Source organism: Ambystoma mexicanum, chromosome 4q (genome assembly GCF_040938575.1).
Source record: "Ambystoma mexicanum isolate Mex_15411 chromosome 4q, UKY_AmexF1_1, whole genome shotgun sequence".
In the NCBI taxonomy this organism is placed as follows: domain Eukaryota; kingdom Metazoa; phylum Chordata; class Amphibia; order Caudata; family Ambystomatidae; genus Ambystoma; species Ambystoma mexicanum.
Window position 1 is genome coordinate 483,931,791 of NC_090928.1, and position 72,089 is coordinate 484,003,879.

Sequence of the window (72,089 nt, forward strand, 5' to 3'; positions counted from 1 at the left end):
TAAAATCTCTTGCTCCTCATCTCATGAAGTTTATCACTACCTCCTTTAATACTAACACTACTTTTGTAGCTTTAAAATAACCCTTTCTCATACCATGCCTGGTTACATGCTACACTCTGTTGGTTGCATTTTGTGGTTGGAGTGCCAATGCAGGGACGTCATTTGGGGGTTGCCAGGGGTCATGGCTGCATCCCCCCCGGGGGTGTCCCTTGTTTCCCCACAGTCCCCTTTGTTACCCTAAGAATTTAAAAATGTTTTAAACTTTTCTATTGTGGTATCATCAGAGGTCACGGGTCATTGAGATGTCACTTCCGCTACCTTTTAACCTTTTGGTGGGACGACGTCCCTGTGTCATTACTTCTCTTTCAATATTATGTACGCTAATGACTCCGGCCTTTTCCTTTCCCCGCCATACTTAAAGAACACCCTGCTCATTCATTCCTCGTGTCCTTATCAGTGTTAAATTGTATTACTACACCGCCATCCTTGCAGGCACCTCCCAAAAATCTTCACAGGCTCTAAAAGTGCAGGGTGCCGCAGTATGCAATTCTCAGTATTCTTTGAAAGAATACGCATGACTTTGTGGCAGATGAGCTGCTCACTGGCCAACCATAGAGGAAAGGCTACTCTTTTAGAGTCACAAATGTAAGTCTTACACAGTCCTGGTACATTTAACTGGTGCTGCTGCCAGGGTCAGTTCAGCCCAGTTGCGGCTGGTGACTTGGAAGTTGGTGGGGCATACATGTCTTGGCGGGAATTTGGGAGTGAGCTAGGCCACCTCACCCCACTCAGTGTGCCGGTGGCTTCTCCCTCTGCAAGGCATTTTGGAAAAAACGGCTTCCAAGATGTGCACTTTACTGTCCAAGCCCACAGACATATGACATCATAAACCCTGGTCTACTTTTGAGTCTAAACAGCCTGGAATCCACTGAAATGTCTGCAATGGTTTTTTCCCAGCTCACGGACACCTGGTCTGGACTAATGTGAGGGTATTAACAAATAATGCACACAAATATATTTTTCTAAAATAAAGCACCTATCAACACCCCCAAAGGCAATTCGCAAAACTGGGAACACTGTGCCTCTGCACCCAAAGGGTATGAAAGCCACATGTCCAAACAGTGTAGAACGGGAACTTATATCGTGCCTCCTATTTGAAGAATATACGTATTTTGGCCTACGCTAAGCTGCTTATAAGCTATTTGCAAGGAAATCCGCGTTGCAAGGTCTTGACCTCAGAGTTAATGTAAACTGCCAATTTAGGTCTATCCACCATTTTAGGTTCTCTCTGTAAAGTCACCCTGAGTCTAAAATGGTGGACAGTGTCATTCCGAATGTAACATGGCCGTCTTGACCTCCGTGTACACTCTAATGTGTAACTTACCTGTGTGTAGAGGATTACCTGTGTCAATGAAGCTAATCTGCGAGCATATGTCAAACACAATGTATCCAAATATGAACTGTGGACACTTGTTTGACTACATTGTATAAAACTGTTTGAGAAGGCTGTGCGAGAAAATACACTGTTGCCATTGAGGCTTGTTGGCGAATGTATTAAAGGCAAACCCTAAATGTACAGACGCGTGAACTAGGCACGAACCCTAGATCTGTAATGTATTAACCAATATTAATTCGCAGTAGGGTTGAACATCCTGTGTTCAAAGGTATATAAAGCAAGACTATTCTAATGTACAGTCCCACTCACTGAACACACCGAACCATGCTGGAGTTTGCTGTGTTGTACTGAGGGCCTGATAGCTTATCAGTTACATTGTCCTTTGAAACTGTTCATTATACAATAAAGATCTTTATATGTTCCTTTGTTACCTGTGTTCGGTGTATTTCCTTTTGGGGTATTCAGCCTCGATATCTTTTCCTTGTTTTTACAACAGCACCCCATTGAGTGACATGTATGAGGCTGGTGGCATTCACAGATATGAACAGACACAGACTCTGCCCTTTACAGGATCTCTGCTAGCCCAGAAGGGGGTTGAGCGCGAGGAGACAGCTAAATTAGGCTATGACCTCCATTCTCTGGCTCCTTCAGAGCCACGGATGATATAGAAAGGGACATTCATACACTGACTGCCATAATCCATGTGCCTAAGTTGCTGGCAGTCCTGCATGTGTGTGCCACTGTGACTGCTCAATGACCCAGCCAATATTTTTTGCGATGCTCGGCCAGGGCCAGATTGGCTACATGCACTAGGCTGCTTGCCACCCCACAATAGAACAGAATAGAAATGGAGCTAAAACCTGTTTCATTGTCATCGCTGGTTCCCCTATTGGGTGCGCAGGATGGTCATACACAGCTTCGAATTCCCCCTTCCCATGCGAGGATTAAAATCCTCATTTAACAATTGAGTTATGCGCGCTCACCCTGCAACATTAGTGTTAAAATCACCACTACTGCTAGCGTTCTGTTTCCATACACCACTTAATAATACATAAACACATACACACATGTCGCTGCAGGGCCTACCTAGGTGAGAAGCTTTTCCGACATGCAATGCGAGGAGCAAGCATTTCTAAATCCTGCACTACTCCCCAGTGCTCTTGCTCATGGACTCCTTATTACCCACTGCTGTCTTCATTTCCCAAAGGGGCTAATGCCACAGGGCTAAGCTCCCCCATCTTGTCCCTAAATCATGGAATGCTTTTCTAGTGGATTTGGCGCAGAACCATCCCTTCTCATTTCTCACAAAATTGTCAACCCTGCTTTGGTTACCTATCTTTATTATTTCCCCCAGCAGTGTCTGCACCTCTTCCCCTTTTTCTAAATTAACCACTATGCTTTGTTTTGCTTAATACTCTGTCCAGTGCGAACTTAACATACAGCTCATCCACAGTGACTATAATATATATTTATTTGTTTTATAACCACAGGCGATGCTTCATCACACAGCCCCTAGTGTATGTCTTTTGCTGTAATTCTGCAAGCCCCTTCTTTTCAATAGCACCACAATGCCTACGGGCTTCTGCTTATCTCAAGGGCTCCTTGATTTGCACATTCCTTTCTTTGTTTGATCACCGCGCTCTCGTGGACTCTTAGTGAGGGGCCTGATTTATTTCTCTTGTCAACCTCCCTTTACATATTCGTTCTCAACTGTGTTTTTCCAAACTGCTGCTCTGCTATTAAAGAAGCAAAAAGAACACTATTTTTAATCCCCACTTGTAACTTCATTCAGACATTTTAACAAAATCAGAGCTCTGTTTTTGCTTTAAGAATTTTTCAATCATTTCTTATATTTGTACATATTCCAGGCTCGCAGTTCCTGGTTCTTGGCCGGACCTCCCCTACACCTCACAGTTAAAACATTGCCACATGTTGCATTCCTTTCACGCAGTGTGCTTAATGCATGAGAACAGTACTTCCATAAATCAAATATAACTCAGCCATTTCAATGCGAAAATGTATCGTTCTTAGCACGATCTAGCAATTATCTTGCCGACTACGGGGAATTACCACTATAACTCCATAGCTGCTGGTTTGAAACAGAATGTTTTCGCTTAAAGTGTACCAGCATTTTTGACTTTTGACAGGTTGTCTAACTCGTTTGGGCTGCAATTACCACACATTTGTGTGTTTTAAACTAAAATATCTGACCACTTCTTTTGATACAATTTTTTGCAAATTCAAAACCTTGGCTTGACGCCACTTTTTTATTCAGCTTAAAATATCATTTTTATACTAGTTCCACTGTTTTAACTGCGCACGCAAATAGTTATGCCACGAAGCGAGCCACATGTTGCAACATACAAATTTAGACACATACATAGCTTGACATGTAACAAAGTCAGACACACACCCTGAACACCTGCATGCATGTCCCTCATTAATATTTTACTCTTGTTATTAATTTTTAAATGCAGTTAACGTATTTGTTTTGTTCCCACATCTTGACTGCATTATTCTTTTTTCCCCGTGTTCCTGTCTCTATTGGCTATGACAGCTTTTCACTCACCTTCTATTCTCCCGACCCTCTCGATCACTGCCTTCTTCAGGTTATCGTCTGGTCCGCTGGGATATGCTGGGTCCCTTCAGGCCCCGGCTGCAGTCATTGTCTATGGGCAGCTTCACAGTCCACTCAGCCCGAAATGGCAAAGGACTTGTGATATTGCTGAAGACCTACAGTTACTTTGTCAAAGGCCATTAGGTGACGTTTTTAATCAATAATTGATGGTCATAATCTGCCCTCTTGTTACCAAATGTAAACGAGGACCTAGCGACCTCTGACGGGCCCATGGGATCAGAGCTTGCCCTCGAACACCTTAAAACAAAGTAGCTGCACCTCGATGAGGTTTGGGTGCAGGATTCACATACTCCAACACAATTCAATAAGGAACACTCAAATGGATCAGCACAGGGACTGTTAAGTTCATAAAGAATTATTCAATTTCCCTGCTGACACAGCGCAGCGCTATCTGCTATGGACAAGTTCCCTGCCTCGAAAGAGAACACCCCCCCAGAATTACACAGAGCTCATTTATAGCCAAATTGGAGGGAGCAAAATGCCCCCACCTCTCCCTGCACATCTTAAGCAACTACATCGTTACATTAGCTCATTGGGCAATTATTTTTAATTGGACTAAAACCTTCAAAAATGAAATACGCTCTAACATGCATTCCTAACTCTGCTTCAGTGCTCGGTTCAATTTATAATTGGTGCAGCTGGATTCTTTCAGATAAAGGTTTCGACCAGGCCCGATTTAATCTGGTTTCTGTCCATTAGTCAAGTTTCTGAAGGCATGATGTCCTCGAATGTTTCAACTTTAAAATTAGCTCATCATTACACACTTGGAGCACTCCTCAGTTCCTTCTTGTTCAAGCCACATTTTGGTTACATGCATTTTCATTAAAGGCATTTTTAGCCTGAATGATTTTCTGTCCGTGTATAGAATATCTCATTGTCCATTCTGTGCTTTACCACCATATTATATCATGGTAATGCCATTTTCGACATTATAAACACAATGCCCTTTGAATACTAGTATATTGCAACATTATAAACAACCATTATCGCAAAGTTGCACACCACATAAGTCCCTTTGAATCTCTCTGGTTAGGTTTAAGTGGGGGGGGTCTCCACTTCATTCAGCTGTTGATTCAATATATATATATATATATTGGTTGGGACCTCCGTTACAGCGCGCTCGAGCCATCTATGTGATGTCATCCTAGACTCTGGTGGAATGTTAGTGCCGGGTTGAAGTTTGGGAGTTGGTGATTGAGGTGACTGGAAGGGGTGTGGGGAGCGTGGTGTCTGGCATCCTATCGTGTCATATTGTCTTCCCCTGGAAGTGCTGAACTAAGGACAATAAACTCGAAGAGGTACTTACATGATTACGGCGTCACATCTTTAATTATAACACTATGGCATCAAAAAAGATGTAGGAAGAAGCAAATAACATGCTATTTCAAGATCTCCTGAAGCAACTGCATTCCTTGCTAGCAGGAACAGAGGGAGAGAGAGAAGAGATGGGAGTGGAAGATGTGAATCTGCCCTTTGATTACACGCCTCTGTCAGAGTCAACATTGGAGTAATTTAGAAGATTGGCAACTGTGGTGGAGGATTCATTAGAAGGAGAGTCCGCTCTTACAAAGGCCTCATCAGAAGAACTAATGCGGGAGCCAGCAATAACTCTGCAAGAGCAGTTAGAGCCAAGCCGCTGCCTCTACAAATGCAGAAGGAAAGTTAGGAAGCGAGAAGCAAGCCAGAGGAGAAGAATAAAGAATCCTCACTTATAATGGAAGAACAGAAAAAAAACGAAGAAACAAAAGAACACTAAAATGAAAAAAAGGTGATAAAGGGGCCTTCCTAAAATCTCCAGTGAGGTCTCTGCCAGTTGTCAGTCCAGGAGGAGAGAATATTTCAAACACGAACCCCTATACTGGGAAGGTGCTCAGTAGTAGTTGCCCCAGGAAGGACATCTTGTGAGAGAGGGCCAAAATCAGAAAAATAAAGAACACAGCAAATAAAGCTCCCATCAGGAAAAGATTGAAATTATTAATATCAGCGTGGGGCTTCAAACAGACTGGCAAGATCTGAGACCCAAAACCAAGAATGGGCCAGAGTTACCTTGTAGCAGAAGGATATGGAAAAACCTCACCCCACATCAAATTCTAGAGACCTAAGCAAGGTCAACTTGCAAATTGCACAAATCTTTTACAGGGGGGCAAACTTAAAAATAGCCCCAATTTTCCTAAACCAGCGGACAAGAGCTTCTGAGATCATCCTTAGGCTCGAGGAAGTAAGAACTGGTCAAGGAAAATCCACGACGTTGGAGATGAAATTGAATGGTGCAGGTAAATCCGCAGAATCTGGGGTGCTTTCCATCCAGCCGCCCCCATCTCAGCAAAGCACGTTGCAGATGACAGAGCGAAACAGTAATGAAGAATAAATTAACCCCAATTTTGCAATGCCAAAGCTTTAGCTTTCCTCAACATCGAAGAATAATAATTACAAGTCGCTCTGTAAGGGGGTAATCCTATCACATTTCAAAAAGATCACAAATCCTTATTTCTTAAATTCACAGGACATCAAATTAGTAACATTCCCCAACCTCCAGTACGCCTATGTGGCGGAAATAGGCCTAATTTTGGGAGAAAGTCAGGAAGCCATATTGGGGGCAGCAAGAGAAATGGAGAAACAGGGAATTTTAGTTTCCCATTCAGCAACACTGGAAAGCATCACATCAAAGCCCTTCTCCCCAAGATCATTGTGCGCGGCAAGGATGGACCCTGATAACGACATAAGTCCAAATAATTCTTCCGGGAGACAAAGGGACAATGGAGAGAGCCTTCAGACAATTGCTTTTTCCCTCCTTTCTGAAATCCTAATGCAAGTGCAACAGAAATTGGGGTGGGCAAGCAGTCTCTTTAGGCAGACAGAATTGTGTTTGATGTGCTGGAATATGCGGGGACCAAACACTTTCACCCAAAAAAAAACAAAGGAGTGGCTCTTTTGAGACATAGACATCATACTTTTGCAAGAAACATGGTTGGTGACTCCAATAGTAATTGAAGAATATTACATTTTTACTCAACCTGCGCTTCAAAAAGCTAAGGGGAGACCATCAGGTGGCCTACTAGTGGCCTTCAAAAATTGTATGATTGGTGACTCTAAAGAGATCTTTAAAAACAAATTGGCTATCCAAGCTTGTAGAGCCACTTTGAAATATCAGAGCCCTCCTTTCGTGGTGATTTTTATAAATGTGTATTGGAACCTCGCCTGCTCCAGATTACTAAAAGCGATCAAATTGGCACACAGGGACACGTAGATAATACCGGAACACCCAATGTGTCCCGCTGGGACAGTCGAATTTGAACACGAGCTCGCAGAGAATCTCAGATAAAGGCAGAATTTGGGTTGAGTTTCTAGCGGGCTGGGGCTTGAATATCACAAATGGGTCACTACCGGGTGATAATCCCCCTCTCCCCACCTGGCACCGAGGCCATTCGGCCTCGACTCTTGATTACATCTTTATGTCAGAGGAGCTCTTCACTCAAAATATAATTTTAAACATCAAGCCGGATCGGGGAAATGATCATTAACAGTTGTTGTTAACCTTCCCTCATATTACAATCATATTGCTGGACAGTCAAAAGCAGTGCCTCGTGAATTGGAAAGGGAAATTATGCCTCCAAAAATACAAACGGGAAGTAGAGGCTTTAAATAACAATCTGTTGTTAATTCCAGACAGCATCCAGAAGAAAAACTGCAGTCTTGACAACTTTGTAAAATGTATTTTGTCATCATTCCCTCCAAGTTCGGAGGGAGGGGGGCAACAGCAGGTTTATTGACATGCCTTTGATGAAGCAACAAGACAGGCAAAACAGCTTCTGGCCCAGAGAGTGAGACAACTCAAAAGATTAACTATGGGTTGAGCGGATTATAGAAGGGAACATAGATGCTTGTCCCAACAGTAAAAACAATAGTCAGTGGTAAGGAAAATGTTGCGTCTCCAACAGGATAGGGAACTGATGCTGAAGCTAATTAGTAATCAGGATTCTCATAGTTTCTGGCTAGTTATTAACCAACTAGAGGTTAATCCATGTAGCAGTCAATGCAACTTAGTGCCAGAAAGTGGGTGGATGGATTATCTGTCCAGTGCCTTTGAGGAAGCTTTTAGGTCCCTCTTCATTCCAGTAAGGGACACCTACTGGCGCCTTCCATTGACCGAGCAGAGCTTGGTAGAGTTGATGTCTTACTCCTCAACATCAAGGGCAATGGGCCCGAATGGTTTGACTTATCAAGTCCTGAAGAACAACCCTGTCCTTTGGGCAAAGCTGCTCTTTTGGTTGTTTGGGGAGATCCTCGTAAGGCAAAGGTTTCCACCGTTGTGGAAGACTGCAACGATTATTCCGCTTTTCAAGGGGGGTGACCAGACTTTACACACAAACTATCACCCTATCGCCCTCCTGGACATCGAGAGTAAGTTGTTCATGAGTATTCTCTTGGGGCAACAGGAAGTATGAGTGAAAGAGGCAGGCATCCTATCTATACACCAAACGGGATTCAGAAAGGGTCTCTCCACGGCCTTGAATGGGTTGGCACTGAGCGTCCTGAGTGAGAAGACAAGGAATAAGGGAGAAAATATCTTAATGGGGTTTGGGTGGATTTCTCAAGGGCATTCAACCAAGTCAACAGAAATGGGCTGTGGTCAAAACTCAGAGGGTGGGGATCCCGAGGGGTCTCTCGGGCATGCTTGTTGAGCTGCAAAAGGACACCACAATCAGATTCCGCTTGGATGAAAAGGGGCATCTCTCTGATCTATTAGGGTAGAAAGATGGGTCTGCCAGGGTTGTTTGGCTGCTCCATTGTTTTTCAATTTATACCTGGCATATCTGGACGAGTTCCTGGAATCATCAGCATTGGCTAGTCTGGTGATTAATGGCTCAAAGATTCACTGTCTGGCCTATGCCGACTGTTAGGCAGAATCACATGCAGTACCCTTTGGGAAAACTACATGAAATTAAGACTACAAGTGTCAGTACAATTTCACCTTTGGTACAAGCCTGTACTACACAGTTATGTGGTAGTAGTGGCTGAGCGGCCAGACGTATATCAAGAATTGAGTGAGCAGTAGAACAAGTTACACAAAGGACCAACAAATACAGTGGTTCAAACACACACTTACTCAAGGTTTCTTGGTAAAAGAATATACATTTATTTACACAGTCAGTTTGAAAACATTACACTAGCAAGAGCAGCTCAATATCATACATTAATACACCACAAATACACAACCAATAGGTTACTGAACAAGTTCAGCTCCCCTGAAGCGGGAGCAAAATGGCACATCAGATACTTTTAAAAGGGGTAAAAAGACAAGGTTATAAGAATCAGTAGTACAAATACTTTCATAGGCAGGGCAAAGGGTTTCAGTAAACTACAACCAGCAATTCAGTCCATAGGCCTGGGCCAAAATCAATGGTTCAGAGTCTTTGTATAAGATAGCTCAGTTCTGGTAGTAAACAGTTAAGTCTTTTCCACAGAGTTTAGAAAAATTTGGCTAGGCGAGAAGTTAGACGAATGTTTAGGGAAGGAGAAGCCTTCAAAGTTGGGAAAGTTCCACAAACTTTTGCGATGGTTGAAAAGATTTCAGGACCGCGTTTGCACAGTACCTTTAGATTGTAGAAGAGCTGTAGCTGAGGCAGTTGTTACTGGCAGTTCGAGCAGATCTCTCTGTTCCTGAGCTTCAGTCATGAGGACAAGAAAGAGGACGTTGGGAGGTTCCTGTGCTGCCCAGGGATGAGGCCACAAGCTTAGCAAAATGTTGGTTTAAGGTGTGAGTGCCTCAAAGACCACAAACTGGTATCCTTCCCACTGGATATCCGGTTTTCCACAGCACTCTGCAGAAATGTTGACCAGGAGGGGACGATGTCCAGACGGCTTACGAGTTGGTTGTTCCCACCAAAATCTAGTGAAGAAGTTAACCTTGAAGGGCTTCTCTGTCAATGGAGTTTCAGGCAATTCAGACCTGCAGCAGAGCTCCACCGGTCGTCCAGGAGTTGCAGCAGTCCTCTTCCTTCAGCTCGTCTTCGGTTCTTTCGTTCCAGTGGTCGACTCTGCTTTCCCACTCCCAGAGACCTGCTTTTAAATAGTTTTTCCCCATTTCTTCCAGCCTGGCTGCCACTCACACAGCAGGGTGGCTGTCCTTGCCGGACAGCCAGCTGGCCAATCACACCAGAGTTCATTCAAGTCTCCTAGGAGACAAAGCACAGGGAGTTTCGGGCACCTCCCTCACATCCTGTCCACCCCAGACACCCTGGCACCAGAGGAAGGCTTCAGCACTGAAACCGGACAAAGGCCAACGAACAAAGGGACCAACCCTGGTTTGGCGTGCAGAGACAAACACAAGAAGGACCTTTCCTAAAAGAAATGGCGAACAAAGTCAACCAGAGTCTGTTTTTACAGATAGGTCTTGGGTGCCATATTGAAAACCATGGCTGACCCGATTTTTAGCTACCGTTGTTCGCGGTCGGGAAAAAACATGGTAGTTTGATCTAAACCTCTGCCACCAGCCATTTAAAGTAGGAAAGCGTAACATTTGACTGTCACATGAGTGTTTTGACTCAGGGGAAGCTAGGCTACCCCTTCAGCACTCTATAGGAAGATAATGTGTGCTGATTCTGTACATTTAAAGAGACTAGTAAAGTCAATTTAACTTTACATGCTCTGGGAAACAGTAGTCAGTCCCAGAGAAGGTATTTAAACCTTGCGAAGTCTGAAAGACATCCCTGTGTTACTGCACTGAAGGTGCTGTGTGACATACAGAAACAGATGAGCCTATGTAGTTGCTTTAAAACTCCATAACCAAAGAACAGAAAAGTAAAACACACATCAAAATACATGGAAGAGTGGGGAAAAAAAGGCTCACACTCTTCCCTGGTGAAAAATCAAATCCTAGCAATCCAGCAAAGTTGCTGGGGATCTCAAAAGGTAAGGGAAATTATCACATTCTTGAGAATTCTCCCTAACACTGACAATGTGGTATCATTGTACAACACTGCAGTAGGGTTACAGCAGATGATAAATAAACTAGACTGGTACGCAAAGGAGAATGGGCTCACAATCAATCCCAGGAAGACCAAAATAGTGGTTTTCAGACACCCGCACAAGAAAGTGACTTTTGCTCAATGGGTGCTGGGAGGACAGCGAATTCCAAGATTCGAGGAGGTGGTCTGTCTGGGCTACAAAGTCTATGCATCACCATCTATCTTTAAGGTGGAATTAGATATTCTGAGTAAGATTACACCGTTAGTCCCCCATATGAAAAAACTACCAGCAAAGTTCTGCAAATTCTCGTTCCTACCATTGATTAAATATTACTCTGTGAAGGTTGTCCCCATAATCTTGTATGGGCTGGAAGCCAAGTCATTCTTGTGGATTGTGGACTGGCAAAGGTTGGAAGGCCTTATTTGGAAGAGGGCACTTGGCCTCCCTCAAAGCCTTTTCATGTTCAGACTTAGGCTTGAATTGGACTTCTGCTCCTTGAAGGCTCAGGTTGGATGGAAATTAAGCTCTCTATTACGCCTAATCATTACGGCTCAGGAGGGTTCATTGTACTTTAATATTAAGTGCCACCTGGGTGAGCGCAGATCTAAGATTCTCTCAAGTCTGGAAGGTAAAGTAGAAGAGGGGCTGGTCAAGGCTAACACAGACTGGGAAACATTGGTCCACAATGGTCCACGATCCAGGGAAAGTAAAAAAAAAGCTCTTGATGAAAGGGACTGGATAGAAACAATTGACAACATGTGTTCATCAACTCCATCAAACCCCTTTCTGAAAGTGGACAAAAATCAGGGGTACAAAGGCCAGATATCTTGTAAAGTTCCCGGATTGGAAGGTTCGGAAGATCTTTCTGCTGATGAACTGTGAATGCACCTGGCCCACTGCATTATAGATATTTGGAAGGTTTGGGGTGGGCAATGAGAGGCATCAAGAAGATATGTTTTGGGACAGACTGATAGCTCGTCACAATGTAGCACTAATGATTGAGGTGATCCAGGTACTGGAGAAGAATAACATTGCGTTTTAGGATACCATCTGCAATACAAGTGAACAGGGAAAGAAGTATTGGGTACACCCAACAAGGTTGAATGATTCGCAAATGGGGAGTTGAATTGTAATCATAAGGACAATGTTTGGTGTATTATACACTGTCATATTCACCTGGGCAGTCTTTTCCCCTTTCCTGAACGGGCTCAGTTTCTTTCTTGTTTTTCCTTTCTTGGTTGTTAGGTGGCATCAGTACTTCAGTTTTAGTTTGTTTTATCCCATTTTATTATGGTTGTGTTTTGTTCTTAACTGCATTTGATCGAATTTCGATGTCAAATTGGTTTTGGAAAAGGCTTTTCATAACCAAATACAATAAAATAAATAAAAAAATTAAAAATAATAGAACAACGGTGATGGTTTGTCACTGTATTGGAAATGTAAGGCGTAACATTGAGATAGCCAGGTGGTATCCGTAGGAAGTGAGTACTTATGTTTATCTGGGTGTCAATTTTTAGAAACAGTGCAATTGGTCTACTTAAATTAGCAAAAGGGAATTGATCTTAAAAAGGCAAGCAGGTGCTCTAAACTCCCTAGTTATTAAAAGTGGGAAAAGGTTACCCTTGAAGATCCAGACAGTATATAATAATGTTCAAACTATCCCTGTGGCCCTATATGCTAGTGTATTATGGAACACGGATGGTATTGCAAGCCTTAGCACTGGCGAAAACAAGTTAATCAAACAGACAGTGGTCCTAGCTTCGACAACCCCCACCACCCCCCTACAGTTAGAAACACCCATTACATCAGTGTTTTACTGGCCGCCAATACACACAAATAAAAATCGAAGAATGCAAAACTAATTTTTCTGGGATACTATTGACAAGGTTGTAGTGCCTTGAGATTTCTCAAGCATATAACTGACATTATGAAATGTATTGGATGTGAGCACTTAGACACACAGGTACTAAATGTTCTTTTTAAACAAACCAGAGACTCTACGGATTGAGACCCCCCTCTCCACGTTTCCCCAGTTACATTGCATTTAAATTCTCACCATCACCGGTTGACCACCTAAAAGAAATGTATCCCATCCATGCTCCATGATAGTGCACTGTACTTGAAATGTAGGCTTGATGTTTTCCCGGTTGGGGATCTTGTGATTAATGGGCACCGAATGGAGCTAAGATTTACCCAGCAGAAACGACAATTAATTTCCTATTAAAATGCACCAAGTATAAGTCCTTAAGGGAGAGTCCGTTCATGCCAATATTTTTTAATGATCCGGCATGTGACCTGGTGGATGCGTACACACTCGGCAAATTAACAGAGTATAAAGAAGTAGTGTTCGCATTTTCCAGTTTTGTTTCTAAAGTTTCGCGAGTGAGACAAGATCATACGCGCTGTACACAGTAATTCGCGCTGGATTGTGCTTTAGTAACTTTTGCTGTTAGATTCCTTTTATTGTTTTTAATATTTGCAGATTTGTGAAATGTGTAGGTCTTTTAAATGCGTGGTGATATGTATGTATATGCATATGTACGCTTTTATAGCCCTATACTGAAATACAGCTTTTTGATGTTGGTGACAGTGTTTGACTTGGTTAATGTTGTATCCTTTCATGCCTGCTGCACAAATCAACAGTTGTCCATGTCTCCACTGGAAAAGAAGGTAGTGTTGCACTCACTGGAATTGAAACACACATTGTGCATCTTATGTATGTATCAAAGCACCTGGATAGAGTACACTACCAATCTGTTCATCAGAAAATTGGTTCTAACTTGCAAGTCACCTGTAGCTGCAGCAGTCACATACATGTATTGAGCTATTTTACAGGAAAGGCAACCTTACACAAGCTATGGTCTTTGGCAAAATTCTACTTTGGACTAATTAGACTTAAAGACCAGGTTACGGTCATGGCACATATGCCCCTTACTAGTAACTAGCCAGATCCCATTTTCCATGGTGATTGTCCAGGGCAATCGATCTGTGGCCACTCATCCTATTGCCATAATTAGACCACCAGACCATGGTCAAATGGGCCAGGCCTTTGATCTTGACCACTGGCATATGCCCCCTCTTTAATTTATGCAACATGTTCCCCTAGCAATATCCTGCTGTCACATACTCAAAATCACCATGACAGTGCATTGTGACAGCATTTTCTGATTAACGTGGTAATGCGCAAATTCTCAAGAATAGAAAAGTCTCCCCTATTCCCAATGAGTCTCTCTACATGCAACCCTTCTCCTTTTTAGGTCTCCCCAGCCTTCCACACTGTGCATGTTCCTCCCAAACCTTGCCTATGCTACACTTTTATTTCTAACTATCTTTTTTGATGTTCACAAGGGAATCCCATCATCCATGAGTTTTTATATATATTACACCCCCTCGCTTTGATACTGTGAAGTTTGGTGAGGTGTAGTCAAGGGGGGCAAAGTTACAGGGGGGTCCCAAAATGTGTGGTTTTTCCTCATAGATGCAATGGGGAAAAACACTTTGCTCACACCTACAGCCCAAACCACTGGATGGATTTTTATCAAATTTGTGGCAGGGTTGTCGGCCTGGTCCCGAAAGTGTGCTTTTGTAAATTGGGTGTACATCCATCCACTAGTTTTCTTTTTTTTAAATGGCCAAAAAGTAGGTCCAAATAGTGATATCTGGGTTGGGTCTGCATACTCACTTCCCTATTCAGACCGCGGACACCCCTCTGGACCAATCAGGGGGGGCTGTGTGTTGTCTGCAGACATTGGACATGCCCAGAAATTGGATGTGGAAAAACATGAACTGCATCAGATATTTTGAAACAGTCGCTATGTTGGTTCGTGGAGAGCCGGCAGAGTATTCGTGGATAGTGCGGTGGAGGAAAAGTCGGGAAAACACATTTTGGGATATTTGATGGCCAAAAGAGGGCCTGGAAAGTGTGGGGGAGTGAAATAAAGATGATATGGGGCTGTTTTTATAGGCAGAAAAGGATGTGCAGGTGCCACGTTGTCCGAGGTCAATTTTGATGTCCATGGACATCATTTTCAGGGAAGAGGATTCAGGGCAAGTTTTGTTATGTAATTGTTATATGTTTTCATTATATTGTGGTGGTTGTGGCCAGTGGCCAGATTCTTGGAGTCATAGGCCATGGCCCCAAGAATCTGCACACTGGCCACAGCCATTATAGTAATATGTGTATAGTAATTATATATATATATATATTGCCCTGTGCTATGCTGTCCGCAGACACCGGGGTAGTTTGTGGTGCCACGTGCCTCATCCAGGTATTTCAAGGTTGCCTGGCATTGAAAGGGGACTGCGGGGACCGCGGCCAGTCATTCATGTCTGCGGACATCGGGGGATCAGCCAATAAGGTTTCCTGGGTGTGGTGTACAGAAAGAGAGGGTAGCAGGAGTTTTGTTTGGCAAGAGCACTGAAGATGTCTATGGCTATGTCTTTGAGGAAGCAGAGTGTATGGATTTTTGGAGATTCTTCAATCCAGTCATTGAAGGTATATGCTGAAAATCATGGCATCTATGTAAGTATTGGATTGCAAGAAGTGGAATTTTTGTGGCATGCAGTTTGTGAGTTAAACTGGGTAAGCTTGCTGTCATTCTGTCAGAGTATGGCACACTTTAAATATCCAGATATTATAGTTGTGCATTTTGGAGGGAACAGTTTGCGGTATGTGACTGTAATGTATTTGCAGTTTGCCCTAAATAATCTTTTTTCAAAAGTCTAATGGAACTGTTTCCTGCTGCAAAAATTATTATTTCTCAAATACATCAGAATAAACATGGAGATGTGTAAAACTTTTCAGTGTACAAATTGAAGAATTGTGGCATCTTGTGAATAAAGTTGTATCTGCTTTTTTATATGCTGCAGGAATGTCATTTTTTGAGAATGACAACATAAGGTCTGATGGTGTGAATCTTTTTTGTGAAAATTGAGTTCATTTCAAAGATGGAGCAAATGCACATTTTTCTTTACTCTGTTAGAAATGCATTGAAACAGTTCATGTAAGAACATTTGAAGACAAGATCTGGAGGCTACAGCACTACTGTACATAAAAGCAAGAAAAGGAGAAAATAAGGTGCTTGTAAACAAACACCTAAAAAACACCCAGAAAACAAAGGTTATTTTCAGAGCCAACACTAAAGAATAAATAACTAAAATTGAGTTAAAACTCCCACCAACCCCTCCGATTTAATGTTCTGTCCACGGACAACATGGTAGTCCGCGGACATCCGGGATCAGACAATCAGGTTTCCTAGGTCTAGTATACAGGAAGAGAGGGAAGCAGGAGTTTTGTTTGGTGAGAGTACTGACGATGGCTATGGCTAAGTCTTTGAGGAGGCAGAGCATATGGATTTTGGGGGACTCTTGGAAATAATAGAACAAGGGTGATGGTTTGTCACTGTATTGGAAATGTAAGGCGTAACATTGAGATAGCCAGGTGGTATCCGTAGGAAGTGAGTACTTATGTTTATCTGGGTGTCAATTTTTAGAAACAGTGCAATTGGTCTACTTAAATTAGCAAAAGGGAATTGATCTTAAAAAGGCAAGCAGGTGCTCTAAACTCCCTAGTTATTAAAAGTGGGAAAAGGTTACCCTTGAAGATTCAGACAGTATATAATAATGTTCAAACTATCCCTGTGGCCCTATATGCTAGTGTATTATGGAACACGGATGGTATTGCAAGCCTTAGCACTGGCGAAAACAAGTTAATCAAACAGACAGTGGTCTTAGCTTCGACAACCCCCACCACCCCCCTACAGTTAGAAACACGCATTACATCAGTGTTTTACTGCCCGCCAATACACACAAATAAAAATCGAAGAATGCAAAACTAATTTTTCTGGGATACTATTGACAAGGTTGTAGGGCCTTGAGATTTCTCAAGCATATAACTGACATTATGAAATGTATCGGATGTGAGCACTTAGACACACAGGTACTAAATGTTCTTTTTAAACAAACCAGAGACTCTACGGATTGAGACCCCCCCTCTCCACGTTTCCCCAGTTACATTGCATTTAAATTCTCACCATCACCGGTTGACCACCTAAAAGAAATGTATCCCATCCATGCTCCATGATAGTGCACTGTACTTGAAATGTAGGCTTGATGTTTTCCCGGTTGGGGATCTTGTGATTAATGGGCACCGAATCGAGCTAAGATTTGCCCAGCAGAAACGACAATTAATTTCCTATTAAAATGCACCAAGTATAAGTCCTTAAGGGAGAGTCCGTTCATGCCAATATTTTTAATTGATCCGGCATGTGACCTGGTGGATGCGTACACACTCGGCAAATTAACAGAGTATAAAGAAGTAGTGTTCGCATTTTCCAGTTTTGTTTCTAAAGTTTCGCGAGTGAGACAAGATCATACGCGGTGTACACAGTAATTCGCGCTGGATTGTGCTTTAGTAACTTTTGCTGTTAGATTCCTTTTATTGTTTTTAATATTTGCAGATTTGTGAAATGTGTAGGTCTTTTAAATGCGTGGTGATATGTATGTATATGCATATGTACGCTTTTATAGCCCTATACTGAAATACAGCTTTTTGATGTTGGTGACAGTGTTTGACTTGGTTAATGTTGTATCCTTTCATGCCTGTTGCACAAATCAACAGTTGTCCATGTCTCCACTGGAAAAGAAGGTAGTGTTGCACTCACGGGAATTGAAACACACATTGTGCATCTTATGTATGTATCAAAGCACCTGGATAGAGTACACTACCAATCTGTTCATCAGAAAATTGGTTCTAACTTGCAAGTCACCTGTAGCTGCAGCAGTCACATACATGTATTGAGCTATTTTACAGGAAAGGCAACCTTACACAAGCTATGGTCTTTGGCAAAATTCTACTTTGGACTAATTAGACTTAAAGACCAGGTTACGGTCATGGCACATATGCCCCTTACTAGTAACTAGCCAGATCCCATTTTCCATGGTGATTGTCCAGGGCAATCGATCTGTGGCCACTCATCCTATTGCCATAATTAGACCACCAGACCATGGTCAAATGGGCCAGGCCTTTGATCTTGACCACTGGCATATGCCCCCTCTTTAATTTATGCAACATGTTCCCCTAGCAATATCCTGCTGTCACATACTCAAAATCACCATGACAGCGCATTGTGACAGCATTTTCTGATTAACGTGGTAATGCGCAAATTCTCAAGAATAGAAAAGTCTCCCCTATTCCCAATGAGTCTCTCTACATGCAACCCTTCTCCTTTTTAGGTCTCCCCAGCCTTCCACACTGTGCATGTTCCTCCCAAACCTTGCCTATGCTACACTTTTATTTCTAACTATCTTTTTTGATGTTCACAAGGGAATCCCATCATCTATGAGTTTTTATATATATTACACCCCCTCGCTTTGATACTGTGAAGTTTGGTGAGGTGTAGTCAAGGGGGGCAAAGTTACAGGGGGGTCCCAAAATGTGTGGTTTTTCCTCATAGATGCAATGGGGAAAAACACTTTGCTCACACCTACAGCCCAAACCACTGGATGGATTTTTATCAAATTTGTGGCAGGGTTGTCGGCCTGGTCCCGAAAGTGTGCTTTTGTAAATTGGGTGTACATCCATCCAGTAGTTTTCTTTTTTTTAAATGGCCAAAAAGTAGGTCCAAATAGTGATATCTGGGTTGGGTCTGCATACTCACTTCCCTATTCAGACCGCGGACACCCCTCTGGACCAATCAGGGGGGGCTGTGTGTTGTCTGCAGACATTGGACATGCCCAGAAATTGGATGTGGAAAAACATGAACTGCATCAGATATTTTGAAACAGTCGCTATGTTGGTTCGTGGAGAGCCAGCAGAGTATTCGTGGATAGTGCGGTGGAGGAAAAGTCGGGAAAACACATTTTGGGATATTTGATGGCCAAAAGAGGGCCTGGAAAGTGTGGGTGAGTGAAATAAAGATGATATGGGGCTGTTTTTATAGGCGGAAAAGGATGTGCAGGTGCCACGTTGTCCGAGGTCAATTTTGATGTCCATAGACATCATTTTCAGGGAAGAGGATTCAGGGCAAGTTTTGTTATGTAATTGTTATATGTTTTCATTATATTGTGGTGGTTGTGGCCAGTGGCCAGATTCTTGGAGTCATAGGCCATGGCCCCAAGAATCTGCACACTGGCCACAGCCATTATAGTAATATGTGTATAGTAATTATATATATATATATTGCCCTGTGCTATGCTGTCCGCAGACACCGGGGTAGTTTGTGGTGCCACGTGCCTCATCCAGGTATTTCAAGGTTGCCTGGCATTGAAAGGGGACTGCGGGGACTGCGGCCATTCATTCATGTCTGCGGACATCGGGGGATCAGCCAATAAGGTTTCCTGGGTGTGGTGTACAGAAAGAGAGGGTAGCAGGAGTTTTGTTTGGCAAGAGCACTGAAGATGTCTATGGCTATGTCTTTGAGGAAGCAGAGTGTATGGATTTTTGGAGATTCTTCAATCCAGTCATTGAAGGTATATGCTGAAAATCATGGCATCTATGTAAGTATTGTATTGCAAGAAGTGGAATTTTTGTGGCATGCAGTTTGTGAGTTAAACTGGGTAAGCTTGCTGTCATTCTGTCAGAGTATGGCACACTTTAAATATCCAGATATTATAGTTGTGCCTTTTGGAGGGAACAGTTTGCGGTATGTGACTGTAATGTATTTGCAGTTTGCCCTAAATAATCTTTTTTCAAAAGTCTAATGGAACTGTTTCCTGCTGCAAAAATTATTATTTCTCAAATACATCAGAATAAACATGGAGATGTGTAAAACTTTTCAGTGTACAAATTGAAGAATTGTGGCATCTTGTGAATAAAGTTGTATCTGCTTTTTTATATGCTGCAGGAATGTCATTTTTTGAGAATGACAACATAAGGTCTGATGGTGTGAATCTTTTTTGTGAAAATGGAGTTCATTTCAAAGATGGAGCAAATGCACATTTTTCTTTACTCTGTTAGAAATGCATTGAAACAGTTCATGTAAGAACATTTGAAGACAAGATCTGGAGGCTACAGCACTACTGTACATAAAAGCAAGAAAAGGAGAAAATAAGGTGCTTGTAAACAAACACCTAAAAAACACCCAGAAAACAAAGGTTATTTTCAGAGCCAACACTAAAGAATAAATAACTAAAATTGAGTTAAAACTCCCACCAACCCCTCCGATTTAATGTTCTGTCCACGGACAACATGGTAGTCCGCGGACATCCGGGATCAGACAATCAGGTTTCCTAGGTCTAGTATACAGGAAGAGAGGGAAGCAGGAGTTTTGTTTGGTGAGAGTACTGACGATGGCTATGGCTAAGTCTTTGAGGAGGCAGAGCATATGGATTTTGGGGGACTCTTGGATCCATTGGCTGAAGGTCTATTCTGAGCACTGTGGATTGGCTGAAAATCTTGGATTCCATGAATTTGAAGTGTAATGGTATAGAGTGTGAGAAATTAAGTGGTCTGACTTACTCTCATGTGTAAGAATATTGTTTATTTAAAACATGCAGAAATCATTGTTGTCCATTGCGGAGGGAACAGTTTGGGGTACGTTACCGGAATTTCATTGCAGTTTGCTCAAAGGCAAATGTGGATGAGTTTGAAATTATTCTGTCGGCAAATGGAATAAGCAAGGCGCAATGTGAATAAAGCTGCGTGTGCTTTTTTGCGAGATGTTGGCATGACATCTTTTTATAATGAGAACATTACATTTGATATTGCCAACATTTTCTAGAGGGATGGAGTCCATCTAAGTGATGTGGGCAATCAGAGTTTTGTTAGAAGTTGCATTAAATAAAAATGAAAAATGTAAAAAAGGATACAAAGCACTTTTTGTGAAAGTTACAAAAAATAATTATGTTGTGTAGAATCTTTGTTAGTTTACTATATAAAACAAAATATTCCAAAAAAAATGAAAGTTAAAAAGAGATAAAAATGTTCTTTTAAGAGCCACCATTTTTGGGTGAAAAATAATTGAAATGATTTTCATTCCCCCAACCCATGCTTAGAATTTCCTAGGTGTCAGAGGACTATGCAGGCTCCAAAGGGTCATGTGAGTTTTTTTTCAGTTCTATTTTTTAACTGTGGAAAGTGGCTCCTAAGGGAACCTTTTTTGTATTTTTTTGGTTTTGTAATTTTTTTGTGTGTGCTTTTTTGTGTGTTTTTTTGGCGGGAGAAGCAAGGTAATGTGGGAAAGGGAAGGGGCACTAACCACAGAGATGGAAGGGCAGGTGGACAGAGGAATATGTTGGGTGGGCCTTACATTTAAGGTAAGGGGCAGTGTTGTTTGTGCTCCTTGACCTCAGCCTCGAAAGCACTACGAAACTGCTCCCACTACAGATTGGTGCAACACAGTACATACATAGTACTGTAACCCTCAAAAGGTAAGGGTTAACAGTGTTCTGTATGGTCTGCGAAGCGGCTGCCAGGATCCTCTGTCCCAAAGAAGTATCCTTTCAGGTAACGTGAGCAGTTGAAGGAGATGGTGTAGAGGGTGTCACCCTACTTTTCCCTTGGAAAGGTACTGCCTTCCTCAAAGCACCTGGGTGGTTAGAGTTGGTGTGGCACTGTATGGAGGTGGTCGCATAGAAATACAGCCCATGTTTTCTGTGACTGAGTACAACTTTGCACTCAGTGCATGTCACCTTGACTGTTCGAGCCTTTGGTACATACCCAACCATGGTGAAAAATTGCCACACTCATGACTCACTCCGGGTGCTGGAATTAGGGACTGCCTAGGCTTATTTTCATCTACCGCTTCATCCTGATATGTAGCACTGTGCCTTTTCCCCTATCCAGGCCCACCAGATGGTGGTGGTGGCTGGGAGGAGGAATGGCCATAAAAGATGCCCTTTCCAGCAAGATTGCAGGTCTCCCTAATAGCTTTCCAAAGCAGGTGCTCTCTCCTGGATAGCCAGAGTGAGAATGAGAAAAAGTAATATTTGGATCCCGTCAGAAGAGCTGATACATTGGGGAGATGAGTATAATATCAGGAATGTTCAGGAAATTATGGATGGACTGGTAAAAACCTCTGAAATTCAGTGAAATGCATTTGTTAAAGGGACGGTATAGATAAGTTGCACTAATGTAAACCTATGAAATTCACTGGAAATCCATTGTTAAAGGGACTTTATGGTTACAAGTAAAAGTGAAAAATGTCTTATTACAAGGAAGTTGTGCAACATACATCAGCAAGGATCTAAAGCATGTTTTTGCAAATGTATCTTGCGTTTTACTTTTTCCAAAGTGTCAGAATATAAGTGGAAAAACTGGTGATATAAATCTGGTGTCTGGGTAGTGGACCTTGCACTCGTAAAACACACATGTGTACTCTGATTTGCTTATTGGGGAAAGCGGTATGGCCAAAGCCCATGCTCCCTGAATTTGTAGACTGGCCATGGCTACAAGCCATGAGTACTGGCCACTGGTCACATTATTAGGGTATAGTGGATACAGAGCTAGGATGCAGGGTAGGGGCAGTGAATAATAGGTGTGGATTGGTGGAGCTGGGGGCATGGCTGAGCATCATGCCGTAGACAATTCAATGATGATTTGTATCCGCAACATGACCTGCTGATAACAATTGACATAAGTATGATTGTTAAAGGAGGTTTATAGTTCTTTCATATATATTAAAAGAGGAATTATTAATAACTTACTTACAGTGATGTAACATCATGAAACATTTTAACTTATATAAACCTGTTAAATTGACAGAAACAACTTTGCTAAAGGGACGTTATGGTTAAGATGCACCCCACACTTGAGACTCCTCCACCCCAGCAGTTTGCCAGTGGCCTTTCACCTTGGCATAGCTTAGCACTTCCCTCCTGGGCTCCCATGAGCACTTTCCTATCCGATATTGCCTCTTCTGTTTATGCACTTCTCTCACTGCACAATGCTTATGTGCATTTGTTGAGTGGCAGTTGGTGTGAGAACATTTAATATGTTGATAGGGTTATATGTAGAGTTTTTGGAAGTGATTGGTGGATGGATGTGTGACTATCTGGAAGAAGGCAAAGAGGGAGTGTTACAAATATAAAATTAAAAAGGTTAGAAGGGCTGTCTTGTGCGATGGTGTGCTAGTGCCATCTGGGTCTTTTAATAATGCATGGCCTGGAAACGGGGAAGATAGTTATAACGGTCCATGGATTATGGTTTTTATTGTATGCTAGAGAAAGTATTTGGGACAGAAAATTATTTCTGTCCTTGTATATTTTACTCTCATATACAATTGTTCATTATTTCCATTAGCATAGTCCAAAATGATAATAAAAATGTTGGAGAATCTTACTGAGGCTAACTACTTTACTGAAAATTGTTAAGTAGATGGAGTGTATATGATTATTTGGTTTAGTTCTATTTTTCAATTGTGAAAGGTGGTTCCAAAAGGAACCTTTTTTGTGGTGTTTTTTAATTTTGTATTTTTGTTTGTTTGCTGCAGAGGCCAGGAAGTAGGTTGGGGAGTGAAATGTGGGAAGGGGCTCCAGTGAATGATACGGAGGGACAGGTGGACAGGGAAAGATGATGTGTGTGTCTTAAATCTAATGTAAAGGGCAGTGTTTATTATGCTTATTGATTGCAGCATCGAAAGCACTTCAAAACTGCTCCTCTCTGTGGAGTGGTGCATTGCAGTATATACAGAGTACTATTGTCTTGGAAAGATGTGGATCAACAGACTATTTTATGGCTTCTGAGGTAGCTGGTTGGATCTCCTGCCCCACAGATGTGGCCTGTGTGGTGGCAGTAGCAATTGAGGAAGATGAGGTAGAGGAAGAGAGTCTACTACTTCCTGAGAAAAGAACAGCATTTCTGATAGCAGCCCGGTGGTTAGATTTGGTGTGGTACCGCATGAAGGTGGTCCCATAGGAGTACTGTCCAGGTTGTCTACAACTGAGAACAATGTTGCACTCAGTGCATTTAACCTTTGTAGCCTTAGCCTTTGGTACATCCGAAGGGGGATAAAAAACTGCTGCACCCTGATTCACTCTTGTCACTGGAGGTAGGCATTTCTTCTATGTCATCTTCTTGGTCCTCTTGATTGTTTTGTGCATGATTGCGCATTTTCTGTTGTGGTCGTGTTGGCTCCTGGGGAGGAAGGATGACCATTCTCCTGAATTGTAGATGTAAAATCAGTAAGAATAGGTCTAGGAGCTGTGCAAGGGTACATTTTCAAGTTGACATGTCCTAGATCAGCTGAAAATGCGGTATCGTTCTGTTCGCAAAGCACAAACCCCTTCACGGAGTGCAGATGTATTCTCAAACACGTCATCACCACGCACGTGCGGTCATGTGACACTGTCCAACAGTCCACAGTGACATCAGACATCCGCGAATGTCGACGAACAGGAATTGGTGCTAGAAAGTTTAAAATGTTGATAGGAGGTGGGGAATGGCACATTTCTTGCTTGAAACTTTCTAGATTGGCTGAAAATGCTGATATATAGGGGGTAATTATGATATTAGGAAGTTGTAGCACATTAGGATGCACTTGTAAGAAGCTATGAAACTCATTGAAAAAAACTTTGTTAAAGGGACATTGTGGGTAAGTTGCACTAGTAAAAACATATCAATTTCAGTGAAAAAAAACTTTGCTAAATGGACGTTATAGTTACAAGAAAAACAGAAAACCCCCAAAGGTCAACAGTTATGGTAAGCTAAGCTACCATAACTCATGCCACCACCGTGCACTGCTAAGACTAACACCCAGGACATCAAAAATAACATCACAAATGTCATTGATGACATCACTGATGACATCACATATGCAATACATTCTGATGAAGTCCGTACAAGGGTTTGTGTTTACAATGGTGGTAGCAAGATTTCAGGGGTGATCTGAAGACCTATAATGAACTACCTAATGTATTTAAGAATGTACTCATCTAAACAAAACATTACATTGGAGTGTTGTTCTTAATAGAGGAACCTGATCATACATACACATAGGCAATGGCTGCAGCATGCACCATAGATGTACAATATTTTTTATCTTACTCTTTACTCTTTAATCTTACTGCTCACATTTTACACAGATAGAGGTGAACTGCTTGGCTCTTCCCCCTTCCCAGCAGCCCTACATAACCACCAGTCAACGCGCAATCTGCGCACGCGCAATCTGAGAAGTGCTGTTCTGACAAATGCTGTTACTTGCATCCTGCACCCCATGCTGCTTGTGACCACTTGAGGACTATTTTTGACGTAAACTACTTAGCTCTGCCCCCTTCCCAGCAGTCCAATGTGAAATCTGCATGCGCGCGATCTGAGAAGTGCTGTTCTGACAAGTGCTGTTACCTGCATCCTGCACTCCAGGCTGCTTGTGACCACTTGAGGACTATTTTTGAGGAAAACTGCTTGCCTCTGTCACCTTCCCAGTAGCCCTACATAACCACCAATCCACACACAATCAGCACGCGCGCGATCTGACAAGTGCTGTTACCTGAATCCTGAACCCCAAGCTGCTTGTGACCACTTGAGGACTATTTTTGAGGTAAACTGCTTGGTGCTGCCCCATTCCAAGCAGCCCTATGTAACCACCAGTCCACACGCAATCTGCACGCGCGTGATCTGAGAAGTGCTGTTCTGACAAGTGCTGTTACCTGTATCCTGCACCCCACTCTGCTCATGACCACCTGAGGACTTTTTTTTTTAGGTAAACTACTTGGTTTTGCCCCTTCCCAGCAGGCCATGCGCAATTTGCATGTGTGCGATCTGTGAAGTGCTGTTCTGACAAGTGCTGTTACCTGCACCCCAAGCTGCTCGTGACCACTTGAGGACTATTTTTTAGGTAAACTGCTTGGCTCCGCCCCTTCCCAGCAGCCCTACACAACCACCAGTCCACACACAATCTTCACGCTTGCAATCTGAGAAGTGCTGTTCTGACAAGTGCTGTTACCTGCATCCTGCAATGCGTGCTGCTCGTGACCAGTTGAGGACTATTTTTGAGGTAAACTACTTGGCTCTGCCCCTTCCCAGCAGCTCTACATAACCACCAGTCTACGAAATCTGAGAAGTGATGTTCTGAAATGTGCTTTTACCTGCATCCTGCACCCCACGCTGCTTGTGACTACTTGAGGACTATTTTTGAGGTAAAGTGCTTGGCTCTGCCCCTTCCCAGAAGCCCTACATAACCATCAGTCTATGCGCAATTGTGACCACTTGAGGACTATTTTTGGTATGCACTGTTGGTGCATTTAAAAAGACTGTATCACGTCTGACTACGAAAGCTATATCATTCTTATGTAAAGGAATTACTCTCAATTACTTATTTCATTATTTTAACGGAGGTAAACTGTTTGGCTTTTCCCCTCCCAGCAGCCCTACAGTTCATGTGCAATCTCTGTGCGCGCGCGCGATCTGTGAAATGCTGTTCTCACAAGTGTTGTTCCGCTGTTAAGCGTGGGTGCGGGAAGGGGCCCAGCTTCTAGTCTTATCATCACATACTAATTTCTCAGTTAAATCCGGCTAGTCGGGCACTGGTAACTTTCAGAGCTTGCCTGGAAGTTTTCCTCATGCACAAGCAGTCTTATTAGGCTACACGCGCTGTATATAGCTCATCGTGGCGTCTGGGTTGTATTCATTGAAGTCTGCCATGCCTCCGACTAAGGCCATGTCAAAACTACCAGTGCACACTGCACGCACGTCGGTAAGCTCTATAAAAAATACAAATGCATCACAGTTAGTGGAAGTGAAAGTGGCGACCATGCGGAGGAGGTCGCAGTCTCATACAGCCGACATCAGGAAGTTCTATTCTGCCGAAAACAATGGTGTAGTGAATGTTGACTCATTGACGAGTTTCCCAGCACACGCTGTTACTGAATCTATGGCAGCTGAAGTTTACCTGGTAGCTAACTAACTGAGTCATTGATCTGCTGACTCTTCCAGATTCTATACTGGAGGCAGGGTACATCGCCCCACAGATGGTTGTCTCGAGTGATGGTTTTTTCAATCAAGCCACCTTGACTTTTGCAGCCGAGCAAGATGTATGCCTTAATAGACCGGTAACCCTTACAGAAGCAAATAGGGCTCCATCATGGCGCTCCCCCTATATAAATACAGACCTCCATTTAACCCTCATGCCGACCCTAGTATTGACATAATACCATCTGCATCAGAGCAGAATAACACAGCCAACCAACTTCAGAGTCTGTGCCCACAGGTTCACCCTGTACTGCAGTCCTCTCTCCTTGCTGTACAGCTGCCCTCGCCCATTATGTTCCCACAGTCATCTCAAAATTCTTCTGTACTCTCTATTTCTTTTGCCAATCCCACCCCGAGGAAACAAATACCTATACCAAGAGCTGAACTGCTAGACACACAGACATAGAATGCCAGTGCAGGTCGGCATAACACTCACGGCAATGAACACTGCCTTGCTGGCAATTACTAGATTCTACGAATTATTAGACAATAAGATAAACGTGCAATCCAAAATGTTGATGCAATTCACACAGCGACAATCTGGGGAAATAGTAGTTGATATGCAAGGGTCATTTGATCATTATCATCAGAAGGAAAGCAACAAACCTGGCCTGGTAGCCGTATAGATCCTATAACATCAGAAGTTGATCCTAATAGCTGTCCTGGTCATTCCAGAGCTGATACACCTGCACCTATTGTAGATATTCCGATAGAGGTGCTATTCCAGGATGAGAACTTAAGTAAACCTGCCTCTACTATATTTGATCAAACCAAAACACCAAATGTACCTTTTCACCAGAAAGCTCTAAAGAAAACAAAAAACATGAAAATTAATAATTCCCAAACATGATCTAAATCCATACAATTTGTCAAATCCCTGACTTAAAGGGCCTCATCACGAGTTGGGCGGTTTTCCCATCATGTGTAATTAGCGCTAAAGCCAAGCACCCCAGCGGATAGTCTGCCAGATCATGAGTTTGCATGCACACGCACAGCGACATGGCGGTAGCGCAAATAGCGCTCGACCGAAAAAAGGCGCAAGAACCCGTAAATCCAGCGCACTGTGCGCTACCACCACACTGCGCTAATAGCACATGCTATTAGCGCGCGGGAAACGCGTCACCGCTGGAACGGGAAATAAAGCAACAGCCATCTTGGAAATCACAATCCGTTGGTTATCACAGCCCTACAAGCCATCCACCCCTGGGAAGAGTGAATTATGTCACAGGAGTTCACGAGAAGCAAGGCAGCCCTGGACAGGGTCAGAAAGCCAGGAGCTGGCCGTACTGGTGGAGGAGGCAGAGATCTACCATGATGAACTGCAGCAGCGCAAGACAAATGGCAAGCGCCGTGCACAGATCTGTCGGAACATCAGCCAAAGGGTGTCTGCAGTGGGGCGCGTGCCCCGGGATGGCGAGGAGTGTCGGAAGCGCCTCAATGACTTGTGGGTGAGAGTCCGCGGCATTCTCTCACAGCACAGGAGTGCAAGCAGGGGCACTGGAGGAGGGCCACCACCCGAACTCACACCATGGGCGGAGAAGATGACTGCCCTAATCGACATGGGCACCATAGAGGGAATTGGTGGAGCGGAGGCAGGCACTGGTATTGAGCCGACTGCAGGTGAGTCCCACCCTGAATGCATGTATCTGAAGGGACCACACATGCAGACCCTGAGTGAATTAATGTGATGAAATGTGTGTGAGGCACTGCAGACACCCATAACTAAGCCCTTGAACCATTGAACCGTAGTGCCGCCTAGACTCCTCTGCGCGTGCAGTGCATCAATACAAGGGCCAGGGGACAGACATCCATAGCCATGGGAAAGCTATGTAGAGTGTGAGTGTGCATGAACACACCCCCAGGACCTTGAGCATGGTGCATCCCAATCCCGCATGTGATAATGGCACACAAACATGTCCATGCAGTGTTCCTCAACACTCACACATTCCACCAATCACTACATGGAGATTGAACAAAATGCAAGTGCCATGAATAATTGATACTGCCTACAATCCCACTTGATGACATGAACTGCTTGATACTTATGTAGGTTGCCTTGAACTCCATCCACACCCTAAGTACCCCACAGGCACACAGCAAACTTCACAGGATGACGATGATGGTGAGGAGGCCACTCCATCACAGCGCCCGAGGCAGCGTAACTTGACCAGCACCACCACCCCACAAGGGGGCCACGCGGAAGGGAACCGATGCCGGACCCATCCCACATCACCACAACACAGCCCAACCAGACCACTGCAGCACCAACATGGCCGCAGCGTGTCAGCGCCTAGCTCACCCCAAGCCACCATGGAGACTTCCGATGCAGAGGGAGTCACTTGTGGGTCAGAGTCCAATGTGGGAGTGACACCTCCAGCTGTGCATCAGGCAGGACATTTGCATTCCCCCGGAAGCAGCGATGCCGAAGGGATGGGCACACCACAGGGGACCCCAGGGCCAGTCACACAGGGAGCACAAACCCCATGTGTGCAGGTGTGTCGTGTCCGCACACAAGAGCCAGATGTAGACACACCATCATATGGCAGCCCCGAAGACAGGCACTCAGAGCCCGCCAGCCCCATCTTAGCCGCCAACATGTCCCCAGGCAGCCCCCCCCAACAGCGCACACGTGCCAGGCCGGTACCTGTCTGAAGTAAAGGAGGCGAGACGCAGCTGCCACACCAGGGGTACCTTTCATCACGGGAGCAGCTGTGATGGGACGTCTGGACATAATTGAGGCCAAAAAGGCAAAAGTGGAATCCATGGCCAAAGTGCACAGCCGGCACATCAAGGCCATCAGTGCATCCATACGGCATGGCTGCAAGTTCATTGCCCGAGACACCACATGCACACACAGAATGGTGGAGCAATGCACCTCAGCACTGACAGGTTTTGGCCAAAGGGTACGGGAGTTGTGCGAGGCAGTATCTGCACTCGCTGAGCAGACAAGGGAAGCAAACAGCCTTCTCCGTCAGCATCTGCAGGCAACCGGGTCAGTCCCATCAACCTCCATGACAGCCACTGAGGGATCCCTTGAGCCTTCTCCTAGGCGCCGTTCATTGCGCCACCTGAGATCCCGCACACCAGAGGGTCCAGGACTTGGAAAGCGCCCGCAACCATCATAGTCGGACATGGCATTGTTGTGGGTGCCCTGAGAACATGCCCCTACCTGCACTGTTGTGGGGAGTTGACTGTGGGAGGGGGGATTGTGTGCTGTGTGTTCACTGGGGGGAGGGGGGATTGTGTGCTGGGTGTTCACTGGGGGGAGGGGGGATTGTGTGCTGGGTGTTCACTGAGGGGAGGGGGGATTGTGTGCTGGGTGTTTACTGAGGAGAGGGGGGATTGTGTGCTTGGTGTTCACTGGGAGGAGGGAGGATAAACAATCTTAGAATAAATCATGTTTAAAATTCATACAAAGCATGGACAGTGGTGATTAAGTGCTCTTTAATGTTCAAGTGATATGTGCAAAATGTAGCCGTCACCCGTATCAAAAAAAAATATCAATTAAGCCCTGTCTGGCCAACCTCTCCTCCCTCCTGTGTGCACGTGCAACACCTTCTGGCACATCATCACCTTCACTCCCATCCTCAGGTGGCTGAACATGAGCATCGGTGGGCAGTGACACATTCCTGCGACAGCAAATGTTGTGCGGCATGGCACATGTCAGTACAATTTTTCCAACTTTTTCAGGTGCATACATCAATACCCCTCCCGTACGGTCTAAGCACCGGAAGCGTGCCTTCAGCAGTCCAAATGCCCTCTCCACGCAGATGCGAGTGCGTCCATGGGCAATGTTGTATGCCCGCTCTGCTGCAGTGTGTGGATGACGCACAGGGGTCATGAGCCATGTGTACTGCGGATATCCAGAATCACCTGCAGGGGAGAGAAAGCAGGTATGGGGACAAGGTAGGTTCCGTGGGTGCACAAAGCTCAGTCATCAGTGACATTGTCAGCAGGTTCAAGTTTGTGTCGAGAAGGTCATGCTATCTCATTGCAATGTTGGCATCTAACCTTTGACTTCCAGGACATGCATGGCATGAGGTTGCCATACAGCTGTGTATCTATGTATTTTTGAGTTGTTATGTGCATCACACTCATGTATTACATGTGGCCTACTTATCATTGGTCACTTTCATTGTGGAGTGTGCTGTGCTAGGAGCAGCATTGAATAGATGGAGTACTCACAACTTGCTACACCTCTGTTTCTCAATGTAACAGTACTCTGTCCCTTGTCACTGGAGGAGGGAACCCTTCCATCTGCTTGTGCATGCGACAAGTGGTTAGCCCATGTGTCATTGGCATTCCCTTTAGCTGCTGTTGCATTTGCTGGTTGCCGCTATTATGTACTGTTCTCCAGGCATGTGATTGCCCAATCAGGGGTCAGTGTTTTAGGGATGTACATTGTCTTTAATCAGACTACTTATGTGTAGTGCTTTTGTGGATGTGCCGACTTTTGTGTAACATTGGCATGACTGTCGGGTGGCCAGGGTGGAATGTCTGTACTGTGTCAGGGTGGGAAGCAATAGTGCAACACATAGAGGAGGCTTTGTGGTAGTAGGCCTTCCATATGTGACTGTGCTGCCACATGTATTTTACATCCTTACTGGGTGTGTTCTGTTGTGTTGGACATGTCCAAGGGTTCTCATGCAAGGTACATGCATGGAAATGCTGCAGTAATGGTGCTGCCTATTGCCATGCAGGAATGTCACTGTGTGTGACCAGCCCCATCAGATGTGAATCAACATGAATTACGGACTACATTTGTACTCTCCCAGCATCCATGTGTTTTGGCCTTGGTGCGTTTCCATGTACGCTGGCAGGGTACTGTTGCGCAGGACCATGGAGTCATGGGTGGATCCTGGGTAGCGGCCACAGCAGTGGCTGAAGGTGAGGTTAGGGCTACATGTCATCTTCACATTCAGGGAATGGTAATTTTTCCGGTTTCTGTAGGCTGCCTCATGGGCCTGGGGTGGTACGAGTGCTACATGTTTGCAGTCCAGGGCTGCTATTAGATTCGGAATTTGGGCAATGGCATGGAATTCACCCTTCAGCTGGTTCACCTGTGCCTGTGTGGGTGGCAATGCAATGTGCTCATTCACATGGATCGACAGTGCATCCAGCACTTGTCCCAGCATGGCACTGAAGGTGGACTGGGCCATGCCGTGCATCATGGCAATGGCGTGTTGGAAGCTGCCAGTCCCAAGGATTTGTAGCACGGACACAAGCTCCACAAGCGGGGGTACTGCTGTGCTGATGGCTATACGGCTGCCGATGTCAGCCTGGATTGTGTCCAGCAACTGGGTGATGGTTGACCTGTCCAGCCTATATTCGGTCACCAACTGGCCATCAGTCAGGGCCCAGGGTGTTGGCCAGGGCCTGCGGATGGCTGGCCGCCTTGCTGGTGCTGCTCTCCTCCTCCTTCTCCTCATCCCCACCACACCCTGGGCTCCCAGGGCCCTGGCCTGGTTGGCTGGCCTCTGTAGCTCCAGGCACAGCAGGTAAATGGCCACATCAAGGCTCCCGGCTCCAAACGGCAGTATGGTGTTTGGAAGTATGTGTTGTGCATGGGTGGGTCCTTTGTAGGCCTCTGATGTGCATTGGTTCACCTGGGACCTTATTGCTCTCTCCTCCCTGCTCCTGCTGGTGTAATGGTGTTGGGGAGGGTGTGTTGTGCATGGGTGGGTCCTTTGTAGGCCTCTGATTTGCATTGGGTTCACCTGGGCCCTTATTGCTGTCTCCTCCCTGCTCCTGCTGGTGTAATGGTGTTGGGGAGGGTGTGTTGTGCATGGGTGGGTCCTTTGTAGGCCTCTGATTTGCATTGCTTTCACCTGGGCCCTTATTGCTGTGCCCTGTGTTCTTTTATCTCCAGTATTTTGCTAGGGGTATTTTTCGGCAGATTATCTGCCGCTTTTCTGGCGCTAATAGCGCCTATGCCAGACTCGTGATTGCTATGTTTTTTAGCGAATGGATACTGGTGCTTTTACAGCCAACACTTTTACAGCCGGCTGTACTTGCGCCGGCTGTAATGGCGCCGGCGGTATTTGTACTCGTGATCCGACGGACCCTTAAAATCGGCGCTGATAGCATTACCGCCGATTTTAAGGGTTACCGCCAAACTCGTGATGAGGCCCTTTCTCTAAAAAGTCAGCTCAAATAGCCAAAGCATCAAGCACTAAGAAATATGCTGCTGTGGCGAATAATAGAAAGAGCACAAATACACTCAAAGCAACTTAAGAACTTGAATATGACCCTCTAGATCGCTTGATTGACAAAGTAAATAAACAGAGTAACTCAATTATAGATGATGACAGACAAATGACTGGCAAAAAAACGTCCACAGCAATCTGCTGAACTTTTGCAAATTAGTGTGAGCTCCCAAATGATCAGATCTACTTTGGAACAAAGGAGAACAGCAAATGCAGAGGCTGCTGATATTCAGCAAAGAGCAGTTGCCTCCACCTCTCAATCATTAACAGATTGCATGAATACAGGAATAAATCCACTCCAAACCCCTGAGCATCGTAGAGAGCAGATAGCCAAATCATTGGCAATTTACATGCAATCTGCCCAACAAGAATATTATTCCCGATGAAAAACATCCAAGCAGCAGGATGCTATAGTCCATCCGATAACTAAAATTCCAACCCCCGCTACAGCCAACTCGACATCTGACATTTTAGCTCCTCTGAAACAAATGAACACAAGAGTGCTTCCAGTTGGACCTAAGCAAAAACTAAATCATAAAGTGTTTGATAGTCCATACCCAAGATATGACTTAAATAGGATGTGCATTCTTAACATGTTCAGTGATGTACCATCCTTAACGACATGTGACATACATAGAGTAGATTTTGTCGAGAATACTGACCTTTCCACAGCAAGGATATGTATTTGATCGAGGTTGTTCTCAATGCCAACTGGCAGGCCAGACTGGTCTTGTTTGAATTAGGATTTTTGATTAGACAAGATTATTCTGCCCAAACAATCTCAGACCCACATTTTGATGAAATACGATCAAACGTGGGAAAAGAAATAGCAACTCTGCTCTCACTAAAAGTTACATGTTCACAAAACCAAACGGGTCTAACAAGGGAAGTTTTCCAGATTATGAAAAACGCTGAGGTGGCAATTTATGACGGACTGAACTGAGGTAACTAGGCCAAAAACTAAATCGTAATCAATGCTCCCTTGCCAGTTGGAACTCTCGTGGCCATAAGAACCTATCATATATATCGGGGCACGAGCTGAATAGATATGATATAGTAAGTTTACAAGCAACCTGGATATCAACCCCACGTGTGTGGGATGGCTGCAACGTTACGGCCACCATGAAATCTGCTTGTCTACTTCTTGAGACATAGGCTGAAGCCAAACAGTTTTATCCAACTGTTAAAGATAAAATCCAAAAGTCACAATTATGCTCTCATTAATTATGCTCTCATTAATGTTTATTGGAATCGAGCTGTCATCAACACTGTTACCTCTTTTAAAGATATAAGCGAAACATTGGATCTGGTTGCCCTCGATTCCACTATTTCCCACACAATATTAGTAGGCGATCTTAATATTCATTGTATCACTAATAAATCAACAACACCTTCCCCCCTGGCCAAGCAATGGATGAGACTCATGAAAGAATGATGATTGATCATGCTCAATGGTTAACTTTCTGGAGACATACCTCCACAAAGTACTTCGCAATGAGAAGGGCAGGAAGCCATAGTCGATAATAACAGCGCCCTGTTTGACATAGCTGAGTCACTACAGATAAGACCTCAAAAAAGGGGTGGCCATGAGCTTCTTGCCTTAACTTGGTCGCAAAACACTTCGACCCCAGAGATACATCAACAATATAGGAGAAAAATAACACTTACAGAAGGGAGAAATTGCATCAGTTGGACACCTGAGCTCCTAAAATCTCAATATGAATGTGTCCGTCAATATCCACAGACTCTCTCGCTAGATACCATAACTAAAGAAGGATTTTATAATGCAGCACTGCTAACCTTCCAACAACAGTCATCGGGTAGCGCCTCAAAGCCTATTCATAGACATAAACATATGTATGATCCTGAGAGGTTAGAAAGGAAATCGGTATATCGAAAAGCCAAGCGCACTGCCTCTCAACTCCCACTACAAAACAGACAACATGTGTTGGGGTCATGCTCAGTGAAACTTACTATCGACCTATAACTTTGCTGGATGCCCTTAGCAAACTACGTGTGTGACTAATATTGAGAGAGTTCAATAATTGGACACATTTCATTTTCTCTGCTTAGTCTTTAAATCTCTCCATGGTCTTGCTCTCCCTTATCTCTCCTCCTTCCTCTCTTTCTACACTCCCTCCCTCTCCCTTCGCTCTGCTGACCACTTCCTTCTCACTGTTCCTCCATCCCCTTGTGCCACCTCCCGTTTCCGCTCCTTCCAGCTCCTAGCCCCCCTGCACTGGAACTCCTTACCTCTCTCAATCTGCTCTATTCCTACCTTTTCCTCATTCCGCACATCCCTTAAATCTCTCCTTCTCCATTCCCCGCCTTGAAACCCTTCCCCCTTCTTGCTCCCCCTCCCTCCTTTTTCTTTCACCATGATTATCTCCCTCTCTTCTCCCCTCCGCCCCATTCTCACCCTTTTACCCCATCCGTTTCCCTCCTCCTTCTCCTCCCCACCCCTCCCTCTCAGTTCTACTGCACTACTTCCCCTCTCCCCTTTAGTTTATTAGCTCTACTTACTGTTTTGTTGGACTGATTCATAATTGTACATTGCTTCTACTGTTATACTGTTACAATGTTAATATTATATGTATCCCGTTGTTAAAATGTGCAGCGCTTTGGAGTAAAGCGCTATATAAACATAATAAATACAATACAACACAATACAAAAATTATCCCTTCCAGACAGGCTTTGTACCGGGGATGGGAACAGCTATCAATCTGATCACTATCACTGCCATACAATCACATTGCATTGAAAAAAGCCAACTTCTATACATGCCGTTTGCAGATTTCAAATCCGCATTCCATTTGGCATCTAGACGCCTGCTATTTAATAAGCTTTTACAAACAGATTGCCCAGAGTCAATTGTAACCCTAATATCACAACTACATAGCAATACCACAGTTCAAATTTGCCTCACATTTGAGGGGAAGTTGTCTGACCCTATTCAAACATACCAAGGTCAGAAACAAGGGTGCCTTTTGGCATCCGCTTTATTCAGCTTCTATACATCAGACGTGGGATCTAAGATAAGAGAAAAAACATCAGACCCCCCTAGATTTGGACAATGGGTAACTCTGTGGTTATTCTTTGCGGATGACCCGGTCCTTCTTTCCACGACACCTAGAGGCCTACAGAAGCTCGTAGATACATTAGAAAACTACACTGAGGAAAACCATTTACTGATAAACACAGCGAAAACAGAAATTATGCAAAGTGGTGTAAACAAAAGAAATCTTAATTGTCATTGTGATTGGTCTCTGAACAGAATTAAACTTGAGGTTGTAAATTAATATCAATATCTGGGAACAAATATAAATAATTACTCATCTAATCTCCCATAATATGTAGAAACCAAAAGAAAAATGCTGACTGCCACCTCACAGACCATAATGATACATAATAGATATGGGAAATTATCATATTTGCATGTAATCGTCTATTATAATCAGAAAGCGACCCCAGTAGTTTTATATGGTGCAGAGACCAAAGATGTAACATCAAAATTGTTCTGGATCTAATAACAAGGCTTATTTTGGAAGTCTATTTTGAGTTTGCCAAGATCTCAGCCTATGTGTATTGTAAGACATGAGCTAGGACTACTAGTTTAGTTTAGTTTATTCATTTGTATTGCGCACCAGACCTGAGGGTATGAGGGCGCATGAGCAGCATGATTATTCAAAGCTTGGTTGCAGGTTGCTTATACATTACAGTGTTACAGTATGACAATGGAGGCAAAAAAGAAAAAAGAAAGAAATGTACAGGTTTACAAAAAAGGCAGATATTTTACAAATGTACAAATAAACATACTTTACAGGATTGCAGCAGTGTGGTGGGTTAGAAGTATTAGTGGTCCTTGTTCTTTATCCACTCTGTATAGTTGCGTCTAAAGTGTGTATAGGTTTGGGGTATCCTGAGGGATGGTAGAATCCCTGACCTGACTATCCCTGTATGCAAGGTATGCCTGGAAACCAGTTTCCCACTACAGAAAATGTTTAATGCAATCAAAATCAGGATTGCTTCTACAAATTCTCTTGCACTATTTGGTAAACTCTGATCATCGATTTGTGAGAAAATGGAAATGATTAGCTGTGAATATACTAGAATGTGCATACATCTTACCTGAATTATTGATTGACAATCCAACGTGTGCCAAACATAAACTTTGGGAATGGTATTGGATCATTACACGAGAGATATGCCTTAAATGCACTACCTTAAAAAAATCCTTATGGGTTGAAGAAACTAGGAACATCTGAATCTTGCCTGGTTAAATTTCCGGCACCCAAGTTTAAAGCAATCTACGTAAGATTCCGAATGAATCTGTAGGCAACTAGAGAGCTAATGATGAAATGGAAACAAATACCAATAGTGAATAATGTATGTAGTTTCTGTAAAATCTATGGACAGTCTGAAACCATCAAAAATCTGTTAACAGCATGCCCTCAATTGATGAATGAGAACATTTATTATTTGAAAACACTTTTTAAAGAAGTAGAAATTATGACGCATGAAGATCTATGGAACCAATCGTTCAGCTCTGATCGTACAACCATGAGAATGCCATTGTGAAATTTACAATCTCTTTGAATTTAAACTGATTTGATGAACTCTTGGTTAATTTGGAAATTCTGTGAATCCACTTGGACAGGGACAGTCTGTGTATGAAATATACTTTGGAATCATATCATTAAATATAGCTGATTTAATTTTATCCAACCCCTTTTTATTCAAAATAGAGGTCATACTATATCACAATCTGTCTCACTGTTTTGCTGAGTCCCACAGGGATCCACCCTGTTGCCAATCTTGTTTAACATTTACATTTGCACTCTTCTGCTTCTTATTCTGTCACATGGCTTACGTTTCTATTCTTACACGGACGACACGCATATCCTGGTTCACCTTGATCTCTCTCGTCCCAAAACTGCCTCCCAGCTTAGAAGCTGTCTCGAGGATCTAAGCATCTGGATGGCTAATAACTCATTAAAACTCAATGGCAGCAAGACTGAGGTTTTTGTTGTAGGCACGGCTAGCCCACTTTCCTTCTGGACTCCTGAGTTCTGCCCTGTTTCTCTGGGCCCGTTCCCCCTCCCATCTGTCTCAGTGAGAAATCTCGGGAAGAAAGTTCTCAGCTTCCCTCTATATGGCAGAAGAGTTTGGTGCAGTTTGTATATCTGGTGATTTCAAGCTTCGCACCCTGAGGATGGTTTTCCCCTTTATTCCCTGTAATGTCCCTGCCCCTGTGGTAGCTGCTCTTGTGCTTAGTACTCCCGATTATTGCAATTCACTGTACTACGGCCAACCTCGTCATATGACAAATCACATCCAGTTGCTCCAGAATGCAGCAGCCAGAGCAATTCTGCGCCCTCCTCCATGAGCACATTTGTCACAGCTGCTGAGACAGTTGCATTGGTATCCGATTGAGTAACAGATTTTGTTCAAATCAATGTGTTTTGTACATCGAGCCTTTTACAAGTTAGGAGCCAATTACCTTCAGGAAAAATGTATTCACTATGTTCCGTCTCGTCCACTCCATTCTCAGAAAGCCCTCTTACTATTAGTTCCTCATGGCCGATGGTCACAGATTGGTGGCCGTGTTTTTTCTGTAGTAGCAGCAAGGGCTTGGAATCAGCTGCCCTGGGCTCTTCGAGCTACTACCAACCATCTGTCCTTTCAGTGGTCCCTGAAGACCCTCCTTTTTTAGGTTCTACTCTGTTCAATCACTTCCCCATATCAACTGTCTAGTGTCAAGATGCCTTTGGGGCGTATGTGCGCTGCATAAATACAAATAACATAACATAACATTACTATTTATTATTCGTAATAATTGATTTTCATTTTAGTTGTTTTAATATGATGTATTCAAAATCGGAAACAATCTGTACATTGTTATTGTGTACTATGTATATATTGAAAGGAACCAGGATTTACAACGTATATATACATATTACAGGGCCTGCAGTAGTGGCCTAGTAGTTATGGTTAAGTTGCTCAATTGAAAGAAAGAGCACTTTTTGGGTGGTTTATGCTTTGCCCTCCCTCCCCCATAGACAAATACTCACCAAACTTCGCAAAAAAAAAATATATGGCTCCTTTGATTCTGCAGTTTGGTGAGATTTTGTTCACAGGGGGCAAAGTTATATGGGGGTCCCAAAAAGTATGGTTTTCCTCATAGACGTAAGGGAAAACAAATAATTTCTCATGCCTGCAGGCCAAAACACTGAATGGATTTTCACCAAATTTGCGCCAGGAGTGGCAGCTTGGTCCTGAAAGCATGCTTTTGTAAATTTTCTGTGAATTTGTCCAGTGGTTTTTTTTTAAAAAAAGGCCAAAAACTAGGCAAAAAAAAAGTGTGCTATCTGGTTTTGGTCCACGGACTCACTTCCCTATTTGCTCCACTGACAACCCCAGGTTCAATCAGGGTCCGTGTAATGTTCGCAGACATCATAGGCCCGCCGGTGTCCACGGATTACGCAGTGGGGAAAAAGTCTGGAAAACACATTTTGGGTTATTTGGTGGTCCAAAGAGGGGCTGGGAAGGGTGGGGTGGAATAAAGGTGATATGAAGCTGTTTTTATAGGTGGAAAAAGGGTGTGCTGATGCCACATTGTCCGCAGATACCACTGTAGTCCGCGCACAGCGCCGTGAGCGAACATTTTGGAAAACACATTGGGGTTATTTGATTGTTGAAAGAGGGCATGGAAAGGGTTGGAAAGTGGAACAAAGAGGATATGGAGCTGTTTGTATAGGTAAAAAAGGTGAAAAAGGGTTTGCATATGTTGCAGAGTCCGCAGTCAATTTCAATGACAGGCGGTTCAGCACAGGTTTTGTTATCTTAAGGTGTATTTTATGTTTAATTATATTGTGGTGTATGTGGCCAGTGGCCAGAATGTTGGGGCCATGGCACAATCTGTCCAGTAGCCATAACCATTATAGCAATATGTGTATAGTAATTATAGGTACTGTAGGGGGAGTAGAAAGTAAATTATATGTATGATTGCCGTACAATTGAGGATAGTAATATGTATTTGTTTACACTTGGTATGGTTACTTAGTTGCATACAGTAGTAAAGCTGGAATCTCTGGTTTGTTTTCTGTGGAAAAAATAACAGTATCATTTGTTAAGCAGGATAGTTGAAAAGCTTTAATTGCATGCGATATAACATACAAATTTACTTTTGTTGATCCTCATAAACAGTGCATTCTATTTTTTATGATTGGTACCGCTGTTGATATATTGATTTGAATAATCATTGGGTCATTGATCCAATAGAGGATAAAAAAAACATTCTTTAATAATACTATAATTATGTTAGTGTAATTGGGATAGTATGTTTGTTGGAAGTGGGATGTCATTAAGGGAATGTTTAAAGTAGTTAGATACCTGTTGGCGTATTGTAACTGCATTAGACTTTAGAAGAAGTTTTGTAGTAAAAAGAATTGTGATGGCGTATTTGAAGTGTATTGCAATGAAGGGTATTTTTCAAGTAGTTAGATACCTGTTGACTTATTCTTACTGTTTATTGTGCTACAGTTTACTGAGTGAATTGGGGTTGAAGGAAAATTAAGTAGGCATTTGTTAGATTTGCTGGTAACCTATTTTTTGGACTAACAGGGTGTCGTTTCAATCACACCAACCACTTATTTTTTCGACATATGCAGTATAGTGCCCTGAAGTGGTTGTGGCACCAGTGTGGTATATTATACCTACTGTTGTGAAGGTTTTCTTCCCAAGAGATACTTAGCCGTGTGTGAAGCCAGCAAGCTTACTGTAATTTATTGTACTATCTGCATCGTACTTTAGAAGCATTAGTATTAATTATTGGCTCTGTGAGTGGATTTGAACTGCAAAAATTGCATAATGTGCCACGATTTGCATTTTGAAGAAGCTGGTAAAATGGAAAGGATTCACAATTTGGTATGGGCATATACAAATTGTTCATTAGGGATTTGCTCTTGTGAAACATGGTTTCAGAGAGTGCATGAATGTTTCCACGTGTATGACATCTGAAAGATTTCATTTATAGGGATGTTTTTGCTTTCCAGTATTTGTATTAAGTACGTTAGGAATTCTTGTGGATCTTCCTGTGTGTTTATGGTAAATTTCACCATTCCTGCACAGTAATCCAATTATTGTCTTATAACTGAGATACTGTAAGTGCTGTCAAGATTATGTGTTGCATTTCTATGAAGGATGCTGCTTTGCAAACAGAACTGGTCCGAGCCATTTAAGTAAATGTTGTGAACAATCAGTGGCAATTGGAAGAGAAGAATGATTGTTGCAGAATGATTGTTGTATTTGCATAACAATTTACTTCAATTGTGTTGCTGAATTTATATGGACCAGAGAGTTTTGTTTGTGAATCATTTGATGGGCCTGTAGATGTTTTTTGAGAAGAAACATCGTTCCCTTTGTTTTCTGATGGACATACAGTTGAGTTTGTACTAGACAGTTGTGTGGTTGAATTATTTGACGGAGAACTAGTTGGTTGTTGTATCTTTATCAGGATTGTTGGGAGATCTGTTATAGATTCTGTTTGCATTTGTTTTCTTTAACAATATTTGTATTTGTTTTCTTTTTATAAAACATGGGACTATGCATCCCAACCATACATAAAACTATCCCCCCCTCCACCACCTTCCCCCTCTCTCCCCTGCCGGAAGGTCACTGTGATTGTCTCTATGCGTTGTGATATCTCCTCTTATCCTTTACTTGAGCATGTCCAGAATCCTTAATTTATGCGGGCACCATTGTTCCTTATACTCACTTTGAAAAAGTCTAGGACCTTTCTACATGTTTGATGTTCCCCTTGGATATTATACGTAATATGTTCCATGGCTGAATGTGACCAGACTCTTTGTGTCCAGTGGATTGCCATAGGTGGTTGTTTCTGTTTCCATTTGTGTGCTATTTCTAGCCATGCACCTATCAGTAATCCCATGAAGTTGCGTTTCTGCCTAGAAGTTTATCCTGGGGGTCTCCCAGAGCCCACATAATCACAATTCTTCCCCCAGCCCTCTGACTTCAGGGAACATTGTCTGCATTTGCAACCTAAAATCTGCCCAGTATTGATGTAGGGCTGGGAATTCCCACCAGATGTGCCACCAATCTCCCTCCCCTCCGCATTCCCTCCAGCATTTATTTGGGGAGTTCCTGAACATCATCTGGAGTCTTTCTGGCATATAGTGCCATTGAATGAGTATTTTCATCCACATTTCTCTAGACTGGATTGCTCTTGTGAGCTTGGGTATTGGCCCCAGATGTATTCCCAGCGTTCTTTAGGGAGCGTGCCCTTAAGTGATTTCTCCCATCTTATCATGTATTGCCATTTGATGTCCTCAACTTGGGCGTTTATAAATGTATAGGTGTCCGATACAAACTTTCTTTCCCCTGTGTATGTCATAATGTACATTTCAAACAGGGTCAGCTTTCTTGTCACCGCGGTTTTGTGGGGTGCTCAGCCAGAGATACAGTTGTTCATATTGATATCTGTTTTTGGAGTTTAGGACAAGTTGTGTTGTACAGTCCGCAAAGGACTTTATCTGTTGTTCCTGATACATGTCCCCGACCATCCTAGGTCCTCCCTCTTCCCACTAATCTCTGTTTTTTCCACCACATGAATTACTCTTCTGATGTTGTCATGCGTCTGTCTGTTTGGGACGAACCTGAACTGGTCCTGGTGGATCAGTTACGGGAGGATCTGCGCAAGTCTATTGGCTATATTTTTAGGGTATAACTTCGCATCTAAATTAATTAGCGCTATCGGGCGATATGAGCTTGGAGGTTGTGGGTTCTTTCCCTGTTTATGAAAGACCAGCACTTTTGCCGCATTCATGGATTGGGTGATATTGCCCTTACCTTTAAATGTATTAAAAAGTTCTATTAGGACTGGGGCCAGTATGTCCCTATATGTCTTATAAAATAGGGCAGAGTAACCCGGGGCCTTGTTCCTGGGGAGTTCCCGAATTGCCCTATTAACCTCTTGCACCATGATTTCCCTGTCTAGATGTTGCTGTTCCTCTTCCGATATTACCTGGAGGGGGATCCCATCTAGATAGGACTTTTGCAGCTCCTCATCTGGGTGATCCGAGGAGTAAAGGTTTTGCTAAAAGTGCCTAAATATGTCCACCAATAGCCACCGTTTGTGTTTTTGTTTGCCCTTTGTTATCTGCGAGTGGCTTTACTGCCTGGTTCTGTCTTTTTCCTTTTAATTGGCTGGCCAAGAGTTTATCGGCTTTATTCGCCTTTACGTAGTACCAATGTTTCATGTGTAACAGGTCTCTCTCCACTCTCCTGGTGCAGAGAGTTTCCTGCTGCCCTTGGACGCGCCTCAGGGCTTTTTGTAATTGAGATAAATGCTCTGTAGCATTTCTACTTGGATCGCCTATACCTTCGCCTCCAGCTCTTTTTCCCAATGATGGTTCTATTTCTCCATCTGAGCTTTAAGTGCCTTAAGGTGTCCGCTTGTGACTGCCTTAATGGCTTCCCATAGAGTTTAACTAGATGTCTCTGGGAGGTTATTGGATTGAAGGTATTCTGTTATGTGTTCCCTGAGTGTGTTCCCCAATACTGGGTCCCTGATTATTTCAGCTTTGAGTCTCCATATCCATAGCCCTGAATGTCCTTGTGCTAGCGTGAGGTATGCCCACAATGGAGCATGGTCAGAGAGCGCTATTAAGCCTATATCTGATTGTTGTATCTTCTCCAGAAGCCCAGTCGATACCCATAGGTGATTTAATATTCACATGGTATTGTGGACATGTGAAAAGTATGTAAAACCATTTTGTCCTCCATTTATGTTATGCCAGATGTTCTCCAAAGCTAATTTACTCATTCTCTGACTAAGGATTTTTGATGGGTTTCCCTGACCCTGCTGTCTGGGTCCCGATCGATCTAATTTTGGATCCCAGGTGATGTTAAAATCCCCTCCCAACACCACCTCCCCATTAGCAAAGTGTTCTAATTTGTCGCATGCGTCTTTGAGGAACCCTTCTTGTCCTGGGTCTGGGGTGTACAGAGCCACAAATTTAAGGGGAACCCCTCTAAGTTTCCATTCACAACAAATTCTCCCCTGTTTGTCCGCCTCAGTGTTAAGTATCTGTGCATTCAGGGACTCCTGAAAGGCGATCATAACCCCAGCTTTTATTTCATGGGCATTCGCCTGGAGTATTTGGTTATACCCTTTTAGTCGCACTTTACTTCTATGCTGCCCTTTAATATGAGTTTCCTGGAATATTATGATATCGTATTTCCCCTGTGTATGAAGTGCTCTCCTTTTTTCCTCTTTACCGGGGAATTTAACCCTCGGTCATTGTATGATAGAATTTTATCCCCATCCTGTCTTGGCTGTTTGATTTCCTAGTTGCATTTCTTGTTTTAAAGTTGCATTTGTTTGTTCCCTTCCGGTTCCCTCCCCCCCTAAACCCTACCACCCCCAACTTGTGAGTTTTCCCTCCCACATGCCCCCTTAAACTGCCCTGAGGAGGGCTCTGGTTCCTATGACTGCTCCAACATAAGGCTGTCTGTGCCATGCCCTCGGTAACCTCAGGGATAACTTGTAGGGTGTCCTAAACCCCTGTGGATTCCAAATCCACCCCAGGCCCTCCCTCTCCCCTCGCGGCATCTGATTTTTAATGGAAGGCTCACTCCAGTTGTAACCAATGATGTTCGGGATGGTGGACTCTGACTGAGGCGGAGTTCCATCTTCTGAGTTTGTTCTGAACTTGATCTCGGGAGTTCTATTTCTTTTTTGAAGGACGACAGGCCCTTCTGTCATTCATCTTCCATTCCCACAGTATTCTCCTTGAGGTCGGTCTTCCCCGTTTACTTCTTAATGGTCTCCATCTTGCTCCAGCATACCCATCAACTGCACCCCTTCTTCACATGTCATTATTCTTTGTTGGTTCCCTTCCCACGTGAATAGCAATCCAAATGGGAACGTCCATTTGTACTTGATTTGTTTGGCTGCAAGTTCTCTTACCAGGGGACCCATCTCCTGACGTTTCTGTACGGTTGACTACGCCAGATCTTCATATAGTTGAATGTCCCCTCCATTCATGTGGATATGGTCCATTGTCCTTGCCCTTCGCAGGATCTGTTCCTTTAGGGGGTAGGACGTGAGCGCTACTTCCTGGTTCTCCTGTTCTCCTTGGCCCCACTTGGTGTATTCTGTCAAATGGAACTTGCTTGTCTTCCCCCACATCCAGGATATCCTTGAAGACTTGCTGAACCTCCTCTTTTAGGTCTTTGTCTTTAACTGATACTACCATATTTTTTATCCTTATGTTTGATCTCCTGGAACGATTTTTTTAAGTCCTCGCATTGTAATTCGAGGTTGTGGGTCAGTCGTAATAGACGATCCTGAGTCTCTAAGCCTTGTTGGGTCTCCTCCTCTATATTTTGTACCACTTTCTCTAACATCTCCATCTTCTCGCTGAGGTTTGTCACCTCTGTTCTTAGCTCTTGAACCACCGTTTTTATTTCGCCTTTCATAGACTCAAATTGAGTCTGCATCGAGGTCATGAACTGTGCTTGGAATTCCCCAAACCACACTTTCATATCCTCTGTTGTCACCATCTCTGCTCTAGAGGTATCCGTATCTGTTTTGGTGTTTTGATCTTCTCAGTTCTTCCTCCTTGGCTGTATTGTAGATTCTGCCCTCCAGAGTTGTGGCGGATTCTGCTCTTGTCTTACTTGGGGTGTCTGTTGGGTAGATTGAGCTTGTGTCCCCCTCGATTTTGACATAAGTGCAAAGATGCGTTTGTCTGGTTGCACATTTTTTCGTTCGAGGCTTCCCTTACCGGCTGCACTCTAGTAGTAGTCTTCTGCGCTATGGTGATGGCCCCATTCTGTGCTTAGCGGGTCCTCTCTTCGGTCAATTTATGGGGATCAGAGTTTCAAGTCTGTTATGGCCAGGGGGCTGCTACCTCCCCTGTCTTTCCAGCTGCCGCTTAATAGTTTGGGCCCGTCCAGGTCTCCTATGTTGCGCCGTGAATAATGAGGGCTCTCTGTTGCTGTTTCTTTCACCTGATGTGCCCTCCCGGTTCTTTGGCTGACTCTGGGCGTCTCTTATCAAACGTACCCCTGTGGCCTCTTAAGTTGGGTTATGTGCAATGCATTGGAGTCTTCCGATGTTGATGCTTTAGGAACGGCTTGCCTTAATTGAAGTTGTCTTCTTCTTCGTTACCCTGAGTTGAGAGTCTCCCTGTCTCCCTGGGCTGTGCTCCACTCTCCTGCGTTTGATCTGTTCCCGGGGTGCTGCATGTCACTGCTGCTGGATGGTTCATGGTCTGATGGGGGGCACTCCTCCGGTAATGGATGTTAGGCTAGGTGTGGGCAGGCTCCAGCTGCTTGCGGTAGTCTTTCTGGCTGTTCTCTGGCATCTCTGTGGGTGACTTCAACCGCCGTGCCTATAATTCCATGATTGCAATTCACTGGGCTGTATTCCACATCTGACCAGATACCGGAGGTTGCCTGCGTTCGTTGCCTATTCGCTGTGTGGTGGGGTAGTTCCAGTGGCCCCCCCCTTCGAGTCCCTCCTCCCTCGTCTGCAACTGGGAGGGGGGTTATGGCTTCCCCCGGAGTGGGCCCCTCATGAGGAGCTCAGTGTTTCTTGGGCTGGGCTGTGGGCTCCTTCTCCCCTGCAGGGTTCTGGCTTGCCTCGCACCTGCCTCCCCTGCCGGACCTCACCACGATCTCGGGTCCCTTAGAGTGGATGGTCCCGGGTGTTGCAGGCTCTTCTTCTTCCCGATGCCGCAGTCTTATGTCCTATCGCCTCTCTGCTCCCGGGGGTGGTGTTCCTTGAGAGGCGTGGGCCTCACTGATTGCTTCACTGCTGTCTTCGGGTCTTCCCGTGGCTCTTTGTATGTGGGACCGCCTCGTATTCCATCCTCCCAGAGCCAGTGCGGCTGCTGCGGTGCCGATCCAGGTGCTATCCGGCTCCTCTGTCGTGGTATCTTCTGGCCGGTTTACCTCCCAGGTTTGTGCATGGGGCGTTGGATCTCCTTGGGTGGGTGGGCCCGGGTGGGTGGGCCCGGTCTCTAGAGGCCCGGTGCGGCACTCCAGGCATCTGTCTGAGTTCCCTGCTGCCAACTCCCCGTTGAGAACCCCAATTTGCTCAGGCGGCGGTGCTTCTGGTCCACAAAACCTCTGGCTGTCCACCACTTGATTTGGAGAGAGAAATCTGCTTTATTATATTCTTTATTGTTGCAGCCCGGGGGCGGGGGGGCACGCTCAGGCACATCTTTCCCTCTCGGCCGCCATCTTGAAATATTATTTGTTTTGTTTTTAACGGTTGTATTTTTTAAGGTACAGGGTACATATCTGGATGGTGAGTGTACAGTGCACATAGCCTGTTTTATTCTATGATGCAAGGAATGTCAGCATTGACTTGGTATACATGAAAGTTAAGTAGGAATTGTGAGAAACCAGAATGTGTCTCACCTGCTAGTCCCTGAGGATCTGTCATCCAGGTGGCCAGGACATGGCCATCGCTTTTGGATCCAGTTCCTGGGAGTGGACCAGTGCGGGAAGATTACCTGGGCGAAGGGTCTTCAGGGAGTGGGAGTGGGACACCAGATGGTGAGACACTGTATCCCCTTCCTCATAACACCTTTAGCCCAACCTACACAGTAGGGTATTTGGGCATTCTACCCTCCTATTAGGGAGAACTCTCAGAAATGTGCTAATTCCCTCCAACTTAGAGACCCCCATCAACTTTGCTGGATTTTGAGGGCTTGATTCTTTTTAACTTGGAGAGAGTAAGACACTTTCCCCCACAATCTCATGTATTTTAATGTGATTCTTGAACACTGCGTTTCTTTTGGTTTTGGAGTCTAACAACTTTCATAGGTATCATATTTTACATTGTGTCACACAGCACCTTCAGTGAAGTGACACCGGGAAGTCTTCCAGATTTCCCAAAGGTTCAAATACCTTCTCTGGGATAAACTACTGTTTCCCAGAGCAGCAAAGTGAAATTGACATTACTTTTATATCTTTCTAGACCCAGCACACAGTATCTTACAATAGGGTGCTGGAGGGGTTACTTAGTATCCCCTTTGTCTAGCTTCTCATGTAACAATTTTATGTTACCCTTTCCTTCATGAATGGCTGATGGCAGTGGTTTACTTTTAACTACCGTGATGTGCATTTCCTCTTGGCTGCTTTTGCAGCTGCAGTAAAGCACCCAAGGGTGCCATTTATTTAAAAATGGCCCCGGTCTTGTGGAACGGTCCTTCTTGAGATTTACTCTGTGCGCCAAACCATGTTTGGTCCCTTTGTTTGCTTTGCCTTTAGTGGGATTCATGAGTGAAACCTGCCTCTGGCTCCAGGGTGTCTGAGGTGGGCAGGAAGTGAGGGAGGTGCCCAAAACTCCCTGTGCTTAGTCTCCTAGGAGACTGAAATGCACTCTGTAGTGATTGGCCGGCTGACTGTCTGGCAAGGACAGCCACCCTGATGTGTGACTGACAGCTAGGCTGGAATGAATGGGAGAGAACTGAATAAAAGACAAGGCTTTTGGCTTGGAAGGTAGATTTGACCACTGGACGAAGGAACCGAAGAAGAACTTGAAGAGGACACCTGCTGCAACTCCTGAACTGTTGGTTTGCCCAGTGAAGCCCTGCTGCTGTGCTGAAACTCCAAATTCATATTGACAGAGAAGCCCCTGCGAGGACGACTTCTCCCCTTGAGTTGGTGGGACCAATCAAGTCAGCCACCTGGACATTCTTTCAGAGCTGGTTGACTTTCCACAGAGTTGCTGCTGGAAACCGAAATGCCAGGGAGAGGAACACCAGTTTGTGTGTCTTGTTTTTAAGCTGGCCAAGAGCTCTAGGAAGATCCCCTAGACTCCCAGGAAGCAGTACTGACCGAGCCTGAGCCCCCTCAACAGAGTGCAGGACCCCAGTAGCAAGGAAAGCCCATTGCAACAGCGAGGAACTGCAGTGTTGCTATTTGAGGTAGACGCGAGGAGCTGAAACACCGAACAGCCACTTGTTTGAAGATTGCTGTTGCGAGCGGTGACCGTCCCATTACAGTGCAGGAGCCCCCAGAAGTACTCCCACTTGTCCCCACGACTGAGGCCCAGGAACAGTGAGATCTGCAGATCTGCTCAGGAACAGAAGTCATCTGATGCACTTTTTCTTCAATACAAAGGTACGGTAAAAGTCTGAGAGAACGTATCTCTTGCTGTGGAGTTGATTGCATCTTCTACTACTCACAAGTCTAACTGCTTGTGGCCCTACATTGATTCTACTTTTTCTTCAAAGACTTCTACAACATTGTGCAAATACTTTTTTTACTTACCTGCAAAGAAGTGCTTCAGCTCATAGAGTCTTTTGCCCATTGACTTTGGTTTAGCCTGTTCCATTGAATTACTCTCATTGGGGATCTGAAAGTAATTGCATGATTAAATAATTTTTGTGGTCTCTTGCATGTTCTAATAACGTTTTCCTTTGACTTACTCCTAAATGATCCTAAATACAACAGTGATATATTAATGTCCCCAGCTCCCTAGATATTGAAGTCACCTGAGGGTGTAGGTTGTGTCTGTGGGCCATCCCAAAAGGGTACTCCCTGATTTAAAGATATTAAGAGTGTGTATTTTGTAAAGTATATTTGAGTGTTACTGTTATATTGCTCCCTTCTAAAGAAGGCTTACCCTAACTGACAGATACATTAATAATTGTTTATTCACAAAACCTTGTGTGTAAGTGTTTAATTGAATACTTGCCACTGTGAAACTCTGTGTAACACCCCTACAGCTCACAATGACCCCTCTGGAGATAAGTCTGGCTGCTCAACATGCTACCAACCTGTGTAGTACAAGCTCATACCAAAGGTTGGGTTCTTATTGCCAGGAGGTCAGGGTTGTTGAAGTGCACCCAAAGGGTACTGCATACAATCTTGCCTAACACCCCCTCCTTTTTACAACACAAACACTTTCTCACTGACAGGCCGCTCTGTGGGAAAACAGACTAACACCCGGGCCATATACCTGACGTGTCCCAATACAGTGGTCAAGCAGGGTCAGGCAATTCCTGAGCATCATTCACACCAGACTTCCATTTCACTTCCCCACATGGATAAAAGGCAGAGGACGAGAGCACACTCTGACCGAGATAAAGCACATGAGGAAGCACCTGAGGAAACAGCAGCTCCTAGATGGCGCTTTAACACAAGGAGAAAGCAGAAACAGAAGGCGATTGCAAGCAGGAAATTTCCTTTCACCATTTTGATAAGGAACCGTCATTTTGATGAGTCCTCGAGATTAGAAAACATAAGACCAGGAAAAAAGGGTGAAGAATCCTGCATTGTGTGTTGGAGATACCCGATTCCCTTCCACATCAAGAATCAATGCGGGGTGAATTACCGGCCACTGTGGTTCTGTTCTTGGCTCCAACAACACAGCCACTTCAGTGAAAACAACAAAGCCATTGAGTTGGGAAGACTGATACAAGAACGGTCTGTGTTGAAGCCAAGGTTGCAAGCAGTAACATTGTATGTGAGCACTGGAATTAACATTGTTAAAACATGTGTGATAAGAGATGTGAGTGAATTTAAACTGCTGCTCAGTGATTGAACTTTACAGTTTGTTTGGCAGAGTCGTCTGGCACCACGTGTGTACTCAATCAAATGTGTCTGTAAGGTATCCATCTGAGGAGTAACAAATGTAGATAAAGTAGATAAATTTAAACCGAGCCTGGCGGACGGAGATCATTTGAAAGTGAACAAATACATGTGAATCGAAGTGGTTGTGCAATGGATCAAGCAAAATCCTGCGCACAGTCGAAAGACTTCAACGTTTTAGAAAATACACAAATCTGGTCCAAGCACGGCAGAGGTAGACCAATTGAAGATTTTGTTGTAAAGTGGGTCTGAGCCCGGCAGAGGGGTCTCAGGGTGAACAGTAAATCACCCAAGAAGGTTATGTAATACAGAGGGCCTGAGCCCGGTGGAGGGGGACCCAGTGTGCATCCAATATCACCCAAGAAGTTGTGCAAGGGAATCTGGAGGAGAAAGGAACTTTTGAATATTTGTTTGTCGTATTATGCCTTTAGAGGTTAAGACACTTTAAATGACAAAGAAACTTTGGTACAGAAGGTCCTGATACTGAGATTTGAACTGCATGTTTGTGCTAGAGAAGCTAGAGACTGTGCTAAACTTGAGTGTACCGCCTTGCCCGGTTCTGAAAACGTGGAAAGGGAAGCCAATCGCTTGAGAATCCTGACATATCATTTCTTGAATACTTTTTTATTTTGCATAACTTTGTTTCTCACACTATTTGTATTTATAAGTAAGGATTGTCAATAGGTTTAGTAGTATAGGTCCTTTTATTTTGAAAAGAAACCACTAACAATGCGTTATTATTATCTAATGGTCCTAGCTTGCTCTCATTTCTAGATTTGGGATTAGATAGGTGTTTTTCAAACCCAATTGAAGTTCAATAAACACCCTTGAACTGTGGTCACTTGTGGTGGCAGTCTTACTGTTTAATGCCATGCCTACCTTACAGAGTAGACCATTGAGTGTACGCAGATGTGAAAGTGCTACGTAACTCATACCTTGTTTAAAGACTGTGCTGCCAATGTCAATCAATGCTTGATCTAGGGTTAGACTTGTGATTCGTGAATAGTGATAGCATATGCAAGAGATAGAGAAAATTGCTCTCTGTGTACGTACATGTCTGTGAAAAGAAGGAAATGTCCTATTGTCCGGCAATTTTTTTTTTCAACAGCTGCAAGTTTGTTAAAGTGGATGTTAACAAACTTAATGTTGTTGTCATGTGGATATGTTTGGAAGCCAACAACTGTACCAATTGCTCCATTGACTAAACCTTGTTCAACGTCAAGGTTACATTTTAGAATTACTCAATGACTGTCATGATCTCTGCTTCCAAAAGGTCAGGGTTTTCCCAACTCCCTTGGAAGCAGATCCATAACCCAGGTTCCGAGTGCCAACCAGTCCCAATTGGGACCTTTTGGACCCAGTCCTGGCGCCAGTGGCACCAGGCTCATAAATATGCCCAGTCCCAGCGCTGGAAGCGCCGGGCTCATAATGCTTGGGTGGACTTACCTGCAGCAGACCATGCTGCTTACTTGCCTGCCAGTTGAGCCTCTGATCCTCTTCTGTTTGGAACTACTTTTCCTGTTGGGTGGGGCAGGAGCCACTCCCTAGATTCAGAACACTGGAACTCTTCTGGAAAGCAGGAACTCTTTTCTTACCTAGGCGTGGCTGTGGAAGGAGACACCTAAGCACTACAGGATGCTATTTAAACCACACCCGATGGATGAATCTTGCTTTGCGTTATTCTGCATCCTCTGCAGCAGAACGCTCATCGTGTCTTCTGCATCTGATCCTGGGCCTAAGGAAAAAGGCTCACCATCCTGAATCCAGTCTTCAGCAACACCTATAAAGACAAGAAAGAACAGGTTAGCATTACGGTCTTCAGTGACAGCTCTTCACTTACCTGGTCCATCGGCTGTCACCAACGCCTCGCGCTGCATTCCGGCATCTGAAAGACAAAGGCTTACCTACTCTTCGTGCGCTCCGGAGGTCTTCACACTGCATTCCGGCATCTGAAAGACAAAAGCTTACCAACTCTTTGCACGCTCCGGAGGCCTTCGGCGCTGCATCCCGCATCTGAAAGACAAAACAAGGTGCGTTTAAAGACATTGGGGAACTTTAATACTCACGTGCCATTACTCCTTTCCACATCTAACCCAGTGGGTATTCCGGCACCCTGCAGCCGCTCCGAACTTGTACCTGCAAAATAAAAAGACAGTTAGAGCGCATCGTGAAGCAGGCAACAAGCGCTTACTTACGTGCTTCCAGGCGCTTCTATTCATCACACGGGCTCCATCTTCAACTCACTTCAGCCCGTCATCCGCCATCGCCGGAACCCTGCAAAACAAGAAAACATCATTACTAAAGACTTTAAAGACATTAGAATTACTCGAAACTTACCGTTCGTGCAGTAAACGACGGACAGCAGTCCTCTGAAGTCAAGAGGCCTGCTCCCCTTATCCAGTGAAGAAACTGGTTACAGCACCCTGCCCCGAGGCAGATGGAGAGCACGGCGTTCACTTACCTAAGGTGAGAGCGTTAACCTTTGGGGTTCTACAGGAGAAGAGAAAGGGAAGAAGAGAGAGACATTCAATAACCCAGTTCCTTAATCCCATATTTTCTATCTGCAGACATCTTACCCTTCGAGTCAGACATACAGTGCACAGAGGTCCAGCCCAAAGAGCCAGCCGTGTGTTACACATCACCTTTGAAGATACGGTATACGCCCAGTCAAGACCGGCGCCTGTACGGGAATCAGGTGAGCGTTACAATGACACAAAGTCAATATTTTCTCCAAACCGGCAATTTCTTAGCTATTTAGTCATGCTGTTGCTTGTTACCACAGACGAAGTGTAATGCTGTGCACTTCAAGTTTTTCTGTGGAGCTGATATGCAGTGTGGGTTGCATTTCTTTTTTCAACATTGTCTAGTTGAATTGACTGCAGCTTGCAAGGTTTGGCATTAAGAACATACATTTTAGATTGTATTAAGCAAATTGTTCCAGGACATCAGGAGCAGATGTGTTTCATCCATATAGCTCATGGATTAGTCTACTATTTAAGATGGATTGTGCATCTTTAGTAAGCAGACCAGTTATAATGCTTTTTAAAATGTTAGCATATGTGAGGTCTGCAGACTGGCACATGTTTTGAGTTAGTTCTCTGCAGTGAAAATGTTGCAACAGATTTACATTTCCAATGCTGCTGAGGGTATCACCAAATGTTTTGTGTCCTAATGTTTTGAAAATAGGTTCTCCTTTCACTGATGTCAACTGTAGGAGGTCTCCGACAACAATAACATGTTTTCCTCCAAACAGTTCTTCGTAGTTGCTTTCAGGACTTCTTGCATTCTGAGATGAATTAAAGCCAATATGAGGTTTGAAACCATGCTATTTCATCTATCAGGAAAACTTTCATTTGTTTTAGAATTCCATGTACTTCAGTAGCAGCTTGTGCTGATAATTTGTAGTATTCTAATTTGTTTCGGTGTTCTATAGGGAGGAGTAGTAGTTGGTGGAAAGTTATACCTCTTAAGTTTTAGGCAGCTAAACCTGTGCGGGCTGTTACTACAGCTGAAAGGTTGTTTGTTAAATTTTGTAGAAATGTGCTGATTACTTTAATTAAGAATGTTTTACCAGAACAAGCTTCACCACTTGCATCCAGCAGCAGAGGTTTATATTTGTTACAGCTACAGGTTTTACTTTCATGTATAAAACCATGTTCAATTTCTTGAGTGACTTCTAGATAAATGGTGAGTTGTTCATCATTTAGCTGTGATTGATTCTAGAACCGACAAGGCTTTCACAGATTGTTTATATTGAGACCTGGTATGTTCTACTTCAGTCATGGCTATTTCTGCTTCATTCAGAATAAGTGGTGCTCCAAGTGGGTCTTGCCTTCCTGCAAGGGGAGGTTGACTTCCCTCACGAGTGTCTTGGTCTAGTTAGGCTTCAATTTGTTCCACTTGTTGGCATACATTGTCCAGCAATTGTGTGTATTGTTTGAAATTGTCATTTGTCATACTTCTTCCATTTGCTTTAAATGCTGCATTAAATGAGTCATAGTCACCTAATAATAATATTTCTTTACTCCAAGTTTCCAAATGCTGGAGTAGGGCCATGTAATACAGTTCTCTATGTTGTGGAGATGTACATGAGATGTACATGATAACGTTATATGATTGATTAGGCTGGGTTTGGTGAGTTTCACTTGGCTTCCTTCACAAGTTGAGACTGATGTACATGATAACTTAATACAGTTCTCTATCTTTTGGAGATGTACATGATAACGTTATATGATTGATTAGACTGGGTTTGGTGAGTTTCACTAGGCTTCCTTCACAAGTTGAGACTGAAAGCCTCATTACGACCCAGGCGGTAAATTACCGCCTGGGTCGTACCTTTACCACCATGGCGTAAACTACGTTTACGCCATGGTGATTGGCGGACTTACTGCCCCATTCCGAGGTTGGCGGGGCGGTAAGTCCCCAATCCCCATTTACCCTTCCCCATTCCCATTTTTGCCCCATAGGGCATAATGGGAGTGGGGAAGGCGTTAATTACGCCACCGTAAATTACGGTGGCGTAATTAACAACAAGGTCCCTTAGCGCCATGGATTTTAACACCTGCTAAAAGCAGGTGTTAAATCCTCCATGGCGCTAAGGGACCTCGGAATCAGGCGGTAAGGGTCGGTGCTGTTTACGCTGCCGTAAACCCCTTACCGCCTGGGTCGTAATGAGGCCCTGAATGTTTGCAAGTGTCTCATTTGGTGTGACATTGTTTTGTAGGTGTAGTTTTTGGCAATGTTGTGCAGACGCATGTTTTCCAAGGCAGTACTTCCATTTGGGTACTTGTTTTTTTTAATGTCCTGGCTGTTGGGATTATCTGTGGCTATGTTTTATGTATTTATCTAAAGCGCACGCACAACCCGTAGGCATCTCTTGGTAGGATTTTAGTACTCTTTTTCAGGATGAAGATGGTCGAAGGTTCAGCCAGACAATGTGCTCAGAATCACCATATATGGCTGTACCTGTTAAATGGTCTATAGCCTTGTGGCACCCGCATTCTCTATGAGAAAGCATTTTTATACGAAAGCTGCACAATTTCTGTGATAGTGTTTTGTCAGATGATATGTCATCCCAGAAGTCCTTTATCTATGTTTTCTCAGATTTGGTGAGATACGCTGTGACATATCTTGCAACTGCAGTGGAAATGTCTGCAATTAATTGTATGTCTATGTTTGCATTCCGCAAGAGGGCAATAATTGGATTGTAATCATTGATGTACTTGGATGTTTCGTCCCTTTTAATGTTGTATGCATTTGAAGCGGATTTGCCTTTTACACTGTATCTAACAGAAGACATCAAGCTATTTACTTGTCCTTTTCTGCAAATTGGTTTAGGAAAGCCAAAGCACCATTTGGTATAGTATTTCCCTTTGTTTTTATATCTATGTCGGCAGTATTTGCCACATGTATGCCTTTGGAAACCTAACACTTCTGTATGTAGATTGCTATCTTTGGTTTCTGAAGGGATGTCGCAGGTGATGTATTTTTCAATAAACTGTAAAACAGTGGCTCAATATCATGGCCACATTTTGGAGTATCTTTTATCCATAAAACATGTGGATGTGTGGTGCTCCTCTGGATTGATATTCTTTTGTCCAAAAAAAGTGTTGCATTACTCAGAGCAGAGGGACAGGTTTATTGCAGATAAAATGCAGCATGGCAATGAAGCGATAGTGAAAAAACCTTGATACATTATCAGGGTCAAGAGAATAGAGTTCTCCTCGAGTTTCTGTATCTATGTCCATCTTTATTTTGGTTTGCAGTGCATAAGAAGTCATGCAAGTCATCCAATGCGACTCTGCTCAACTAAAAGTAACTGCACAACTAAAGTAACAAACCATGTGGGAGGGCCTACATTTCTTAGCATACAACATACATCAGTGTGAGATTGTAACCAGTATTCTTTTGTACCACACATGTTTGCCAAGAGATTTATGATACGTGACTCCTTAACTTCATCTTTGTCTTTTATTTAATGAAGCAGTTGGGTAGCGGATATGTTTTAAAAAATTAGAGCCTGTTTTTAATGTGTGTGCAACCTCGCAACATAGATTTGCTAGTTCACTTTCTAGGAGGAGGTGAAAAATGTATTCAACATTTTGTCTGAATCTGGGGTCTTCAGAATACATTTTTAAAGACCGATATTATGATGTACTTATTTGCGTGGACCTTTCATCATTTATTCCTCCTTTTGCTGAAGGAAAGAGTAGAGAAAAAGAACTTGCTTCTACACTTTATGCTGATTGGGGATCTTTTTGCTAGATGCAGCTGATATGTTTCTAATGGATCATCAATTGTGTTTTTCGAGTGGGTGAATGGTATACTGGTCTAAAATATTGGCTGCTGCAAAACAGGATATACATGTTCAAATTGACCAGTTTCTGGTGACTCTTAAACAATGTGGGTGGTTTCTCTTAAATTTTCCTCAATGTTTATATCTTCGTGAATTGATTGTTTTCTTTTAGATATAGTAGGGACTGTCTAACTTTGTTTAAGTCGACTAGTTGTTGCCAAATGTGTTTGTCTTTTGATGGCACACCATTAACCAGTACAATAAAAGATTGATCTATTGGCAGTTGTACTCAAACAGTTTGTACATTTTCTTTTAGATTCAATGGCAAATATCCAACTTTGCCACGGATGCCAGTTAGTAACTCGGATGGAGGTAATTTGCCATTTTGATTGAAGGTGTATTATAGCTTGAAATGCACTGTTTGTATTATAATATTCTTGTAAAAATTAAGCTATTGTATAGCTTTTGGAAGTGGGAGAGTTATTAGTGATAGCAGGTGATGGCATTTGGTTATTTTCAAGCTCTATGTTGCAGTTTGTGCACACTCTTGGGGGTGTTTATGAGGAGAGGTAATTACTGACGGGCCCATTGGTCAGCCCTCACCCTTGAAAACTAGTAATACAAGATAGCTGCACCATGCGAGGACAGAGTGCAGGATTCACATACCCCGGCAAGGATCAATAATCAGGACTCAGTAAATTGGCAAAGGGAGGTCTGTCTAATGATACATACATCAGCTTATGGAAATCAGCAGCATCACAAACACCTGCCTCACCCCGACTTCCCCGAACTTCAGTACAACAGCCTCTTTTATGGGCAAACTTCGTCATTATTCTACAAAAAATCATCATGCAATACAATAGGTTGGGAAAGGTAACTTAAGTATAAGTGCTATAACTGTATATGGAAATAATGCAGGTGGATTGGATAACTCTTATCCGGTGGGCGTCTATGCCCATCCCTCTACACCACACTTGATTGACGTCACTACAAGTACGACGTCTCATTGGTTACAATGTCTATAGGACCCTAGATTACATGGTCTCTGTGATTGGGTGAGTTACACCCCTAAACATAAATCTCCATTTTAATTAGCAGCATGCAGAATAGACACCGAGGTGCCTAGTGTCCCAAGATTCACCCTTCCTCCCTTCCATCAATCAGTGGTCTAGGGCTATGTGTCAATTAGTTGGCTGGGTATGGCCTCGGATCTGTAGTCTCTTATCAGGAAAAGTTATGGCACCCTCTGGTTCTGGATGACATCAGGCGGTGGTACATCTTCGTGCCTGTCTGGCGACGTGTTGGTCCACCGTGAATCTGCTTCAGTTTCCAACCTTTTGTCCATTTTATTCTGTATGCGCTTAGCCACCTGCATGGGCCTCTCTTACCTTGGCCTTCATGAGTGGGCTGGCATGCTCTGAAGTTGGAGCCTCGTGAGTCATGCTCACCTCCCCTTCTCTGGTTGACCTCGATTTCCCTGGCATGAGCCATCCTTTGTTAAGTTTCGATCCCACTCTTTTCCTCAGCTTGTGCCTGGATATGAAACTTGGCCAGTCAGGTCTTGGCCACCTTGGAATACTTCTGTTTATACAAAATGGAGTCAGACGTGTACATTGTGCTGTATTGAGGTAGATGTATACAGTCGGCGCTTGCCGCTCTAACTTCTGCTAAGCATTGCAAGCAGACTCGATTACTTAGCATCTTGTGTTTCAAGCTTATTTATGCACGTTCAATAAGGCGGTTGCTTCCATCTTGTCTCATGGCACCATCCTCATACGTTTTTCACAGTGTCTCTCCCATTTGTCCTTTTACAATTATCCTCGCAGTTGTCAGTACTGGCATGCATGCTTTCAGTACTCCTTCAGTTCGTACTTGGAGCTGCTCTGGTCCTTGTTCCATCTCCACTGGCCTTCCATTAGGGCTTTTTGAGTCTCTTCATGGACCGTGTGTAGGCATTCCTCCTCGTTCCATATCAACGGCTCATATGGTTGTCTGATTGGGTACCGTGCTGCCCAGGGTTGCCTGGTTATGGGCATTTCAACAGGTATTGATCTTCTAATGTACACAGGGCAGAGGCCCATTGCAGCCCTTTGTTGGTTCAGCTGCTCCTCGTACGTCACATACCTTAGTGGCACCTCGAAGCAAGGGGTCGAAGCAAGGGGCAGGGGTGCAGGCCACGTCTGGGTTCTCCTCTACAAGGAATTCATTATTTTGTATTTAGCTTCTGTTAGATATAAAGCTAATTGGAACCATTGAGATTGTTCATTGTCTTCTATTTCGTAAGGTAGATCTACTATTTCTGTGCTCTTTTTTATAAAATGTTCTGATGCAACAGACACATATTTTGTCTGGTATTTCAGAAGATGTGTTTTGAAACTTAGCTATTTCCTTTGGGTATTTCTTTATAGGACATTGGTATTTATGAGGTTTTTGGTAATGTTTTCTAAAGGTATTGAATTTCCCAAGTCACCTTCTGTTCCAAATATTTATGTTGGACAGGTTCTATTTCTTTAAGGAGTTCTGTGGTTATTCCATGTAGGAGAATGTAATTTAAATGTAGTTCTAGAGCTGGATTTTTTGCTGAGTATTGTTGATGCATAAGATTTCATATAGTAGAATGGTGTGTCGCTAACATTGTGATGCGGTGGAACGTGCTTTTGGAAGCAGTTCCTAAAATGCAGGCACATAAATGTCCTCGTAGACCAGTGTGGCTGCGCATTGGACAGGAGTCTATGGCTTGTAAAGTTTTTATTTTTCGTTTGTCTTTTAGATTCACATAGTGATTGAGGAATTGTTGTAAAGACTTAAAGGATTGTTGGTGTACATTACACATTGCGCTGCATGCCCATGTGTACACTGGATGGTTTGTTTGGGTGAAAGGAGCATTTGGTTCAAAGAATGTTGGATTTTTTTCTATAAGCGTTTATTTTGCCATAATGGTTTGTTCCACCATTTCATACACTCAACCACTATTGTCTATATCAATAGTTTTTTGTTGTTTTTGTTTATAAGCTTCTTCTTTAAAGTATGGTTTTGTGCTGCTTGTGTGAATCCATTACCTCATAGAAGTTTGAAAAGTTCTCTATATTGAAAATCCATATGAACAATGTTCTCTTCAGTAGGAAAGCATTGACAATTAGAGAATGCAGGATAACTTTCCTGAGGTAGACTTTAAGGGAAGATTGGGACTTGTTGTGTCTCTTGGGAAAGAGATAGGTTGCGTTGGAAGGTTGTGCAATGTATATGCATGTGTGGTGCATGGGTGTATGAGTGCGATTGTAGAGACGAATAGAGTGCTGTTTTATTCTGAGGTGCTATATTAGGTGTGGTTGGGAAGATTGTGAGAATACAAGTGTACAGAAGTGTGATGGTGTTGGGTTAGTGAGTATGGAAGTCGTGCTGTGTTGGAATCTGTACAGTGATTGTGCTGTTTTGAGGAACAGAGTGGGTGTTGTGATGGTCGTATGCAGATGGGAATTGTAGGTGTGTAAATGATGGATTATAATGGGCTAGAGTGAAAGAAATGTTGGTTTGAAAAGAGTAATATGGGGCAACATATATGTAGTGGAACTGTGCTGCTATAATTACATACATACACCTAGTACATTAATGTACTTACATTGTTCAATGCAAATGGTTTTCATTTTTCGGTTGTTGATTGCAGTGATCGGCTTATTTCCTGTAATTGTAAATTAAAGTTAGTGGGGAAATGTGGTAATGATGAAGTACTTTTAGGAAGCAAGGTTCATATTTAGAATGGAAGGAGGAGTGTTGGGGAAAAAGTTAATACATTTGATGGACGGTTAAAAATGGTTGACCTTAGGAATATTTTTATGAAACTTAAGAAATGCAAATGCGCGTTCGCAGAAGCTCTGTAATATTTTGTAAAAGAGAAGAAAAGTTGATGAAACAGTTTTTTAGTACACTTTTAAATGGCAGTTGGTGTGTGGAAGTTTAATATGTTAGGAGTATATGCATACTTGCCAACATGAGGCATTCTAATCTGTAGGAGTTTATGTAGTCCTAGATTTCTTATTTGCGTTCCTGGACTTGCAGTTCCACTTTTCCCATTGTGAAAGTTGGAGTACAAGTCATAGAATGTGGAGAAAAAAGTAGAACTGCATAAGCAGCTGAAGATTGGAATGGGATATGTAAGGAAGTATACACATACTGTCAATATATTAAACTGGCACACACTGACTGTAAATTACAAATGGTGTACACATCTATTTGTTCTGCTTTTACTTTCTTTTATGAAAAAGTTACACAGTGCTGCTGTAAATGCAGATATGCATTTTCTAACTTTCTTAATGATGCTTCCAAAAATATTTTGAAAAGCACAGCATTTTATATTATTTTTTATATATATGTCACAGTTTTGAATCTTGAAGTTGTGTTTTTTCTTTGCATTCTGGAAGTTGTAGTTTGAGTTTTATAATGGAAGAAGTTGAATTCGAAGTGACAAAATGAAAAGAAAAAAAGACTTAAGAAGCACCTATACATTGGAATGGGAGATGTTGGGATGTATGCAAGTTCTGTCAACATATTGAACTGGCAGACACTAAGTGCCACTTAAAAATGGTCTACAGATCTATGTTATCTGCTTTTCCTTTATTTTATGAAAACGTGACATAGTGCTGCTGTACATGATCATATGCTTTTTTTAACTTTCATCAAAATGCCTCTAAAAAGAAACATTTTGAAATGCAGATCATTCCAATAGTTTGATGCTTCATGTGATCAGGTGATGAACACTGCAATGCATGGCATTTGCTAGAGTGGTTAAAAAAGGGAATATGCTGATTGAGAAGCTTATTACAGGGTAAGTAGCAGGAACCCTCTATACATTATATTTGTGAAAGAGTTCAAGAAATTTTTTTCTAAAATATAATCATACCTATACTGTGTTTTGTTAGATGCAGATCTTGTTGAATCTGGAAACAGAAATCTTGGGCAGTTGCACAGTAGTTTTTGATGCAGATGTCTTTCATTAACAGGAGATCTGTACTTTTAGAGTTCAAGAGTACATCTGAAATGTTGAAGTGAGATGACAGGGTTAGGTGTAGAGGTTTTGGATGTGATTGGTAGATGGATGTGTGACTCTTTTAAAGCAGCCAATGAGAGAGTGTTGAGAACTTGAAAGTGGAAAGGGTAGAAGGGGTGCCCCTGTGCTACGGGGTCAATGGACACCGCAGTATTACGCAGACGGCACGTGCCACATCTGGGTCTTTTGAGGATGACTGGCATGGAAAGGGGACTGTGGGGATTAGCCAATTAGACTTGCTCAGTGTGGTGTACAGGAGGAGAGGGTAGTACGAGTTTTGTTTGCAGTCGTTGTGTTAGTCCGAAAACAAATCCCTACCATTATCTTGCCCCCCTGGGCAACCATGCACTGGTCTTAGACAATCTTAGACAATCCCCTAATGGTGGGGGGTGGATCACTATACCGCCCCTGCTTTCATATTTCAGGGCCTTTGTGCACTGTGTTACTCCTAGATTACTCCTAACATACACCTATGGACACAATAACATAAGACACAAAGAAAACACATGAATCGATTAAATTATAACAATAAAATACATTTATTTATGCACAGCAAAGCATGATGCAAATAATACTAAAACTATTGCAACCATCTAATTTGCACCTTTTATACTTCTGTTGCAAATCTACCATGCAATAACTATAAGTCTTACAGGCTTCTAATGCAAGCCTGTGATGAAAGCCTGTGATTCTAATGCAGTCTAATGCAAGCATCAAACATCCAGCAATCCTCTCCTTCATGCAGAATAAACCCTCTCCAATCCACACCATACTTCACACTCATTCTCTAAGACAATCCCTGTCTGATTTCCCCTTTCCCAAACCCAAAGCTCTTTGTGCGAGTGTCTGTTCTAATCATGGGTGTAATTCTAGGGGGGGACAGGGGTGCCTGTCCCCCAATCTCCATGGCACACCATTCTGTCCCCATCCATCTGGCTCGGGCACCCCTTCGTCAGATGCCACGTCCCCTCCAACATCCTCAGCAAAGCTACCCCACTGGTTCTAATCAATCAGTTTGTCTAGGCCATAAACCATACCTGCCATTTGCTCGTGCCTCTCTGGCTCCAGCTCTGTCTTTGTCAGGGCCAGGTCTCTCCTCTTCCCGCTACTCTGCAATCAGTCAGTCAGTGGCAGGCCCCTCAAAATCTGGTCACTTGAACTGCCTCTGCCAAGCTCTGCCAAGCTCTCCGATCTCTCTCCCAAAGCCATCGGATTCTGCTGCACCAAGACATCTCTCCCTCATTCTCAGGACTGCATCCAAACGACTTTCGATCGATCTCTCAGAGATCAGCTCCACCCAAAACTCCAACAGCAACTAGCTCGAATGAACTCCATTAGTATCTAACCCCATCTCCAACAGCAACTAACAACAACTAGCTAACCTCCCTTCTCTTCACCTCTGCTTATACTAATCCATGACAAACTCATTCTCCATGGTTACTTGGTTTTCTAAGTTAAGAATGTCTCTTTCTCTGTCTCAGAATTTAGCAATGCCTGAAAGTCTGTGTTCTGCAATGTTCTTTCATGTTCTGGTCACTGCGTGTTCTGTATCAATGTGACATTTCAAAGCATATCTATTCTCTCCACTGTTGGTTCTGTTGGCATCACGAAATCCTCTATCCTCCAGAGAACAGGCCATCTGTCTTCTCATGCAGAAGGCACTTCTCCCATCTCCCCTTGTCATGCTCCCTCCCACCTTTGCTGTCTCCGCGGCACACTACTAAGGCGAAGGTGACCTCTGTGTCTGCCTAGAAACTCTTTACATTGCTTCTTTCACACTAATTCTCTGCAGTGCCGCGGCACAAACAACTTCTCTGTGTCTCCATTCAGTGGAATGGCTTCATGCTTTCTCTATTCTCAAATATAGTGCCTAACACATTCAAACAATACCAAGCACTATCCTCAAAGCATAATGCAAATACTAAGTGCACTCTCAATACATGGCGTCTCTACAATGCATACATGTCTCATTCATTCTCTCTAGTGCGTAGCACGTTTTTCTCTGAGCCAAAGCGCTACATAAATGCATAATACATCATTCTAAAAGCATCTCTTTCTGTCATATATGGCAATAACATAACTAAGCAATCCCTTCATATAACAGGGCCTATTTCTTTCTTCAAATGCATAATGAAAATGGCTAATGCATACAAAGTGGCAGTCTAATATGTGGATAGTATAATGATGCTACTTCTTCATGTACTAATCAGAACTAAACAGGATGCAATTATGAATAATTCCATAGCAAAGAGTAATGATTGGGTAATGGTTCTATAACAAAGAGTAATGATTCTCTTATGATTCTCTAATGATAACAAATCCAGGCTCCTCATTTTATCAGATTCTACAATCTCTCCTCTTATTATTAGATATTCATACCCAACTATATGTCATAACATAACATAGCAATGTGGTATGCTAATACCAAGCAAAATTGCAAAAAGGGACAAAGCATATTATTTCATGATACATAAAAAACCCTTTTTTTTAAAATAATGCAAGCATTTCACTCTATCAGTGGCAAGCTAAAAATCAAATGCATAGCTGCAAATGTGTCAGAAATCAGAACAGCATAGCAAAAAGTCAAAGGTCAAAAGTTTCTACAAGCCAAAAGTGTGAAAGTGTCTCTACAAGGAGAAAACGAAAATGTAATGCATAGAATCAATGCATGTGTACTGTGGATACAGGTGTTTCCATTTTTCAATGTGTCAAGCATAAAATATGACAATCACTTTCTCAGGTGTCAAAGCTCAGTAGCCAAACAGGTCAAATCAATTCATTACAGATCAATGGATACATATCAGTGTATACATCCAGTGTATTGGTCACATAGGCCAATTAATTTATATTCCAGTCCATGGTATTTCCAGGTCACTCATGATGTATGTGTGCCCTCACATATGCACACAATTCCATGTCAGTACAAATCCAGTTCTAGTGCAACGGTTTCAGCCAAGGAATGTCAACAAAGATGCAGTGTCAACGAAGCAAGTGTTCACAAATCGGGTAATGTGTTCACTATGAGCATATCAGTGTGTGTTCAGCAAAGGTTTTCAATGTTCAGGTAGCAGAAAAGTGTTCAAGCCAGTTCAGGCTGGCCTGCTAAATAAATGGCAGCAAGCTATTGAGATTTTGCACAGAGCTCCAAAAATGCAGGAGCAAGCATCAAATTTGCTGGTACTATATGCGCCCCATTTCTACCCATGGAGTGATCACACATGTCCTTCATTTTTCAAAGGTAGCACCGGGAAAACCGTGTGTCAGAACTTTCAATTGATGCAGATTGATTGCTCATACGCTTCCTTTTCTCTAGGCCTTCATTCCCATTTCATTTAAATTTTGGGGAACAAAGGCGAATGCAAAGCACTGGTGCACTCATTCAGAGTGTTTGTAAGACAATGCAGATGGTAACTCTCCTCTGTAATTCCATGCACATTGGCCCTTCGCATAGGCCCGACTCCAGCTTCAAATTCTCTCCTTCCTCGCCAGGTCATGCTGTTGCCAGTTGTTGCCATGCCATGTCAGTTCCTGCCATGCCAGTCCCATGCTCTTCAAATGAGGGACCAGCCAGTGTTGAATGTGAGTGCAAATTTCAAAGCACAATGGATCAATGCTCAATCTCTTTCACTCAAGAGACAAAGCTTCACTGCTTTCAAACGTGGATCAGGAATTCAAATGCTTTCAGAGCGTGTCTTCCTGCTCATTCCTGCATTTCTCTCTTTCTCCTCAGGCCCAAACTTGTCTGGTTCTAGTTCACAAAGTAAGGCATTTCAAATGGATTCACTTCTCGCTGCAGGTTACAAAAGTTGCTCACAAAACAATTTCTCTCTTCTTTGCTGAACAATCTTCACTGCTTTTTCTCTCTCACTCCTTGGCACAGAATGCTGCAAGGTGTCAGTTTCTCTCTGTTCAGTCAGTCACAATCTTCACTTTCCATGGCAATATGTGTCATGCCATGAAGTCTGCGTAGCAAGACGGTTTTCTGGGTACATTCTCAGAGCGCAGCCACTCGACAAGGGCAAACCCTAAGGCCTCAAATCGGTCGGTCGGCATCCCCCAAAAGTGCGGCTGCAAAGCGTAGCAAAAGTCAGATGGTGTCACATTACAAGGTGACAAAAGCCAGTCTCTTTTTGGTGCTGTTTCAAAACACAAAGGTGTCAGACATCATGGATCTCAAACAGACGGTTATCAAGGTCTGGTCAATCTGGTCTGGTCAGTCTGGTCAATCTGGACATGCTGCTTTCAATCGTCATGCTTCTGCCAATCATGGTCTGGTCAATTCATGCTGTGATGCAATCTGGACAGTCATCAATGCCATCTTGGTCTGGTCAAGGTGTCTCCAGATTTCATGCAAAGAAAACAAAAGTGCAAGTATCAGTCTTCAATCAGATTAAGATGTTTTCAAAGCCAAAAACAAAACAGCATTCCCCCATTGTGCGTTGCAGTGCACATCTAATTCTAAACTGCCCATGTCTCTCAAAAGACATCAATGCTAGTTTCTCTCAGTGTCTCAGTCAGTTCTATCAATGTGTCAGTGCATATGTCTAACTATGCCTGTCTCACCATGCTGCTCAATGCATGCATGCTTAATGCATTTCTCCGTTCCTATCTTTTTCAAAACAAAACAAAACAAAACAGCCCATTTCATATATTCCAAACATTTCACAATAAAATGCTGTACATTCAAATGCTGCACATTCAAAACTGTCACCACTGCATTCTCATTCAATTGCATTCCATATCCTGCATTTCCTTCTGTGATCACTTCCATGTGTTCTAGCCACACTCTCCAATTCTATCTTTCATAATTAAGTTTTCACAAAGCTGAATAACTCCATGTTTAAAAAAACAAATCGGTTTCATTCAAACAAATACTAACGTGTGTCATACAATTCAGATTCAAACAACATTCCTTCACTTCATTGCTATCTCCTGCTTCAAATAAACAGTCTGCTAGTTCTGCGCAATCTCTAAAGTCAACAAACTTCCTCTCCATGAACTCTCTTCAAACAAAATAATTCAAACAATCCAAGGTCTGAAAACATCGAATTTTAACACGAACAGCGCGATTCACATTCTGTTTGTATGCTATCAAAATATCTATGTCATTAGACAATATTTTTCTCACTCAATAACATAGGCACAATACTGCTACTGCCAAAAATGTCATCACAAAAGTCATTTCTCTTCAAATCAAAGATCTTCACATAAGTACTTTCATGTACATAACTTTTTTCATTCTACAGTTTCACAATACAAATCTTCATACGCAATCCCTCTATGCATTTTCTCTTCATGTCCTCTATTTCCTGGCAAACCCCTCGTTCAATCTGTTCAATTTGTTGCTCTGCTGTTGCTGCAATCTCCTCATGCATTGCTGCCCTATCAATGCAACAAACTGCTTTCTGGCTCACACTATTTCGGTCATTATCCTGAAGTAGCTCTTTCTCCCCACAAACAATATTCATATCTCTAGGAACTCTGTTCCCGTCCATTTTCAATACATTTTTCAATGGGTCATACTTCAAAGCTGCTGCTGGGACATCTTCCCAGACTTTAATTACATTTCTGAGACGATATATTACTGAATGCAAATCACCAATATATGGGCTCATCTCTGTCATTTCAGTTTCACTATTCACTTCTCGTATGGTTAACGCCGATGATACATCCCAGACGTCAAGCATATTTCTGAGCCGATTTCCTATTGCTTTTCAGGTCACTAAGAAATGTGCTCATCCTGCAGTTTCAATTATTCAAACTCAGGATTTCTCTTCAAGCAATCTCACGACACTCAAGTGAGTTTAAAAAAAAAAAATTCCAAGACTTCTTCAAAACAAGCAGATTTTCAGGCCGATTCATGGAATTAATGTGCGCTGAAAAATTCTGCGCAAGCGTGCGAAAGCGTGCGGATCGCAGCACAAGTGCAAAAATCGCAGCGAAACCTGCGCACAGCGATTCATGGAAGTCCGTGCGCGTGTAAATCCATGGATGTGCGATAAAATCCTGCATGGCACACGCGGGCGCACACATCATCAAACAGCGTGCGCTACACGCACAGCGAAAGCGCACATAGCGCAGCGCACACAAAAAAAGTAGGCGAACACGGGGCGTAACACATGGAAAGGGCAACAATGCGTGAAAATGTGGGCATTACAGGGGAAGTACAGGAGGCAAATGCACGGAATGCCCACACGCGCGCCTACAACACGTATTCATGGAATCGAACGGGGCTAACGCGTGCACCAAAAAAGACTCGCTAATCTGGAAAAACGTATGCCAGCAGGAAGCAGGCGTACATGGACCCGCGCAGCATAAAAGTGCGCGCAAACAACAAACAAGCTCAGACACTACGATGAATATACAGTTCCTCGCAGGTCGTGGGATACCGCAGGAGGAGGATAGTCAGGGCCAGAATTTTTACACCCAGAACCAGCCTTTTTGGGATGCCCGATGACCAGGTGTATCGGAGGTACAGGTTTCCACCTCACATAATACTCGACCTGGTGAATGAGAGGGAGGATGACCTCTCATCACCCACCCTGTGCTCCCAAGCACTGAGCCCCTTGGAAAAGGTGCTCAATGTACTGCACTTCTTGGCTACTGGGTCATTTCAGTGGACAAGTGCCATAGTGGGGGGGGTGTCACAGGCCACGCAGTCACGCTGCCCACACCAGGTCTTGGCCATCATGACTGCACGCCCCTCAGTCCACAGGTAAATATACCTGCCCAGAACACCTGCAGAAAGGCAGGCTGTTGTCCAGGATTTTTACGGGTTGGCACACTTCCCCAAAGTGCTAGGTGCCATTGATTGCACCCATGTGGCTCTACATCCTCCCAGGGCATCAGAGCACATCTATAGAAACTGCAAGCACTGGCATTCCATCAACGTGCAGGTAGTATGTGATGCCAAGGGAATCATCACCTCAGTATATGCCAACTATCCAGGGTCCACCCATGACAGTTTCATATACAGAATGTCAACCCTAAACCGGGACTTAGAAGCTGAGCGGCATGGCGATACATGGCTGCTTGGTGAGTATAAATGCCACTGCACATGCATGCATGTCAGATACTGAGTAATGTCACAAAACCACTAATGATACCCATCATCACCTCCCCAGGGGACAGTGCCTACACTCTAAGCATCCACATGATGACGCCAATTCGGAACCCCACCACACCACCCGAGGTAAGATACAACACAGCCCATACTGCAACCTGTGGCATAGTGGAGTGCACATTCGGAGTGCTCAAGTCACGCTTTCGCTCCCTTGACCGTTCTGGTGGGCAGCTGCTATACGCTCCCCCAGTAGTGTGCAGGATCATAGTGGCAGCATGTGTCCTGCACAACGTTGCAACACTCCGGGGCCTGCCGGTGGACATGGTGGTACCCCCACATCCCCAACCACATGCCAGGCCGCTGCGCATGGGAGGGGAAAGGGCACGTGGTGAGGCAGCCCGTACACAGCTGGTGGCTAATTACTTCACCAAAAATCACCTGTGGAGTGCACACAGCCCTGGCACATACCAGCTGACAATCAATGATGACGACATAAGGCACAGTCAACTGTCACAACCATACCAGCCTGAGATTGGTCACCTGGAAGTGTTACATTGTGTGCATCCCTACCTACCCAAAGACAACCAATGCTGTGTCATTAAAAGACATACATTCATGCTGCATGAATGACTACCCCCTAGTAAAATACAACATGAAAATAGCGCCATGTCACCCAACCCCTTCCCATCTCCGCCACCCAACACACCATGGCATGTCATGCAATGTGAAAGCAAACAAAGCAATGCACAAGAACTGACACAAGTGTCACAAAGTGCACTGTCCCAAATGGAAACAGCCCACAGACAATATGCTCCCAGTAATCAATAACAAACAGCACACATGACCAAATACCACCAACACAATACAGCAACACAGCATGAAACATTGCAAAAACATGACAGTACAAAGTCAAAGTAGTGGTAGTCTTACAACCTGAATAAGCCAGCACATCGACCCCTTCCAACTGCAGAGTGTTGATGCCACGCAAATGTGTCAGTGTACTGCATACAACATGAACTCCATCTGCAAAGGAGACGGCCTTGTGAAGACATGAATAAGGTACCTGCAAATTTTGAGGAAGACATGGATGCACAAGCACATGGGAGCCCAATGTCACTGTGTAAGTCACTGTCACTTGGTCACACCCTTTGCAAGCCCATGGAAACGGGAAGCAGAAGGGGTGTGTGTGTCACGAACCCAAGCATCTAACCCTAACTCAGGACAAGCCTGCATGTGCCCAGCCGGAATACACAGTGGATGCCCACGGGAGCCACACAAGGAAACACACTGTAAAATAAATAAATAAATAAATAAAAAATGGCCATGTGGGGACGGGGGGCACCCCGGAGGTTCGAGGACAGGGTGCACACCAACACCCATAGTAGCTTTTTGCTCTGTTAGAAATAATTCTGCCCTTAACCACGTGGGTTTTATTCCAAAGTACAGTCTGCTTGCCCGGCTTTGGAAAACAGACTAGTGTTTGGTTTCTTTCACGTAAACTTGAATGCAGTTGGCAATGGTCCAAACCTTCGTGTTACGCACACCAACACCCACCTGCGTGGATGTTGGGAAAAAAATACCTCCAGGGGCTAATGGCCTGCACGGCTATGCCATTGTGGGAGAACTGCTGCTGGTCTCTTCACCCTCTGCTGCTGCATCAGGAGGTGGAGTTGCTATGGGAGGCAGCCCACGCAAAGCCCTGGTATGGTCCTCCATGGCAGCAAGCATGCAGGTCTGGAAGGTCTGATTCTGGAGGATGATAGTGCGAAGATCCCCATGCAGCACCTCACAGGTTGCCTGCATTTCTGCATGCGTGGCCTCGCGTGATGCCCGGATCTCCTCACGGGTTGCCTGCAGCTCAGCTGAGAGGGAACGTGTGAGCTGCTCCAGCTGCTGTTCTGCCCTAAAATTTCGGGAAGCTTCAAGTTCAAGCAGAGTCTCCCTGATGTTATGGAATTCTACCCTCAGGGCTTCCCTGTGGCCCTGTGACTCTATTGATATGGCTTCACACAGAGTCTCCAGTGCTGCCCTTTGGACCCTGTTGGACGCCAACATGTCTTCCCTGTGTTATTGGCAAATGGAGTCTGTTTCCTGCTGTTGTTGCTCCGTCTGCCTTTCAGGGGGGATAATGGAAGTGGCCACCCTCTCCAATGCCTGAGCCATTATTTCAACTGATGCTGCCTGTTGGGTTGCCATACCGTACATGGAGTTTTCACATACAGTATTGCCTGGTGGCGCACGGCCAGTGCGTCGGCGGGCACCACACCTGTTTGGGGCAAGGCGATCTGCACCTTGCTGTGCTGACACTGCCTGAGGCTGCAGGACTGCATTCCCCCTCTGATCTGCTGGCCCAGGAACAGGATCAGATATGGTGGAGTGTGACCCTGCATCTGTAACCGCCAAAGGCGGACCTACCAACACTGACATCCCCATAGAGGGTTCTACCCCTGGTGCAAGTGGGTTGGACAGAACAGAATCCCTGTTAAAAGCACTCACCTGCGACAGCACATAAGTCTCATCATCCGATTCAGCACCTGAATAGAGGTCTGGGGAGGTGCACCCAGAGGCACCCCTGGACAGTATGGTCTGCAGTAAAAAAGGGTTTTCACCCACCACCACACCACGTCCTCCACTGGTGCCCGGTTGTGGCTGAGATCCCTCCTGGGTCTGCACCATCTCCTCAACCTCACCAGCATCACGTGTGTCATCACCTGAAAAAACATGAAATACAACAAATGCAAACAGGCATGAGCACCATAGCACACATATAGGCCTGACAAGACAGAGATCCTGTACATGATTTACACATGTCCCACATGACTATAACCCTGGCATGCATGCACTGTCAATGAGTTGGAAGGGGAGACATAGAGCAGACACTGAGGACACCAAGATGGAAAAGCAACACACTTGCTGCATGGTGGGTAGAACTGGCATCA